General features: G+C 33.7%; 1 pseudogene; it reads left to right on the top strand.

Annotated features, from left to right (window-relative positions):
- Nucleotides 1–38,566: 38,566 nt before the first annotated feature.
- On the top strand, nucleotides 38,567–40,121 carry LOC101725115 (BTB/POZ domain-containing protein 10 pseudogene; annotated as a pseudogene).
- The last annotated feature ends 31,968 nt before the right edge of the window (nucleotides 40,122–72,089 follow it).

Genomic DNA, 72,089 nt, shown 5'->3' with positions numbered 1-72,089 from the left:
AAGAAAAAAACTTTATTATCTATGTAAGAAACAACTCCCATCACCTCAAAACTGACAACTTGGTAATCTGGCATGGTGTTTATTAGAGTAGTTAATGAAATGTTAGATTATTCTATCAAAGAGACCTGTAAATACCATAGCTTTACCAAAAGAGATAACTTCTCCTGGAAAAGATCCAGTGTATTGTCACCTCACAGCCTATGGCATTGTTCTTGGCCTCACTGATGATGCTGAATTAATTATTGACATATTTGATCTGACTGTAGGTAAAGGAAAAAACAAACAGAAAGAGAACACGGTTTTTATACAGGTGGAAGATTTACCATTTCTTTTCATATCCTTAATCACATAGCCACAAGAGGGTGCAGAATTCCGTGCCTAGTTCATATACTGTACAAAGAAAAAAAAGGGAGAACAGATTAGAAAAAATTTCCACAATTTCTAACTTTAATCTAGATATCTCTTCAATAACCTTAAAACTTGAGCATACTCTTTTAGTGAATCTACTGTTCTATTAACCTAAACAAATAATAGATCCTAGATTATCATATTAAAGATTTCTCTGGGTTTAGGCAATCCTTTAAAACTGTTTGAGTAATAACTGGATACAGAAATGATTAAAGATTGTTATTTTCTGCCACATATATTTTGTTTCTTAAAAGTTTAATAAATTTTGGAAATTATAACTGTCCTTTCTTAAGACCATGGAGGCCTTTTTAACATTTTGTGAGTTTCTGTAAATTCTCACTTTCCTTTAAATGAAAGTTTGGGTGGCTCTAATTCACAGTCATGCAACAAATTGTTAACCTGACAAGCAGTAAAAACATAATAGGAGCCCCTAGACCCCATGAGAGTCCCCAGGCCTTTATAAACATGTGCAGAAGCATTTGGCTATCATGACTGCCACAAGCCAAATGCTTACTTTGCTGCAATTGGAAACTAGTTTGGAAAATCACTCAAAAATATGAAAGCCAAATTTTCTACTGAAACAAATGTTTTCAACTGAAACAAATGCTTGGGTTGTTCACATGTGCCCAAACCAAATATTTTCTTCTAACAATGAATATGCTTCCAAGTTATCCATACCTTGCATCATTTACTAACTAAACAAGCCTTCATATTAAACAAAAGTTGATAGTATCTTACACTTTTATTTTGTTTGCTTTTGAAGATAAATTGGGAGATAATTATTGGTCATAAAATAGTCTACTCTCTTCTGGAGTTAATATTTTAGGACTAGAACCTTTACTTACACCAATTTCACCTTTCTGAAATGCTTCATAAAACCTCTACTTTTATTTTTTACTCTTGTTGTTTATTCTGTTGTCAACCACTCATATCTTCTTCAGGAAAACCTTCCTGTTTAAATTAAATCCACAAATATTCTATATTTTTTCTCATGATTTTTATATCATATGCATATCTCCTACTCTATTGTAAGCAAAACAAGACCACAACATTATGTGATTTATATAAGATTAACAGCAGTTGCTGGATAAATTAAAAATAATAGTGTGTGACTCCCAGTGTCAATTTGAAGATTAAATGGAGTACTATGTGTAATTCTTAGTGCCTGACACATAGAAGGTGATTAAGTTTCCTCTCCAGCAAAATATAAATTCAATGATGTCAGGATTTTTCCCCTAAGTACACTCATGGAACTTAGAAGAGTATTAAAGTCATAATACATTTTCAACATAAAAATGATAAATGAGTAGAAAAAAAGGTTAGAATTCAAATATATGTGTAGGAAAAAGTTTTGTTCCATTAACAGACCTGAAAGAATGAGAGGATAGGTAGACAGACAGATAAATAGATACACAGATAGATATAAAGTAACTTTCAACTATCTAATTGATCAAGTGACTGCAGAAATAATGTGAAAATGAAGATAGTTAAAGCTTGAGATGTGACCTAAAACATTTCAAATTGGAAGCTCTGCACATATTTCTAAAACATAAAAATATCTGATGGAGGGCCGGGGATTTAGCTTAGTGGTTCTGTTGCCTGCCTCGCAAATGCAAGGTCCTGAGTTCGATTCCCAGTACCAAAAAAAAAAAAAAAAAAAAAGAATATCTGATGGCGATCAGTCTTGAATTTGATTTTTTCCATATGCTTTAATTAAAATTACCTTACTCTGTAAGATACAGTGGACACTTGACTTACAAACTAAATTCATTTGCAAAGGCTAGTTATAACTCAAGTTGATCAGTTGAAGGTGCAAGCTCCTGTACTCAGCCTTTATGGTCTCTCTCCTGTATACGGGCAGATGTTAGTGTCCTTAGAGAGACACTGGCCCAGGATTTCTCAGTTAACCGTATTACGGGAAAGAATGTTGTAATGTTCCATCTAGAACTCTTCAAGGGTTAAATCTGTATCTGAGACCATCTGGATACCCAAGCAGCCAGCATTTTTGTCGTAAATCAAGAGCCAATTTTAGTTAAAACTAAAATTCTGGTCATAACCCAAATTGTTTGTATGTCAGGCCAGTCATAACTGGAGGGTCCACCGTACCTGGAGCACAGATATTTAAAACACTGGCAAAGATTTAAATGATATGATTAGGATTCACTTAGAAAATCTCCAAGCCTGAAAAAGAGAACTAACTCATAGTCTCAACCACTGGTTGATATACCCATTAGTACATATAAAAATACTTGAGATCAACTTTTGTATATGACAAAACATGATAATTATAAATACGGTGAGATGTAAGAGTGAATCTCACTGCAAGAAGAAACATCAAGGCAAAATGAAAAGCAAGATAGAAGGGAAAGAAGACAAAGATAGAAGGAAAAAAACCACATCATTGAAAACACAGCAAAAAAGTAAAAAAGCTGACTCTCAAATCACTGTGAAATGTGCAGGACACTAACATTAAGGTCAAAACATGGTATTGTTTACATATGATAGAGATCTGTCCTGGTGTGTTATTGGTGAAATGGTGTTGTCCAGGAATTATTGTAGTTTACGTGAAGTTCAGACCTAATTTACTTTACCACAGAATGGATATTGTGGTCCCGTTTGGATAATTCATGTTCAAACTGGACCAAGGAGATGTACTCTTCCACAATCATTGCTGAGACAAAACCACATGCTGAGAGCACCCTCCCTCTGTATGATGCCAAACACTGGGAAGCTGGCTGTGCCTCTTTGACAAAAGTGATAATGGATTTGTTTGGCTTAAGCCACCGAGTATTTTCAAAACTATGTCTGAAAATTTTGCCCTTAAAAACTTGATTTGAACCTTTAAAGTTTTGAACCACTTTGAATATACACTTCTCAATTCTGTTTTGTTGTTTGATTTTATTATTTTAGATATCAAGAAACCTAGATTATTTTTAATTTATTTTTTATCAAGAAAGCTGATTTTTTTATTTGTCTTTTTCCCACATTAGGCATGCCTATATGCTTCAAGTTAGCATTCATTTTGTTTTAAGCATAGCTATTTACTAAGTCACTTTAAGAACTGCAAATATATATAATACAATACATTATTTGCATAAACATCTTACAAATTTTATCCAAAACTTAATTGTTCAACATTGAAATTAGTTTGATTTTCCCAATATTACATATATAATGGAACATCAATAAAATTTAAGATTTTAATTTTTCAGTGATGAAAGTTTCAGTCATGGTATTTAAATTATGTCTAGCAAGTCTCAGAAACAATTTTTCCTTTAGTACTTTATTTTACTTTTTTCTCCAAAATTAAAAATATGTATATTAATGGACTATTGTACAAAATTTTGAGACACATGTACATTGTGTAATGTTTAAAACAGGTTATTTCTCATAACAAAAAATTCAATAGTTTTTTTCTAGCTTTATGTGTTATAAAGTACACAATTGTTATCCACCACACTTATCCTCCTGTGAAATAGCCAGCAGAACTTCTTGCTCCTAACAGTAACTTAGTATTCATTTAGTAAACTTTCTCCATTCCTAATTCTCCACCTTCCCTAGAAATAAATGTTTATATTTTGACTTTTTTTAAAAAAGAAAAATGGGCACAACTTATACAGTAAATATATGGTATGGAACAAAAATATATAAAGTTCTAGAAGTGATGTAAGTGTTGGAAGATAATGTAAGAGAGAAAATACACAAAATCTTTACTATTAAATTCCTATGCAGTGGCCAAGTGTGGGCCATGAAAAAGTCTCTGTAGAAACCTAAACCCAGAAGAAATAAGGAAACACTTCAAAGCTAAGTTGTACATTTGTCAGAGAGATGCCAGGTGGACAGCATGATCAGTGAAACATTTTTTTCAGAAATTAATTCCTCCCCCCCTTCACCTAAGTGCAAAGAAAAAATTAATTGATTGTTCTTGGTGAGAGTACAGTGCATGTTTTAGTTGAGGCTGTATTCGTGAACATCCCAAGTATGAATGTCATGACTATTTCAGGGCAACTTCCTCTTAACATGCATCCATAAAGGTCAATGACAGGGTTTGAACTCATTGGCAGAAAAAAATCTTAATACCTCCCTGAAATGCTGAAATGTTGCCCAAGTACAAATGATCTTGTTCCTAGAGTTACAAAATGTGATAAATTGTTCTCAGTGAAAAATACATAATATATGGCTGTTTGATTAGGTTTTTCCCTGGATCATAAAGGACATTATATAGTAAAAGATGGACAATATGTTTATATGTACATTACAACAGATATAATAATATTATTGAATGCACATTGAGAGACAGCTACTTAAATACAATACTTTCACTACTTTGAGGTTCTGTGTATGACTTTTTTCCATGTTATTATGTTTTCTTTCAGGTGATAGCTTCTTTCTTGAATGTTATTTTTTTGTTTGCTTGCTTATATTTATGATGTATTGAAATTGTATCTAATTTCCATAAGCATTGCTTATTGTTTCTCATTTTAACTATATAAATTGAATTAACTGTATACATTTCTCTGCAATTTTTGTTCCTTACATGTTATTCCTAACATTTACTCTTATTGTTGTTTATACCTGTTATTTGTCTTTACTTATGTCTAACTTTCATATATTATAATTTATTTATATAATCTAGTGTTGATAGATAATTGATTTAGTTCCCATTTTCAGCTAAGAAAAACAATGCTACTACAGTCATTCTAATGTGTTTCCAGATACATGTCTTTCTCTAAGCTGCATACCAAGAAAAATGTCTCTGGGACACCAGTATGGCCTTCTTCAATTTTACCAGATCATGAAATAATTCTTTCTAAAATGATTTACTAATATAAAGAAATAAAATGGCAATATTCCAGTCTCCTCATAGTGTCTTATTTTCTTATTGTTAAATATTTTTTTAACCTTCAGCAAAAATAGAGAAATTGGATCTCACTGGCTTTATTTATTTCTTTTATTGTTTTTGGTACCGGGGATCCAACTCGGGACCTTGTGCTTGAGAGGCAGGTGGTGGAACCACTGAGCTAAATCCCCCAGCCCCTTTAAATTTTATTTCTACACCTAGACATAGTTTTAGAAAAACTGTAAACCTACCCCTGTCTTTTTTCTCCTACTTTATTCTTTTCTTTTTTTAAATTCTTTTATTGGTACATTGTAGGTATACAACACAATTACATTTCTCATTGGGAATTGTACCTTTACATAATGCATCTTGGTTATTTTTTCCCTATTCCTAGCCCTCCCTTCATGCCCTCCACCCTTCCCTATTTACAAAGACTTTATTTCCATTTTTTCCATTTCTCATCATTTTTCCTTTCCCTTCTTTCCTTTCCCCTGCCCCTCCCACTATCCCTACCCCTTTGGACCTTTTCTTCCTGTTTTGCATTATCACTCTAACCAATGGTACATTTTAGGTATACAATATAATGACATTCATCACTGGAAATTTGCACCTTTACATAGTCTCTCTTGGTTCTTATTTTTCACCCTTGCCCAGGCCTCCCTTCAACACCTCCATTCCACTGTTCCTGGGTAGGAAGGATTAATATAGTGAAAATGGCCATACTTCCAAAACTGCTATATAGATTTAATGCAATTCCAATTGAGATCCCAGCAGCATACTTCATAGACCTTGAGAAAATAATCCAAAAATTCATTTGGAACAAGAAGAGACACAGAAGAGCAAAAGCAATTCTAGGTAACAGAGATATGGCAGGGGGTACCTGCAACTATACTACAAATCTACTGTGATAAAAACAGCATGGTACTGGCAAAGAAATGGACCTGAGGACCAGTGGAATAGATTAGAAGATGCAGAAACAACGGCAGACACACTCAGCCATCTCATCTTTGACAAAGGAGCCAAACACCCTCACTGGAGGAAAGATAGCCTCTTTAATAAATGGTGCTGGAAAAATTGGGCTTCAACTTGCCAAAGATTAAAACTGGACCTGTATCTCTCACCATGCACTAAACTTAAATCAAAATGGATTAAGGATCTAAATATTAAAATAGAAACTCTGAACCAGTTGGAACAGAGGTTAGGTAGAACCCTTGAAGACATCGATGTAGGAAAAGATTTTATGAACAAAACTTCAGTTGCCCGTGAACTAGCACAAACAATCAACAAGTGGGATCTCTTCTTATTAAAAGGCTTCTGCACAGCAAGAGAAACCACCAGCACTGTGAAGAGACAACCCACAATGTGGGAAAAAAATCTTCACCTGCTCTTCATCAAAGGTCTACTATCTCGAATGTATAAAGAACTTAAAAAGATCAGACGTCCCAAATTTAAAGACCCAATTCAAAAATTTGCATCTGAAATGAACAGACATTTCTCAGACAAAGAAGTAGAAATAGCAAATAAATACATGAAAAAATGTTCAACATCACTGGTCATTCTAGAGATGAAAATGAAAACAACGCTGAGATTCCACTTCACTCCAGAAAGAATGGTTGCTATCATGAAATCAACCAATATCAAATGCTGGTGGGGCTGTGGGGAAAGAGGAAGCTTGCTCCACTGCTGGTGGGAGTGTAGACTGGTGCAACCACTGTGGAAATCAGCATGGAGATACCTCAAAGAACTAGGACTGGAAGTCCCATTTGACCCAGCTATTCCACTGCTGGGAATCTTCCCCAAAGAATTAAAAGAATCATACCACAGTGATATATGTGTGCCCATGTTCATAGCAGCACAGTTTGTAATAGCTAAAACTTGGAAACAGCCCAAATGCCCATCAACTGGAGACTGGATCAAGAAAATGTGGGTTTTTTTATAAAATGGAGTAGTACTCGGCCATAAAAAATGAGAAATTAGAGACATAGCTAAGTGGATGCACATTGAGGCGACATTCTTAAGTGAAATAAATAGGACACACATGAATAAATATCGAATCGTTTCTCTGGTGTGAGAAACTGAAAGTATAAATAAGGACTAAATGTATAATAGGTAATGTGAAATAGGAAGAAAAGGGGCAAAGGGGAAGGAAGTGGGAGGGCTAGGGGCAAGGATAGAAGGGAATGGGATTAATATGAGAAAATGGAAAAATAGGAACAGAATCCTACTTTATTCTTAATAAGTTATTTTCTACTGAGTGTGTGTCACATGGTATTCACTTCTATTGACTTCTAAAAGTGTTGCCTTATCTTTCATTTAAAGCTTTTAATCCACCTAGCATGATAGTCCTGTATATTACAATGGTCCCTTGAATGTAAATCCATATAGATAGCTAATCATATCAGAATAACTTTTATAAAAAATTGCAAATTCACACAGATCACAGATTTACAGATTCACACAGCTGGGTTTATAATAAACCAATGGTCCATTTTTGTTTTTGTTTTTTTTCCTAGGTTTTCTGTTATACCTCTTGTTCTTTTCTTAGTTTGTACTATTGATTTAGTTACCATAAGTGTGTAATATTTTATTATATCTGATAAAGCAATATCGTTTTCTATTCTTCACAGTAATGGCTTTGGAATTTCTGGCACCTTCTCTTTGATATACATTTTCAAACCATCTTAAGAAGACTCACTGTAAAAACTTCAGGATTTTCATGTATGAAATCAATAAGTCAGTTTGAGGTACACTGACATTTACAGATAATAAAATCTTCCCATCTACAAACCCAGTACCTGTCTCTATCTACTTGTGACTTCTTTACATTCTTCTAATGAAAAACTTTTTCTTCAAAAATAGCTAGTTTTCTTGTAATTAATCCTTTATAATGTGACTATAAATGGCACCCTTTAAACTTAGATTGTGCATTTTTGGTGAGGTTTTTTTGTTGCTGGTAGGTAAAATGCAACTGACTTTTACATTAAAATAATAATGCTATTAGCTCATAGAAATTTCTTATTAGAAATCAGTTTATTTGTAATTTTTTTCTCTATGTAGATAATTATGCCATATGTGAATAATTATACCTTGAAACTTTTCACACAGAAATGAAAGGGCAAAGCAAAAACCAAAATCCTCTTTCGTTTAGAGCTCCTGACCTTGGTGCTAAACAAAACCAATACTTAAGAGAATATAAAATATCTAATTTCTAATACTCTATGTCCAAATGATTTCGTTATACTGGAAATTGAATCCAGGGAAACTTAGCACTGAGGGACAGCCCCAAGCATCTATTTTTTATTTCAAATTTTTTATTAATACATGTTTTCAGTACATGATATTTACATTCCTCTTGAGCAGTAGGTACATGTACATAATTCCAGTGTTTTTTTTTTAGTTCCTTCCTCGTCCTACCCACCTCCCTCCCTCTGTCTCTAAACAGATCTCTCCCTATTTTCATTCTTGTTGATATTATTAATCTTATGTTTATGACATATAACATTTACATTCACTGAATTTATTAGGTTCCTTTCCATGGCATCCCTTAATTTTACTTACTTTCCCTTTCCCTCCCTTTTTCCTGTCAGTCTCCTGGACCCCTATTCATTTGCAAGAGACCCATCCTCTTGATTCCTTCTTTCCATCCTTTATTATTCTCTTTCTTTGTGGCTTGCCTTACCCCTAACGAAAGATACCGTATAGTATTTAAGCATTTGTGACCTGTTAATTTTACTCAATATTATATTTTCCAAAAATTTTCATTTCCCTTCAGATGTCTCAAATTTGGCCTTCTTTATAGTCAAGTAATATTCTGTTCTGTATAGATGCTACATTTTCTTTATCCATTTGTCTGTTGCTATGTATACAGGCTGCTTCCAGGATTTAGCTACTGTGGATTGTGGTACTATAAACATTGTATACACACATCACTGTAATATGATGTCTTTAGCTCTTTGGGGATGATACCTAGAAGGGAAATAGCTGAGTCATATGGAATTTCTAATTTTAGTTCTTTGAGAGATCTCCATACTGATTTCCATACTGATTGTACTGAGACAAGGTCTTGCTAAATTGTCAGGTGAGACTTGAATTTTAAATTCTCCTGTCTCAGTCTCCCAAGTGCTGAGATTACATGTATGCACAACTGTACTTGGCTTCAAGATAAAGTTTTAGAAATCACACGAGTATTCTGCAGAATCAAATTGCATCACTAATTCCTAGGAAGACTTCTGATGTCAAATGTAGTTTTACTATATTTGCTCTGACTGGGTTTATGGATTCACCTATGCATTTAATTAGTTGTGAGAAGAATATTTTATATCTTATTTCCTTCTTTTATCAGCCACATTCAAAACTTCTAATTTTAAAACAAATATGACTATTAGAGAAAAATAATATCTTCCACTTTCATGATACTATCTGTTTTTCAGAGAGCATTTACATCTCTATGTAAATGGGTCATCAGAAGTATTCTATGAGTTGAGATATCATTGTAGTATTTTACAAATGAGCAGTTTAACAAATTTCATTAAAATATATAAAAGTATGTTGTGATCTTGTATCATATTTATTCCATATTAAACATTAAATAAATCATAATATCACTTTGTAATTAAATAATAACAGTGGCTTTTTTTGAGAAATAAAGAGATTACTAGGAAAACATTTACAATGGCAGAAACATTGCTTTTTCATTATTCCTAACTCACATTCTCTCTCTTATTTTTCATCTCAGAAATACTAAATTATATTGTCTAATAAATTGGATTTATTAAACATAATTGTTAATGTGTTAAATTTATTTCTGTACATAAAAATAGAGAGGTGGGGCCTTATTAATTGATAGACAATAGGAGAAAAGCTAGAAAAAAGTATTTTGGTTAATCTGATAGCTATTTTTGCTTGTCTGATTCTTCATAAGTATATAAATCCAACTAAAATGACCAAAACACAACAGAAAATGAGCACAAAAATGTGCCTTTTTGATTTATTCGTATTTTCTTATCTAATTCTTGCTGTACTCTGTAAGACCTCAGGCCATATTTAGAAAACTTGCAACTAAATGATTCACAGGGAAATTAATCTTGTCACTTTAGTTTTTAAAAATATTTTAATATTCGTACAGAGATAACATCGACGGGTCACATTTTGCCTGTTATGTGATTATCCATTCAGAGCACACAATATTTCTCTTGTACCTGTGTTTTCTGTGTGTTGTTCTAAATCAATAACCTCAGCCACTGCATGTGGTGGTACGTTTACCTAGTCCTTTAGACAGAGAGGAAGAGGAGAATTAAGATATTGCATTTAGCCATGTGTATTAACTCATCATCTAACAGAAAAAAAGTAATGAGTGAACCCTCACAATGGTGCAGTAGAAGGAGCTTTTAATAAGGGAGTTTAATCTCCTTTAGAGCAAAGCCACACTCTCTCGGTTGCCCTAGGTTTTTGGCAAGGTTCCCAGAAGCTGCAGTCATTCACAAGCCACATGCTCTGTTCTTAGGAAAATCATATTGGGATCCTCACACAGTGCAACCAATGCTCTCTTTTGGACGCTGCATCTGTAAAAAATCCCTTCAAGCATCCATATACACGTGCATGGTACTTAACTCAGCCACTACCAAAGAACTGAGAACTACTGGGATTTGAACCTGTAGGTCCAGGAAGTACAAGTATTTCAAACCTTATGTGCTGACTATAAAACCATTCCCTCTGGCTGATTATTCTGGAATTAAAATGTGGTTTATGTTAAGCAAGCTTGGAAAGTTCCCAAACCAAATAAACTTGTTTAGAAAGGCTTTTGTCCTTTCTTTGGATATGCTGAAGTCCCAATTTTATCACACCTTTATCTCTTTGACATTTGTAATGTACTCTATAAGCTGATTCACACCAATTCTGTGTAAGTTGAATAAGATTTTTCTATGAGTGAGAGAATGCTAAATGTGACTGCAAAATGCCATGTGTACATAACATATTTTTACTTACTTAAATTTTGGAGCTATGATACAACTATTTTGAAGACAAGGGATAATATCGTTCACTACTTAATATGTGTTTAATACAATAGAATTTGAGATGATATCTTAACTGGATAAATTGAAATGGATAATAAGATATATATGATTGTCCATATATAACTTTTGTTCAAAATAATTTTTACATAAATGGAGGCTATCAATTTCAATAATACAGCTGCCTTATATTTTAGTTCATTTACTGCTTTTGAAAAATTAAATATTACATAAATTTTCTAAGTTTCAAAATACACAGATAGGAAGCCTAGTAGGTCAGCTGTTACATATGTGCAAATAAACAAATTCTTTAACACACACACAGACATATCCTCACACACCCATAGTCACATATATCTGTCATTAAGCAATAAAGCAGAAAAAAATAGATTATAACATCTGCTAACACTACTGATAGGATACGAAGTGGAAGACAACGTTAATTCTGTGTCTTCATTATGTGCAATTTTACTCAAAATTCAATTGCAAAAATCAAGTTTGAAGCTTTGGAAAATACATTTATAGCAAGCAAACTATTTTAGATTATTGAAATTGTGTAACTCCCTCATACTTTTAACATGCAATTATGAAGAGCTCTAGATTTGGATGCAGAAAATTTTAGAAGCCCTAAAATACTGCTTTTTGCATGCACACTGGCCATTCTGTTTTGTCAACCTCACACAAATACTTGTAGTTTCTTTGTTAGAAAGACATTTTCTTTGATATAGTCATATTGTCAGAGCATTTTCTCTCCCAGGGCTAAATGTGTTTTTGCAGACTTGATTTCTTTAATTCTTACATCTTCTCTGTGATTTGTAAAAAAAAAAAAGCAGTGCAGAGAGAGGGCAGGTGGTAAACTCATTTGAAAGAGAAACTGAGGTACTCAGATGATTAAATGACTTGCAGATGATTTCTAAGTAGTTTAAGAATGGAACCAAATCATTTGCTTGAGGCTTTAGTATTTGATTTGTTCCCAGGCAATAACACATGCAAGTCAAGAAAATAGAGTATAAGTAAAATATAAGCAAAAATTACCAAGCTTCATACCTATTTTCTATTGCATTTATGTCTTGGACATATGCATTATCATTGACTTCATTTTTATCTTTCTTGTTTAAACTGAAGATGACCTGTTCTCTCCAGATCTAGCACTTTTTACTGTTGTTTCTTTCTTTTTTTCTTTTCTTTCAAACTGAACATTTTAAAACAACTAGAACGAATTCAATTTGTCCTGATTCAGGGTCAATCTGGTACTTTCTGTGGTCTACAATAGGTTATCAGACAATTAATTAGACCACATGAGTTGAGTTAGAGAACTTCTATTAAGATGTTTCAATTTTATGTAAATACAAAAACTTGAAAGACTTTACATAAACTAATATATATGTTATAAATAGATGTGTTAAAATATTTAAATTTCCCTTGTCGAGATTTGCAAATTAAAAAATTAAAAAATTTAATTAGAAAATATAGAATGCTGAATACGTGCCAAAAACATATTCCTATAAGAAGATGAAAATATCAACACCATTTAAGATCCTATGCATTTTACTAAAATAAATAATAAGGTAGAATATAGTGAATCATGTCCAATTGTACAGCTCTTTTACTTCTCTCAAGAAAAATTAAAATTGTTTAGGAAAATGCAAACAAATTCAATGATTTCCATTATATAAATATTTTATTAATTTATATTACCAATTTATATTACAATGTCAATATTTTGGAGAGTTTACAGAAATGAAGCTTCTAAGAAAATATAATTAATTTTTTTAGTTAAAATAAAGGCTAAATTGTAGCAATCATAATTTAATACTAATCTTTCTACTTTTCTCATTTAGATATTTAAATTATAATTTAGTATTTTTGGTAGCATATATGCCAATTAAGGCTGTTCAAACAAGAAAATTAAATCAAGTATGATTCTGAATTGGCATTTTCTTTTAAATTTATCCCATAATGTTTTGCTTGGTTTACTGAAATAAATTTATCAACCTTTATAGCTTTTAAATCATGTAAAATGAGGTATTATAAATGGGTTGCACTTTCTAATCTAAGCTGATTTAATATGTACTTTATATCTCATGTATGAATGAAAATGTTTACTTTAAAATGTATTGCAGAACCATGCTGATAATTTTACTGTAAAAATATTGTAATGTAATTAAACTTTCTTAAGTGGAATACTAAAGACATTTAATTCAGGTTAGTATGTTCTTTTAAAATTACATTTCTTATATTACAAAGACTACTTTGTCAGGTTCATCATTTGGCAGGCATATTATTAAAGTTAATAGGATAAAACATATTGAATAGTTACTGTGTTATTTAAATTTCCACAATTACCAGAAAATCAATTTTACATTTTCTTTTAGATTAAAATATTTCATGTGATAACAACATAATATTTCATGTGAGAAAAATATTAACACTGGAGTAAAATTTAACATTTGTGCAAATATTGTTGTTTCCAAGATTTAGTGTTACATTACCAAAATGATAATTTTTATTTCAGATTGAAAAAAAAGCACAATTGTGATTAAAGGATCAAATAAGAAACCTTAAGATTAAATTTATGAAAATTTGCTCAAAGAAAACAGTATTTGAAACTAAATTTGTAATGAGTTATAGATGAAACAACTGGAAATAAGGTAAAGCATGCTTTTATAAAAATAAGCCCTGATTCAAATGTGGTTGCTAAAAAACTATTGGCATTATACAGAATATAAACCTAAAAAATCAACTCCAGTTGTCACATTCATTCAGACATTTTGCAAAGTTTTGACATTGAAAAATTCACATTTTTAAAATAGAGATGAACTTTAGCACATCAGAAAAGAATTTTATTTTATTAAAGAGTATAACCAAGCATTTGAAAGGTATTTTTACACTTGACATATGTAAGAAAAATTGATGTCTAATTTTTTTTATTTCAACTTGTTTTGCACAAAGGAAATAATCAGTTTTGTGATCATCTCACATGTGTGACAGGCTCACCGAAGACAACTGGAGCTAGATTCAGAGATTTCCAGTGATTTTTGAAACAAAGCAAGGTAGGAAATCACAAAGCTTTCACAGAAAAAAAAAGGGGACACTTGCTTCAAGTTAAGGACCTCACACCCTGTGTAGCTATAAATGAAAACAACAGTTTGAAAAAAATGCATGACTATTACAATGATATGCTTTTCCATCAGAAAAAGAAATGCAATTGAAAATTAATTTTCATTTCTTTCATCATCCCTCACCAACTCCCTCCTATCACAATTGGGGGAGCAAAAGCAAAATTGAGCTTCGGAGATATTCATTTAGCTTAAAGAGTCATGAATTTTGGTCATTTCTATTATTTCTTGAGACAGGTTTTACCTACCTTCCAATGTGGTTTACATACAGATTAACCAACAAACAGACAAAACAATTTAACAGCTAAAAGAACGCTAATTACAACCAGTTATAATGCTAATTACAACCAGGTATAATTTCATTGACCTAAAACTGCTCACTAGTTATAAAAAAATTATTTTGATTTATTCATATTTCTGATTGCAGAAGCTTAATATTCAAAATATGTGCATGAAGTAATCGATTAACAAAATCTATAGACAACAATGACCTATGCAAGTCCTTTTATTAATTTCTAGTTAATGATTGTTTTTAAAACACAATCACATTTCAAAATGGACTATTTAACTCATTGAATTATGTGTTACTTAACTAGCAAATATAATTGATTTTCCTATCGGTAAAGGCATAAATAAAAGTTCATAATTTTTTCATCATGAAATTATAGAGATAATTATACTGACAATAAAGAAGAAAGCCCCCTCAGATCAATTCCGTTTTTGAGGAAAGCAATTCAATGCTAATGTAGCCTACACTAGTTAACAAAAGATATTTCGCGAGCTTTGGTTAGAAATGTAGTACAGTAACCTAGAATTACCTTGCATCTAAGTTTAGCGACTGCCATTTTCATACCTTGAGGAGTTTCAAAAGCTGTCTACCCCCATCTAGTGGCCACACCATTAAATATCCTTCATAAAGGTAGCAGCCAGAATGGTCTGTCTGTATCAAGGCAAATGGAATTGCTGTTCTATTGTCAGAATTAAATAATTAATGCAGTTAACAACATCTGCATAGATTAAGTAATTCAGGCTCATGGGTTTTGTTGATAGCAGTAATTTTAAAAGCAGCATAAAATGGTTTTAGTCTGATTTATGGAGCATAGCTCGTGCTGCCAGAGCCTCATGGAGCTCATTGAAAGAAAAACTCCAAAGATCACTCAAGAGAATTGTCATAGTTGTATAGTTAACAATTTCTTATGAATATTTTATAAAATTTCTATCTATAAAGAGAAGAAAAGTTCAAGCAATAAGGTCCTGTGTGCGCAGCTGAACTCCAGAATGTAAAAAATAGATGATCTCTTGAAATCCTTGAAAAAAAATTGGATTGTCGATTTTCAAAATAGAGTACATGTGAAAATTGTTATAATGTAATCCTTACTTTTTGTGTTCAAAGGCTAGAAGAAAATTGTTGTAGTAGTGATAATTGCTTTCCAAAAATATAAATGAATGAAAACTGAAAAGGAAGATTGAATTTTATATTTCAGAAAAAGGAAAATGTGTGTGTGTGTTTTAAACTTTTTGCTAACATAGCAGCATGTAATTTGGTAGTAAATATTTTCATTTAATGTAGTATATTCATATATGTTGTATTATCTGGATCCCAGAAAGTTCAGCTACCTGAAATTTGGAAGATACCAAAAGAGAGTTCAAAAATGTTCATTAGCAGAAAAATTTTGCTGAAAAATTTTACACAATGGGAAAAATCACTCCATTTCAGCACACAAGATTAAATCTTATACTGTCTCTGAAATCTGTTCATGCTAGCCACTCATTCTGTTCCAAGAAGTAGAGATGTAACAATTGTGAACTAATTATACAGCAAAGTAGATCTGCTTATTTTATTCATTAAATATATGGAACATCTTCCATGTAGATACTATACTAGCTGTTCCACAAAAATGTGGGGAAGTGTCTCTATTTGAAGAGACAAGAGTAACATACATCACAATTATAAGCAAATATAATATATCGCCTGAATTCTGAGAAAAATGAGAAACCTCAGCAGTCAGGAAAACTTCCTGGGAATCATAGGAATTCATCTGAGACTTAAGGGAGTGTGATTTGTCTAAGAAGCAAATAACAAAATAGCTTCAATGCCACCGAAGATACAAAGTTTAGCAAAAATTAGATATGTTTGAATGAGAACTTGAAGATTATTCTCACAAAAACAGAGAGGGTTCATGTGAGAGAAAAACAGGTGAAGAATTAGAAAAATGGTTTGGGGAAAACTAGGAAGAATCCTCAGTGCCTTGTCACACAAGAAAGCTGAATAGGCTGAGGTTAGATAAACAGGTTTTTCTTGAAATTATAAAATTTAATTTTGAGAATAATGTAATGGACAAATCCTTGCATGGAGACCAAAAAGAAAAAAGAAAATCAGCAACTTGTTTGCTCACATTAAAACCATTAGAGTTGTGCCAGTGCTTAGTTCATCGTGATAAACTGAAAACTTACAGATTTTGCTTACTGATTCATATATGCAAACATCGAATATTCTTTAGTGTCTTCTATATGTGAGAGAAAGATGTGAGTATTTATCTAAGGTTTATTTATAAATATTATATATTAAAATTATTGTATTAATGCCTATTGGTGCCAACATGAAATGAATTTTTTAGTTTTGAAAATTATAATATAAAAATTAATGATTACATCAGAATTCTAGCAGTTTTAGGATTAAAGAGCAAGCCTAATGCATGCCTTATGTATAATTTATAAATTGTTTTAACCCCAGTATGAGTGGCTTACCAGTTAAATAGAACCATCACTGAATCATAGCAAGAGTAATTGTTAGGAAATGAGATGATAGAACAACGAGTATAAATCACTTTGAAAGAAATTAAATTATTTCATCATTTGTAACTAATACCAGTTACTGTAAACAAGACAGTTAAAGTGAAATAATACAAATCTATTTGTCTTTAACTCTTCCTACTTCAGAGTGTGTTTCCATTGCAATATTCCTCTATTCATGTTACTATTGTGATTCTATGTGGATATGGCATTTTCACAGTACATGGAAAATAAATACATCATGTAGAAACATAGATAAAATATATATAATGGAAATATAAAAATATAAAAGACAGTAAAATATATTTAACACATATTTCTTTAAAATCAGAACTATTTCAATCCAAAAGTCTAAAATATAATGATATATAACATTACCCTGAGTAGATATACAAATAGATTTATATTTGTTTTTAAAATTTTTTTTAATATTTTAAGAAAAATATTTACTTGTGGTTGTTAATAAATAGACAAATAAGCACAAGTTGTATTTAAAGACAGTATTCAGAGGAAGTTATGTCTTGAAATGGAGAATACTTATAATCATATATATCATCTTACATCATAAGAAAATATAACTAAGAAATATGTATATATCTATAGTATATATTTCCTATATATATTTGTAGCAACTCACAGAAATGTCTGTGATATAGCTATATGTTTCTCTGCTATTATACTTCACATATGATTTCATATTCTAAACTAGTCTTCATTTCAGGCAGATATTCAATATGAAAAAAAGACTTAAACCATGAAACTAATCATTTTCAGAAAAAATATTTTGTAAAGTAAAAAATAATAAATTGGTATCATAAAGTAATACTTTACATTTTGGGGGGATGGGTGATCTTTATAAGCTCCTAAACTTCATGTTTTCTTTTGCTGATCTGTCAAAAGACATAGGATGATTCCTTGACTTTGATGTGCTTTTACCAAGTGACATCAAGTCTAAAATCATCTTTAGAGGAAAATATATTTTAATTATTTTGTTTGCTTAGATCGGAAAGAATAGCATATGAATTTAGATTAGGTAAACCAAACAGAACCAAACAAACACAGAAACACAGAAGTTTGCCTGGAAAAAGATAGCTGAGGTAGATGAGTGTGGTCCTTCAAGTGAGTTACTCTGAGTGGCATTTTATTTAGCTGTTTGATTTTAAACCCTCACGCTCCCTTCCCCCATTTTAATATTGTAGCAAAGAACAAAGGCGAGCAAGAGAATAGGCAATATAGTCATTAAGTAGTAATTGGTATAAGAAGCTTTGGGGTTAAAATTAATAAAACCAGCATGATGTACATTAAGACTGTATAAATATTTAAGGAACTACAGCCTGCTTGGAGATGTAAACCAGTTAGCAAAACTACTTAATCTGGAGATGCAAATATTTCAGGTAGATTAAATCAACAGAGACTGCCTGTTAGAAATAGGGTCAGTTTTCATTCTGAGAGTGCTTTTTAAAAAAAAAAAAAAATTGTCAAAATAAAGCACTTTTGATGTTTTGTGCAAAAGATTCACACTGCATATAATGCTATGTAGGAAATGGAATCATAAATAAAATCACTACATATGCTTCTTTTCTTAACAGGACATATATAATAGATGCAATTTTGGCCTTTCACATTGAAATTAAAGAGAAACAAATGAAAAATGAAGTTTCATTTAGGATTTTCTTTGCTGGCGATATTGATACATAAAAACTTGTCTATAGGATGGGAAGTATTTAAAGGTAAAATAATTATTCTTTATTTTTAACATTTCAAATGATAATATAGTTTTAAATAATACTAAAAAATTTTAATGAAAAATTTCAGAATATCTACTGTTTAAACATTTCATTGTAAAATATCTACTGTAGGAATTAGGTTGATATAAATTTCAGTAATTAATATTTATTACCTAGACAAAATTTTTGAAAACAAAACTTCTAACTGAATGTTTATAAATATGAATGAGTATATTCATTTAGAAAAAATATTCAGTAATTTACTGATATTTGCCATTTTTCTCAACTCTTTTGTATCATATAGAGTTGAACCTGACAATGTTTAGAATTAATAATATTTTGTAGATTATAATCACATGACATTAATATCCTCATGAATAGGGACATTTGCAAAATTATCTGAGCAAAGCTAAAGGTTATTTTTCAAAATGATTTGTTGGCTCAACAATTTCATCATCACACACAATTAGCCTCAGTGTATTATGAACCATAAGATTTCTGTCTTGACTCAAATTCCTTAACAAAGAACTGTATTTATAGAATTTATGTGGTGAGTTACTATGAAAATATTAATACTTGTCAGTAGAATGCATCTGTACAGAATGTATAAAGCCACTACATTCAAATCTATATTTTCAGTGTTCAACTTGTATCTGTAGAGACACCAACTAAATGTATTGAACAGGGAAAAGAATTATAGAATAGTCAATAACAGTCAGTGAATAAATCAAAGCTTTCTTTACCATTGACAGACCACTTGGGGAAATGCTCATAAATGGAGAACTTACTCTGAAAACATTCTCTCTGATTGATATTATGTACAATGTGGGTCAGCTAACAAGATAAGACAATGATCCATCAAAAATACCTTGTCCCAAATATGTCAAATATTTAATTTTTGTCATTCTTGTTCATGTTTTTTGACATCTCTCTGGCCTACTTTTTTCATTAAAAATTGTCTATTCTTCTACAACATTAATCTTAAGCTCTTGCAAACACTCAATATTAGACTATTTTTTAGCCACTAACTGTTTTTTGATATTATATTTAAAGTCTTTACAGTTAATGCAAATAGAATATTTTTACTTCTTTTTAAAAATAATTTTGCTGAGTTTAAGGAAAGATTATATAGAGGACTTGGAAAGTACATTAACATTTATAAATTCTAGATTATGCGTCAAAGTATCATTTTATAAATAGATAGATAGACAGATAAATATCCTGATGAATGAAATGTAGATAGAATAACATATCATTTTGACTACATCCAGGCTAAAAATTTCATTGATGTAAAAGTAATCATTTGCATTTTCCTTTTACACTTTTTCAAAAAAGCCATGTCCTTCAGACAAAAAAGGAGGTCTATTTACTAAACTACTTAGTACTTTACCCAGCACAGAAAATATGCAATAGATCGTGCAAACATAAGAGCCTGTATTTAATGTGTAATAGATGCTAGCAAGAGTATCTCTGTTAATATGCACGTGGTTTAAGAGAGCAGGTCCTATCTGTTAATATCAAATAAATACTAGGAAAACACATTTAATTATATATTTTACACAAAAGGTAACCTTAAATATTCATGACCTCCGGCTTTCCCAGATAAAATATGCCCCACCAAATTGTGTGCAGTGGATGAAGAATCACTCTCTAGTAACCCATAAAACTCTTCTATAAGTTGTAGATCTTTCTAACCAAACCTTGAGCAGAAACATTGGCAATAACAAACGTTTTGTGTGCAACAGAAGAAGGAAATACTTTCATAACTTTCACAAAGCTACTCTTACTGCTAATTCCTTATTAACACTAACTCCATATACCCATACCAGAAACTTTCAGAAGTTCTAAAACCTATAAATGCTCAATGATAACAATAACTTGATAAACAGAGGTAATATATCAATTGTACCAGCCTTCAGCCTTCTTTGCAAGGAGAAATAATTGACCTAATTAATTCAAAAATTTAATTTGTATAAAATGCATTCTTTTTTTCCTTAAATTCTTTTATTGGCATATTTTAGTTATACAATATGCTTACATTTATCATTGAGTGCTTGTACCTATACATGATGTATCTTGGTTCTTATTTTTTCTCCATTTCCCGTGGTCCCTTCACCCCCTCCACCCTTCTCTATTTACATAGACTTCATTTCCTTTTTTTTTTTTCTCATAATTTTTCCTTTTCCTTCTTTCCTTTCCCCTTTCCCTCCCACCACCACCCCTACCCCTTTGGATCTTTACTTCCTATTTCAAATTATCAATTATTTGTTTCAATCATTTTACTCCTTATTTACACTTTCAGTTTTTCATTTTTCATTTTTAATAGTTGGAAATATCTCTGCTTCTTTTGGTGGATAAAAATATTAAGACATAGTTAAGTTACTGTAGGACAATTGGAAGTTATATGTGTTGTCTACTATCATCACATTTGCATTGATAAAATTAGACCTGAGATTTATTGAATATTCACTATGTAGCAATGCCAAATACAGAAAGGTAATCTCTTACCAAATATGTTTTATGGTTAGACTATGATAACAAAATATTTAATAAATTTACTTTTCACTTACTTTGTTTTTATGCTTCAAATTATGAATCACAGGCAAAGGCACTGCCATTTCATAGCTTGTTCAAACCAGCATCTTTTAGGTAATTTTTAAATATCAGTGCCAACAACATAACACTAATTTTTTCTTCATTTAAAGAATTTTTAGTTTCCTTTTCTGGAGTCATAACAATGGCATTGATATTTTTAATATTTAGAAACATTCTGTGTTATACCTCTTATAGCTTTTACTGAGATCACGTAATACTTGAGCAATCCCAAGGAAGACAAATATGTACAAAATAGTTTCTACAGCCATCTCAAGGCACAAAAAGCAGAATGGGAATTGCTAATGGAGATTAAAAATTTTCTGTTAAGACATGATCAGTGTATGAGCAGGCCAAAGTGGCAGTGAAAAATCATATCACAGATTCTTCACTTAATAGAAAATATTTCTAAAACAGAAAACTGTAGTGACCACAAACAGAATAGCCAACAAATAATGCACTATCTAGAAACTGAAAGAACATTAATGTGATGACATTTTTAAGAATAGTATGTGTATTTTATTGTAGATAGTTAATAGGTTTTCTATAAGTATTTTAAATCAGTTCACAGTAGTATAAATACATTTGTCTACATGTAATGTAATTATATTTAGGAAATTAAAATATTTTTAAAATATTTAAAATAATACATACACAAACTTAGTAAAGTGAATCAGATAAGATGGAAAGAGAAATTAAATATCTCATTTATTAAATATTACAAACAAGTCTTGATAATATATGAATTTGATAGACAATCAAATATAATTTAAAATATGTTTTTAAACAAGCACTAACAAACCAAATATAAAATCTAAATTTGATAATATCAACCAGCTACCCAATGTGAGATCCAAGATCTAGTATTAGTAAACATGACTTTTGCTTTGCTCAGCAAGAGAAAGGAAAGAGTACATTAGGCATTAGATAATTTTGACACATTTGAAAGAATTATCTAACAGTATATCAGCAGAGATTATTTAAATACTAAAGGATTACAGTATTCATTTCAAAGTAGAAATGACTGAAATCATTCAAGGACCTCACATTAAGCTGGGAGGAAAAAACTAATTTTGGTATGAACTGAATTTTTATAGAATCCTCAAATGTAGTGTCAGATTTTTGTTTCAGTTTATTAAAAGAAATAGCAAAATATGATTTTTCACATGCCTCTATGTATAGACAGAAATATATTCCCAATACATTCACAGCATGAAATTTGCTACCTTTTCAAGGATCAATTAAGCATTTCAGTGGAGCTTATATTATTAAAAATTAACTACTTATTACTTGAATACAATATCTCTTCTGTCCATAGACAATATTGTTGAATAAATGCTAAAATTCATTTTCTTTGGTCAAAATTTAAGAACACAATCTATACTTGTAAAAATGTGCACAACCCAAAGGAATTAAACAGATGTTACATCCACATGGCTGATGTGGGCAATTTATATATTCCACCAATCCATTTGGCTTCAGTCTCAGGGTGGCTGTCTAAATGGTTCCAATTTGTTGTATTTATCCCCTTCTGATAAAATAATGCATTTATTCTTCAATTACAAAACAGTTTTTATTCCATTTTTATATAAGTAATGTATTGATTCATTTGTTCTTCAATGATCCCATAAATCTATGTGGAGAACCCACAACACATCTGATATTCTTTTGAGTATTAAAAGTAATGGAAGTGAAGACATAATTTTTAACTTTCCAGTGACCAGTCTTTCTGTGGTAATAAGAACATAAAAATTATAAAAATTACTAAAATTAAATAAAACAATATTTACTGAACATATACATACTGTTCTGGCAGTTACAACAAATGCATGGATGTACCTGGATAGATAGATACGTAGATAACTAGGTAAGTAGATATACAAAACCAATTTTTTGCCTTTTTACCCCTTTATTTGACAACAGACCACAAAGAAACAAATAAAATTAAACTATGGTAAATCTAATGTAGAAAAAATATTCAGGGAGCCATAGGAGTACGTAAGAAGGCCTTTCTAACAATATGACCATGAGGAAAAGTCAATACTGGAATGGTTCCTGGGAATACTGCAACCATTCTTGACTTTTAGTCATCACCTGAGAATATGATGAACAAAATCTTAATGACTGGGTTTACAGTGTGTACCCAGAGCAAAGGGGCATGCTTCATCAGCTTGTTGGAATTTATCAGGTCTCTGTGTGTGTGTGTGTGTGTGTGTGTGTGTGTGTGCACGCGCGCAAACATCTACATGGATGACACTTTTGGATTCATTGCTGTAGTCCTGAGTTTTGGTTGCTTGCTGTATGATCACCCCTACATGAAATCCACAGACCTTGAGACTCAGGCATACTTCCAGAGACATTTCATTTATGTACAGAAAGGTCTTTTCCAGAAGGGTCATGGATCTTAGTTGGTTTTTTATGTTTTGTTTTTGTTTTCTTGTTTAAAGTTGGGTACAGCATACTTCACTTATGCTGCATGACAAGCAGTGACTTCCTAAGGCTCTGCTTCAGAAGGTCTGAGATGGAAACTGTGCCCCAGAAGACACATCCTGGTGTGTAGAGACATAAGTTGAACCAAGATTCACAGAAGTTTAGGGTCTCATATGTTCTCTCAGGGCTGCCAGTCCAGAATATTCACAGTTCTTAGAAGCCATTTGGACCACAAACTCCACCGTCCTGCTTCTGTAGCAAAATTCATTGACATACCAAGAAATTATTGTGACAACCTGGTCATTGAAGGCAATGCCAGCCACACCATCAAAGATGGAGGAATGGGTGCCACTCTTATAATCATAGGAGAAAAACTTGTCCTGAATGTAGCCAAGGGTAGTCTTTAGGGAACCCTCTAATTCCTGTCTCATTACCTTCTTAATGTCATCATATTTGCCACCTTTCTTGAGATAGCAGGTCAGATCCACTACCAATGTGTTGGACATGGGGACACAAAACAGTGTGACAGAGAACTTCTGGTTTAAGTCAGGATGATCATACCTCCAGGGTTCTGGGTGTCAAGGTTGATGTTATTGAGAATCTCTTGCCAAACATTTCCCAGTGAGGGTGGCATCCCTGGACTTTATGGTGGCAGTGATGATATAAACTTTGGTCTTGTGCTGTTCCCTAATACCAAAGCTGTCGCAGACACCCCTGGTCAGTGAGGATAAAGAGTAAGTAATGTAGGAAGCATTGCTGGAAATTTTGAGGAAGCTACCACATTTCTCATGTCTTATGTCCATCACAAACATGGGGCCATCAACAAAAGAAGCAGAGCCAATGATCTTTTTGACTGCTCACTTAAAGTAAGCTCTACCATTTTCCAAGGCTGTAAGGAGATCAGAGGACCTCACAACTTATCCAGCATCAGCACTATGCCATTGGATGTTAAAGGGACCTTATTTCTGGAGGTGGAAGTGATTTTTCAATTGATCACAAGTTTGTAATTCCCAGTCTTGATTGTGCTAATGAATAGACATGAGTAACATCAACTAGAATATGTAGACCTTGTAATCCAGGTCAAGGGAGGAGTCACTACTCCAGGAAATATCTGTTTTGTTGAAACTCACAACAACCCTGGTTGCCAGACAACTAATATGGACACACACATTTATTCCAACCATCATACTATCATACTTCAGGGACGCAGTTGGTACTGCCTTTAAAAAATGCACTGGAATATCAGGTCAGGATCATGGTATTTATAACATATTTCAAAGATGATACAGTTTTGTGTTTGACACTGAGAGCATAAGTGTGTCTAAAGTACTTTCTGTGGGACTATATTATTTCCTACAATTGTTCCTATTACTCAAGGTCTAACATTTGTTGACTGAAATGAATATGCTGCTTCTTATGAGCTAGGCAAAAGTGCTTTGATGCGAGTGATATTGGCTCTCAAGCAGATCCAACTGATTATTTCTACTGAGTATTCCTGAGTATCATTATTCAGAACAGACTTAATCTTATTACTAAGATTTAAGGTGGGGAACACATAATTAGTATATTAGTCACTTTCTCATTCCTGGGAGAAAATAGCTAACACCACAATTTAAGGAGGAGAGTTTTATTTTGGTTCATGGTTTCAGAGGGTCCAGTAGGTGGTCATTAGGCTCCAAGGCAGAAATGGCATGGTGGGAGGGCATGATAAAGGAAAGATTTTCAACCCACAGAAGTGAGGAAGCACATAGAAAGACAGAACCTGGGACAAGAATCCATCCTTCCAAATCACACTCCCAGGGACCTACCTCCTACAATCAGTCAAACCTCCTAACATCAGTGAAACAATCTACCAATCATTATAGTGATCCAATCAATTTCCAATGCCCTAATTCTGAACAAATGAGATTTTGGAGGATGTTTTAGATCTTAACCATAACAGCTAGAAAGACTATTCTCTATTTTTGAGGGCATAAACAAAGAGAAGTAGTTCTATCCTCTTGTGAGATAAAGCCACTTTCTTCTTTTATTTTGTGACAAGTCTATATCTTCTTAATAGTTTTAATTGATTTCAATGATTCCTGTCCATAAAGCAAGATAATCCTTAAGAAAGCCCTCAAAGTAAGTAGGACATACTACTATAGCATTTTGGGACCTGTTATCTATAAGTATTTCTCATCCAAATTACTTGGGAAATTGTTAAAATGCAGTATGTATGGAATGATGCTTATTTTCTAAATACCAGTCAGGCTTCCAGGTGTGCCAATACTACTCAACCCCTTTTCTCTAAAGAATCTAGAACAGGATTTACAGCACAATAAATATAAATGACTACCAAGTAAAATTATTCATGGATGCATTTTAAATGATTGCATATACTATGAAGACTATATACTATGCTAAAAAGTTTGCACATGATCACATAGGAAATGGGATAATCTTAATGGCTTGTAAAAAAAATTACTTGTAGAAAGATTACCCTAAGGAAAAAGCAGTAAGTGACAGGAATGGAGGAGAAACAGAAAAAAAAAAAAGAGGAGAGTGAGAGAAACATCTTACATAGAATTATGCAAACATGTGCTAATAAAAAAATTTTAAAAACCTGTGAGCCTATACATTTGTGTTCATTATAAAGAAGAATTTTGGGGAAATATGTGATTTCATATTTCATAAAGGAAGCCTTAGAATGCTTCTTTTAAATTTCAGGCTGAATACAAGTTGTATATTTATTTATGACATTTGAGAAAAATCACTAGGTTGTTTTCTTTGAATGTTTGCAGGTGTGAATAATTAAAATATCACACTTACTTTCTTTTGATTGTATGAGCAGTCTCATGTCGACAAGTGATTTTAATCAACTTCAATGAACATGGGGAACCTCTATAATTAACACAAGTTTATGTACAATCATTAGAGTTCAAAATTATAATTCAAATTCCATTCCTAATTATTATTTGTATTTGCTTGAACTTCCATTTTTCATAGGGAATAATAATTTACCAAAATATCATAATTCTTTCCTTTTTTATATAAAACTACTTAGGGATGAATACAAATAGTAAATTTTTTCATTAATAAACCCATCCTCACATGTAGTCATTGATTAGATGATATAAAATTATGTATTTGTTTGTTTATTTTTATTAAATATCTAGCATATTTTTGGTATGAACTAATTGTCTACTATCTTGAAACCCATAAACTTTAGCTGAGAGTAGCAAGTTTATTCTGAATGGCTATACTAGTGCTGAAGGTATGTATGGGCATGTGTACTTTCCAATATAAGTATGGAAATAAGTAAAATGTCTAATATGACTCAGTATGGAAGAAAAACACTTTAGCATTATAAACACCAAGAGTCAAACATCTCCATTTCCAAAGCTTAATGTCATCATTTATAAATTGAGGTAATAACTCTACTTCATAGAGTTTTTGAGAATTAAATGAAGCAATACATGCACAGATCCTAGCACATGCTATATTTTAAATGCATATTTGCTGTTATTATTACATGTAAATGGGCCTAAAATCCTCTGTGAAAGGTTTTTAAACTAATGAGGCTAACATAATTAACAAATTACTGTCGTGTTTCTTAAAATTTTCATTTTATTTCACATCAATTCATTTGAAAAAATAAAATGAAATAGATGGTTCAGAAAAACACAAATATTGACCTTTGGAGAAGAGTAAATATGTACAAACTAATCCAACCCAACCATTTCTGACCCTGAAAAAACTAGAACAATGAATCTTAAAACAAAAACTTTCTACTGTCTCATCTCCTAGAGATTGACAGTCCTAGATTTAAGGTGATGTTTAGGAATCTGTATTTTTTATGTATACACACCAAATGGATTCTGAGGTAAGTAATTCTCAGGGCTCATTCAGAGACCTACTACAGCCCAAGTCTTGTTTATCTCAGCACACCCAGTACCAGACCCTAAGTATGAACTAAGTATTCAATTAGTACAGATTTATAATTACTGATAATATGATTAAGATACTAAAAGGAAATCAATTGATATTGTTATTATTTTAATTCCTATTGAAAGTTGTGTATTATGTTAATTTTATTCTGATTTATGAGATTTTATTCATATTAATTACTCTGATCTATGACAAAAATGGAAACAGACACTTATATAAAAATATGAAGACTTAAATGTCATATTTATTTAAGTTTATATTTCTTCTCAAACTCATAAAAATACTTAAATCATGAACACCTAAAAATAGCAATAATCTTGTTCCAAATTATGACTCTGTATTCATTTTTTTCCTTTAAAATGAATTGATCTTTCCAACTGATAACAAAATGGAAGGCTGATCATATTTCCTGTTGGTCAGTTAACTTTAAGCAGAAGTGGGTTAAACAGTACATCTAAGTTTTGACAAGTTAAAGGGTGCAAGGCAACAGAAGGAATTACCAGTGAGTAAGCAATTAATCAGAATACCTGTAAAACAATAATATCTATATTATAATAAACAAATAGAAAATGAGACCAAACATAAATTCTGGTTGGCTATGAAATAAAATTTTACATTCAGTGAATAAAAGTTTATTTTGGTTGCTTAGAGAGATATAATTGGAGATAAAATCAAAATTGTGAATCTCAATATTTTAAATCAAGCAATTTACTAAAATCTGCCAAAAATATTATAATTTGTATCAGATGCTTGAAAGCATTCTAAGGCGAAACTTGAACCTGCTAATATTGTGAACTTGGACAAATAATTAAGTGCAAAATCTTGATTTATTCATTTATATTTACCTATATACTCATGGATTTATTTTGATATCAAATTTTAAATATACATATTTAAATTGCTTAAATGATAAATGAATAGACACATATCATTTTCATATTTTCAAATATCCTAAATTTAACAATCCACAGTGCATAATTCCAAAATATCTACTTAATGCAGTCAGTCCTCTATATCTATAAATTCAGCCAACCACTGATTAAAAATAAATTGTATCTGTGCTGAACATATACAGGCTTCTTTTTCCACTCTTTCTTAAATGATACAACACAACGATTTAAATTGTATTAGGCATTATAAGTAATCTAGAAATGGCTTAAAATCAAGGCTTTTGACAAAATCCAAAATCCATTCATTATAAAATTGTAAAGAAAATGGGGCAAATGAAATTTATTTCAATCTGATAATATATGCCTATAACAAACCTACTGCCAACATCATATTAAATATGGAAAAGCAAAAAGCTTTCCTTTAAAAATTTCAGACAAAGGAAAGATGCCCACTTTCTCCACATCAGTTCAACATAGTACTCAAAATATTTTTCAGAGCAATCAGACAAAAGAAAGAAATAAAAGGGATACATATGGGAGGGAAGAAGCCAAATTATCATTATTTTCAGATGACATGATTCTTTAAAAAATGACAAAAAAAATTCAACCAAAATAATCCTAGAATTAATAACTAAATTCAGCACCATGGTAAGATATAAAATCAATGCACAAAAATAAATTGTGTTCCTGTATAATATTGAACCTACCAAGAAAGCAATTAAGAAATCAATAGTGCTATAATAGTATTAAGAAAAAAATTAATATTTAGGAACTAACCTAAGGAAATGAAAGATATGTACAGTGAAAACTACAGGACTCAGAAAAGAAGAGATCAAATGGAGAGGACATCAGAAAGTTAAAAAATAACACTTGTTCCTCAAAAGGCAGAACTAACATTGTTAAAGAGGACTTAATTCTGAACTGACAAATACATTTAGTGTAATCTCAGTCAAAATACCAAAGGCATTCCTTCCAAAACTAGAGAAAAAAGCAATCCTGGGCAAAGAACAAAGCTCAAGGCATCACAATCATGGATTTCAAGATATATTACAAAGCTGTCAGGATACTGACGCAAAAACAGGCATGTGGATCAATGTAATAGACTAAACAAAGAAACTTACACAGTGTATCAGTGAGAGTTCCCTAGAAGAACAGAATACATTTGTTGTTGTTGTTGTTGTTGTTGTTTACTATGCCACCTCCAGCATCAGACATGAAAGAATGTAAAAGGGCAGTCTGTGCATTGCAGTGCTGAAGGATACAGTCAAAGGTTGAAGACATGGAGCTCATTGCAGAGTTCTGTTTGAGTCTTTATCAGGAAGCCAGAAGTTCTATCCTGAAACCCTGAAAAGTCTGCACCAGAAGGCTAAAGAATGTGCTGAAAAGCTGAAGAGTCTGTACTAGAAACCTGGAGATGGATTTCCAAAGGCAATAGCAAAAACTGGTCTTCCTCAGAAGAAGCAGAAATGAGAATTCTTTCTTCTTTCCCTTTTTGTTCCATTCAGGCTACAAGCCTATTGGTTGGTGCTACCCACATGAAAGGTGAGTCTTCTTTCTTCAGTAGGTTCATTATTGAGGCACATGCAGAACTCCCCTAAACTAATCAGCGAGATGTTTCTTATTCAAGATAACATACCAGTCATCTTGTCTGTGTCAAACTCAGAGAGATTCAGCAAGCTGATCTTTGACAAAGACCCCAAAAGCATGTACTGGAGGAATAGCCTCTTTAGCAAGTGATACTGTATACTTATGAAGATTGAAGCTAGATCCATATATTTCACCATGTAATAAAATAAAATCAAAATGATTCTAAGATCTAAATATGAAAACAGAAGATAAAATAAGTAAAACCCTTCAAGTCTAGGCATAGGCAAGGGCTTTCTGCACAGAACCCCAATTGCACATGACATAATATCAAGAATAAACAAACGGTATTATATCAAATTTTAAAACTTCTACACATCAAATGAAACAAACAATAGAGTAAAAAGATATCCTATAGAATATGAAACAATTGTCACATAAACCTCAAAGAACTAATATCTAGAATATATAAAATACTAAAAATAATTAGATTTCCAAATAAAAGAACAAATCAAAGAAAAAGACAATTAAATGAATAGACACTTCTCAGAAGAAATGTAAATGGCACTAAATACATGGAAAAGTGTTCAGCATTGCTGGCCACTAGAGAAATGCAAAAGCAGTGAGCTTTCTTTTACTCTAGAAAGAAATCAAATAATATGCTGGTGAAGCTTGGGGAAAAAGGAGCTTTTCTAGTTTGTTGGTGGAAATATAATCTGTATAATCACTATGGAAGTCAGTAAAGAGATTTCTCAAAAATCTAAAAATAAAAATCTCATTCTAGCCAGCTCTTCTCCTATAACGTTTCTCCCCATAAAAGTTAATATTACAGTGGCCCATATATACCCATGTTTATAGCACCATAATTCATAACTGCTAAATCATGGAAGTGGCCAATGTGTATCTACAGATGAATGGATACCAAGAATATGGTATTTATATACAAAAAGTACTACTTTTCTACAAAGAAAGTTAATTTTGAGTTATTTGTAGGAAAATGAATTTATGTTGAAACAGTAACATTAAATAAAATAAGTTGTATAAGGGTAAGTATCTCATTGTTTCTCTCTCATGAGAATCCCAAATTATAAATAAACTAAAGACTAAAAAAATAGAATATAGGAAGCAAGGTGATAGATCTTTTGCAAATGAAAAGCTCACCAAGAGAGTGAAAGGGTGGAGAAGGGAAAGGAAGCAGGCAAAAAGAATTAAGATGTGTTATGTACATGTACCAACTGCCCAAGATGAATGTAATCATTATACATTGTAAGCACGTACTAAAATAGACATGAAAAACTTTAAAAGTAACAAAGAGGGGGTGTGAGAAAAAAGAAATATAATTTTCAAATAAATAATAATCAATTTTTTCAGTGTTCTCTGCATAACATTAGAAGGTAGTATACAAAGTAACGATATCCTCAAAATGTTTAGTGAAAATAGTCACTATTTGTCAATCTAGAAAACCATACCAAAATAAAAACCTTAAGCATGCATAGGCTGAATGAAGATTTTCAGACATAAAAAGATAAGAAAATTTATATTTCATAGTCTTGCACTGGAAAAAAATGATTATAGGAAGAAAAAAGGGGAAAAAATAAGAGGCAAAATTTAAACGAGAGAGATGGTGGTGAGCAAACAAATGCTTAAAACATTTTAGTAAATATGAACAATACTTATTGCACCTACTCCAAAATATAATAAAATAAGCACTAATTCTATGGAGTTTTAAATAAGAAAAATAAAATTGATAGTTACTTGAAAATATCAAAAAGAAATTGTTTTGATTTTGAATAATGATAAAACCTTTTCCTTTACTCAGTACATTTCTTATTTATACATTTGTATTAAAGTTTACATATAACTATTAAAATAGTAGACTTGGAACATCTTTCTACTTTAAGAAATCGTTGGAGGTTGAGGCGCCGTCCTGCAACCTGCTGGGGTGGCTCTGGTAGGCGCCGCTGCCACTGCCAGAGTGGTCGCCTCTACACCCAACTCCTGTGGGATCCAGTTGAGGAGGAAGCAGAGGTGGCGCTGGCCTCGGCCTTTGCCTTGAAGGGGAAGCACAGATGTTCAAAGTTGGATATGGTAGCTCATGCCTATAATCTCAGCATTTGGGAGGCTGAGGCAGAAAAATCCCCATGAGTTCAAGCCCAGCCTGGACTACTTAGCGAGACTGACTCAAAAAGCCAAAGATGGACACCCTACCGAGGTCCCCAGTCATGGGGAACACACGCCAAATCAGCCCTCTGCAGACCGGCAGGTCTGTGCATGCTCTACCGAGGTCCTGAGTTGTGCGGAAGACACCAAATCACCCAGCTGCAGACAAGCAGCCACCTGATTCCACACTACAAAGATGCAAAGGACACCAGACCACCAGACCAAGGTACTGAGTCCCACTGTTCCCAGCCCAGAGGCAGGGGCTTCTGAGCCATTGTCCCACTGTTCCTGGTCCAGAGGAAGGGGCTTCCCAGTCAACATCCCTCCCGCTGCTCCCAGCACAGAGTAAAGGGCTTTCGGGCCACCTTCTGGCCCCTGCTCCTGGCCCAGAGGAAGGGGCTTCCAGGCCACCATCCCTCTCACCGCTACCGGCCCAGAGGGACGGGATTCTGAGCCACCATCCCACTGCTCCTGGTCCAGAGGAAGGGGTTTCCTGGCCACCATCCCTCTGGCTGCTCCCAGCCCACAGGAAAGGGCTTTTGGGTCACCATCCCTACCACTGCTCGCGGCCCCTGTCCCACCTCACCCAGCTCAGAGGAGGTAATCTGTGCAGGTGCTAACAGCTCCCCACCCCATTTTAAATGAGAAAACACATAAATAAGTCTCAAAACCAGACTTCCAGATCACCTACAGCAACCCCAAAGGGAAATGAGATGGAACACTCTGATGCTCAAACACCTGGACCCATTGAACTGGCAACAAAAGGGGATCTGGAAAAAATGAAATCAGAAATAATTTCACAGATTACAGGAGAAATTGTGACCCTAGTGCAAGACATGATTTATAAATCTGGAGAGGAGCTGAGGAACATGATGGAATCCCAACATAAGAAACAAATGGAATCCATAAAACAGATGCAAATAGATTTCCAGGACATGAAAAACTCCATTGAAAGTCTACACAGCAGAATGAGCCAAAATGAGGATAGAATTTCAGATATAGAAGATAAGATTGCAATTAGTGACCAGGAAAAGAAAAATTGCTTCAAAATTATAAGGGAACATGAGAAATCAATCCAGCAGCTGCTAGATGATGCAAAGAAGAATAATGTAAGACTGATTGGGCTCAATGAAGAAACAGGAGAGAGTGCAGATGACATAAAAAATCTCTTCACAGAAATAATGGCAGAAAACTTCCCTAGCAGGGGAAAAGAGCTTGACATACAGATAAGTGAGGCATATAGGACTCCAAATAGCCTTGATCAAAAAAAATCTACATATACACATATAATTGTTAAGATTCCAGAAACATAACAGAAGAACAAAGTTCTCCAAGCAGTCAGAGAAAAGAAACAAATCACAAACAAAGGTAAGCCCATCAGAATCACAGCAGACTTCTCAACACAAACCATCAAGGCAAGAAGACCTTGGAGTGACATATTCCAAGCCCTAAAAGGAAACAGCTTCCAACCCAGATTGATGTACCTTGCAAAACTGTCTTTCAAAATGGATGGAGAAATAAGATACTCTCATGACAAAGAGCACCTTAGGAACTTCATGAATACCAAACCAGCACTCCAAAGAATTTTACACAATATCCTAAAAACAGACATTGAAGATCACAACCCCAGGAAGCAAAGCAGAATGAACCTATCTGGCATGACAGAAATTAAATGTAAAGGGGGAGAACCCAACAAAAAGAAAAAGTCATGGCAATGACAAGTCAATACATTGCAGTTATAACCATCAATGTTTATGGTCTCAATTCACCAATCAAAAGAAATTGACTAGCAGAATGGGTCAAGAAGCAAAATCCAACAATATGTTGCATACAAGAAACACACTTAATTCAAAAGGAAACTCATAGACTGAAAGTTAAAGAGTGGAAAACAATACTGCATGTGACAAGAACCCGAAAAAAAGTAGGAGTAGCTATCCTCTTTGCAGATCAAGTAGATTTCAAGCCAACTCTGATTAAGAGAGACAAAGAAGGACACTACATCCTTGTAAAGGGAAGAATCCAAGAGGAAGAGATGACAATCATAAATATCTATGCACCAAACACTAGTGCACCCAACTATATAAAACAAATACTAATGGACATGAAAAGTCATATTTGCACTAATACAATTGTAGTGGGGGATCTCAACACCCCACTCTCACAGAGAGATGGATCAACTAGACAAAAAATAAGTAATAAAATACTAGAACTCAATCGAACTCTTGAACAAATGAATTTAACAGATGTTCACAGAGTCTCCCACCCCTGAAAATCAGAATGCACGTTCTCCTCAGATGCACATGGGTCATTCTCAAAAATAGAACACATACTCACACATAGAACATGTTTAAGTAAGTGCAAAGGAATTGAAGTTATCACCTGCAAATTACCAGACCATAGTGCGATGAAATTGAGATCCATAGCAAAAGAAACTCAAAAAATTTCATAAACACGTGGAAATTGAACAACACACTTCTGAATAACCAATGGGTCACAGAGGAAATTAAAGAAGAAATCAAATCGTTCCTTCAATTAAATGACAATGACAATACAACATATCGGAATCTATGGGACACAATGAAAGCTGTCTTACGAGGGAAATTCATAGCAGTAAATACACATATTAGGAAAACAGAACAATGCCAATTAAACAACCTGATGGTGAACCTCAAACTTCTAGAATAAGAAGAGCAGGACAACCCCAAAGCTCATACAAGGGAAGAAATTATAAAGATCAGAGGAGAAATCAATGCAATGGAGACTAAGAGAACAATACAAAAAATCAATGAAGCCAAGAGTGGGTTCTTTGAAAGAATCAACAAAATTGACAAACCTTTAGCCAACCTTGTCAGAAAAAGGAAAGAAAATGCCCAAATCCATGCAATTAGGAATGAAAAGGGTGAAATTACAACAGACCCAGCAGAAATCCAGAGGATCATCAATACCTACTTCCAGAACTTATACGCCAATAAGATGGACAACACAGAAGAAATGGACAGATTCCTAGATACATATGAATTACCAAAGTTGAATGAAGAAGACCTAAAAATTCTGAACAACACAATATCAACCAATGAAATTGAAAATGTAATTAAAAACTTATCAACTAAGAAAAGCCCATGCCCTGTTGGCTTCACTGCTGAATTCTACAAGACATTTAGAGAGGAGCTGCTGCCACTACTGCTTAAACTCTTCAATGAAATTGAAAGGGAAGAAATACTCCCAAATTCATTCCTGGAAGCAAGCATTACCTTGATCTCCAAAGCAGAGAAAGACCTAACTGAAAAAGAGAACTATAGGCCAATCTCACTAATGAACATAGATGCAAAAATCCTTTATAAGATAATGGCAAACAGAATGCAGAAGATCATCAAGAAGATCATACACCCTGATCAAGTTGGATTCATCCCAGGGATGCAGGGATGGTTCAATATACGAAAATCAATTAATGTAATACACTATATCAATAGAGCCAAGGACAAGAACCATATGATTATCTCCATAGACACAGAAAAAGCATTTGACAAAATCCAACATGCATTTATGATAAAAACCCTACAAAAATATTGGAATAGATGGTCTCTACCTCAAACTGATAGAAGCCATCTATGAAAAATCAACAGCTGATATCATACTAAATGGTCAAAAACTGAAATCCTGCACACTAAAATCAGGAAGAAGACAAGGATGTCCACTATCACCACTCTTGTTCAATATAGTTCTGGAAACATTAGCCACCGCAATTAGACAAGAGAAAGAAATAAAAGGAATAAAGATAGCTAATGAAGAAGTCAAATTGTCATTATTTGCAGATGACATGATACTCCATGTAGAAGAGCCCAAGAACTCCACCAAAAGTCTTCTAGACTTAAGAACCAAATTTAGTCAAGTAGGTGGTTACAAGGTCAACACACAAAAATCAATAGCTTTCCTCTACACCAATGACAGACTCACTGAGAGAGAAATAGGGCAAATAATTCCTTTCACAATAGCTTCCAAAAAACTGAAATACCTAGGAATCATCCTAAAGAAAGAAATCAAAGACCTCTTCTCTGAAAACTATGGCACTCTGAAAAGAGCGATTGAAGATGATATCAGACAATGGACAGACATCCCCTGCTCCTGGGTAGGAAGGATTAATATAGTGAAAATGGCCATACTTCCAAAACTGCTATATAGATTTAATGCAATTCCAATTGAGATCCCAACAGCATACTTCATAGACCTCGAGAAAACAATCCAAAAATTCATTTGGAGCAAGAAGAGACCCAGGATAGCAAAAGCAATTCTAGGTAACAGAGATATGGCAGGGGGTATCACAATCCCCAACCTGCAACTCTACTACAAAGTTACTGTGATAAAAACAGCATGATACTGGCAAAGAAACAGACTTGAGGACCAGTGGAACAGTTTAGAAGATGCAGAAACAATGCCAGACACACTCAGCCATCTCATCTTTGACAAACGAGCCAAACACCCTCACTGGAGGAAAGATAGCCTCTTTAATAAATGGTGCTGGAAAAATTGGGCTTCAACTTGCCAAAGATTAAAACCAGACCTATATCTCTCACCATGTACTAAACTTAAATCAAAATGGATTAAAGATCTAAATATTAAAATAGAAACTCTGAACCAGTTGGAACAGAGGTTAGGTAGAACCCTTGAAGACATTGGTGTGGGAAAAGATTTTATGAACAAAACCTCAGTTGCCCGTGAATTAGCATAGACAATCAACAAATGGCATCTCTTCTTATTAAAAAGCTTCTGCACAGCAAGAGAAACCACCAGCACTGTGAAGAGACAACCCACAATGTGGGAAAAAATCTTCACCTGCCCTTCCTCAGACAAAGGTCTACTATCTCGAATCTATAGAGAACTTAAAAAGATCAGACGTCCCAAATTTAAAGACCCAATCCAAAAATGGGCATCTGAAATGAACAGACATTTCTCACACAAAGAAGTAGAAATAGCAAATAAATACATGAAAAAATATTCAACATCACTGGTCATTCGAGAGATGCAAATGAAAACAATGCTGAGATTCCACTTTACTCCAGAAAGAATGGTTGCTATCATGAAATCAACCAATAACGAATGCTGGCAGGGCTGTGGTGAAAGAGGAACCCTGCTCCACTGCTGGTGGGAGTGTAGACTGGTGCAACCCTTGTGGAAATCAGTATGGAGATACCTCAAAGAACTAGGACTGGAAGTCCCATTTGACCCCACTATTCCACTGCTGAGGATCTTCCCCAAAGAATTAAAAGAATCATACCACAGTGATATATGTGCACCCATGTTCATAGCAGCGCAGTTTGTAATAGCTAAAACTTGGAAACAGCCCAAATGCCCATCAACTGGAGACTGGATCAAGAAAATGTGGTTTTTTAATAAATGGAGTACTGCTCAGCCATAAAAAATGAGAAGTTAGAGATATTTATAACTAAGTGGATGCACATTGAGGCAATACTCTTAAGTGAAATAAATAGGATGCACATATGTAAATGCCAAATAGTTTCTCTGGTGTGAGAAACTGAAAGTGTAAATAAGGACTAAAACGTATAATAGGTAATGTGAAATGGGAAGAAAAGGGGCAAAGGGGAAGGAAGTGGGAGGTCTAGGGGAAAGGATAGAAGAGAATGGGATTAATATGAGAAAATGGAAAAATAGGAACAAAATCTTTGTAAATAGGGAGTGATGGAGGGGTTGAAGGGAGGGCTGGGCAAGGGTGAAAAACAAGAACCAAGAGAGACTATGTAAAGGTGCAAATTTCCAATGATGAATGTCACTATATTGTATACCTAAAATGTACCAATTATTAGAATGAATAATCGATAATGTAAAATAGGAAGAAAAGGTCCAAAGGGGTAGGGGTAGTGGGAGGGGCAGGGGAAAGCAAAGAAGGGAAAGGAAAAAATGATGAGAAATGGAGAAAATGGAAATAAAGTCTTTGTAAATAGGGAAGGGTGGAGGGGGTGAAGGAAGGGCTAGGAATGGGGAAACACTAAGAACCAAGATGCATTATGTAAAGGTACAATTCCCAATGAGAAATGTAAATGTGTTGTATACCTACAATGTACCAATTAAAGAATTTAATACAAAAAAAAAGCCAAAGATATTTAATTATGATAAGATTTTCAACTGTTTTTGAAAAGAAGGTTATGGGTGCTACATGTGTGCTTTCAGAGCAGTAGTGTGAGGAAACTTGAAGTGGGATGGCAGGACGGCCCCATCCCTATGACAGTAACTCCAGTGATCCAGAGAATTGGGATCGGAAATTGCATAGTAGACCTCGTAAACTTTGTAAACATTCAAGTACTTCCTCACGTGTTGCTAAAGGGGGAGTAGACTACACCAAAATGAGACTGCAAGGTGCTAGCGGGGGACAGGAGCGATCAAGAGACAGATGAAGGTCAAGTGACAGATCACGAGATTCATCTCATGAAAGAACAGAGCCTCAACTCACTCCTTGTATTAGAAATGTTACTTCTCCAACACGGCAGCACCATGTTGAAAGAGAAAAAGATCATAGTTCCTCTCTCCCAAGCAGTCCTCGTCCTCAAAAAACATCTCCAAATGGTTCAGTTAGCAGTGCTGGGACCAGCAGCAGAAACAGTAGTCAGTCAAGTTCAGATGGTAGCTGTAAGACAACTGGGGAGATGGTATTTGTATATGAAAATGCAAAAGAAGGAGCTCGAAATGTAAGAACGTCAGAATGAGCGACATTAATAGTGGATAACACTAGATTTGTTGTAGACCCATCTATTTTTACTGCACAGCCAAATACAATGTTGGGCAGGATGTTTGGATCTGGCCGAGAACATAACTTTACACGTCCCAATGAGAAAAGAGAGTATGAGGTGGCAGAAGGGATTGGTTCCACTGTATTTTGAGCTATCCTGGATTACTATAAGACAGGAATAATTCATTGTCCTGATGGCATATCTATTCCTGAGCTGAGAGAAGCATGCAATTGTCTCTGTATTTCTTTTGAATATAGTACTATTAAATGTAGATATCTCAGTGCCCTGATGCATGAGTTATCAAATGATGGTGCTCGTAGACAATTTGAATTTTATCTGGAAGAAATGATCCTCCCTCTCATGGTAGCTAGTGCCCAGAGTGGGGAACAAGAACGTCATATAGTGGTGCTTACAGATGATGATGTGGTTGATGGGGATGAAGAATATCCACCACAGATGGGAGAAGAATATTCACAGATTATTTATAGCACAAAATCATATAGATCTTTCAAGTATATTGAAAACAGAGATGTGGCCAAATCAGTCTTGAAGGAAAGGGGTCTTAAGAAGATTAAATTGGGAATAGAAGGTTATCCTACGTACAAAGAAAAAGTAAAGAAAAGGCCTGGGGGCCGCCCAGAAGTCATTTACAACTATGTCCTAAGACCCTTTATTTGAATGTCCTGGGAAAAGGAAGAAGGAAAGAGTCGGCATGTAGACTTCCAGTGTGTAAAAAGTAAATCTATCACCAACCTGGCAGCAGCTGCTGAAGACATTCCCCAGAACCAGCTGGTAGTCATGCACTCAACTCTGCAGGTGGATGAGCTGGATATCCTCCCCATCCACCCCCCTTCTGGCAACAGTGACCTGGATCCTGACGCACAGAATCCAATGCTGTGATGCTGTCCCTGAAACCATAGCATGCTACTCTTCACAGTCTCCTCATCGGCACTGCAAGGCCACTCTTCTTCATTGTGAGATGCACATGTTTAGGATATTGCAGTGTAGGTTTTTTAAAGACCAAAGGTGGCTGAATGGTTTTTTAAATGAGTACAATTCTAGCATCCTGAAGTTCCACCTATAAAAATGTATTTGTTTACCAGTAGATTTGTGAAATTGGTTCTTTGTATGGGGGACAGTCCTTTTTCACACATAGAGGTCTTTTCAGAAGTGGAAATTGGCAGCTGGGGTGCTTTCAAGCAAGACTGATATTCATCACACCCCAGATAAATGCAGACTATTACATAGTTGCACTTTATATATGGTGGTTAAATGGAACTGTTCAAGCCATTTTATAGTTGTGATGTATAATATAACTTAAGTGCTTCTATCAAAGTATTTCTTTAGTAAAACGTGTATAGCTTGCTGCCCATGATGAACAAAATAGTATTTATCTTGGGCTTATTTGAATGATTAGGATGAGACTCAGTGTTCATATCTTATTGGCTCACTTATCTCTAGTGCTGTTTCACCCTTTGAGAGTGAGTCACATGCAGGGAGTGTGAACATCAGAGGTAGTTTATTATCCAGTCTGCGTTACCCATAATCTGTTCACAGATATTTATTTACTAATGTTTTTCTTAAGCATTATGAGATAGGAAAATAAAGTGTTTGCTCTTCATTTACTAAATGATTGTAACTCAAGTTTTTCATCAAAATAAAATTCCATTGTTTTAATGTTTCAAAAAAAAAGAGAAATCATACAAAAGTAAGTAAAAATATTAATACCATTAGATGAGTGCAGATAGAAAACAGCAGAAGAAAAACCTAGCATACAGAAAAATCTAAATGTTAATAATATATTTGATCTGCATTCATATAAAATTGTGTATAACAAAAATATTCAGAATAAAAAATAGAATAATATGTAGCTCTGCTTTTTTGATCTACATATATCAAAACTGACATCTAAAAATACTGAGATGAATAAACAAGCTTTAAATAACTATATCATGAGATTATAACAAGACACTTCAAAGGCCTTGCTGTGTCTAGAATCTCTGCTATTCATAATACACATATATAACAATTAAATTGATTATTTATGGAAACAAATAAAAAGAGTAAAAAAATACAACATGGATACTCATAATTCTCAAAGAAATGTTCCTGAATGGGATAAGGACATAGACCTGATAGGTACAAACAAAATATCATCTCAACAACTTTCTAACATCTACCAAAAAGAATTTTTAAGTTATCAAAGTATAATTTGAACATTTATTTGGAATATTTATTGGATTTTGACAGTTGTTACATAAGTGTTTGTGATGTAAAATTTTGAAAATTTTTTTTCTCAGTATTGAGAATCAAGCATAGAGCCTCTCATACGCTGGGCAAGTGTTCTACCACTGAGCTACACACAATCCTAGACTTTTCATTATGCTTACATTTGTAATTATTATATAAGTTTCAGTAGGACTCTAAAATAGTACTTTTTAATCTGTGGAACATTTCTACATTAAGCTTTCTATAGTGAATTACTAGAGTAATACAGAAATATGATTCTTTCCCTAAGAAACCCTAGACAATTATAGTGATAATACTGTATTTCTTAAATGTTTTTCTATTTCCAACTCTAAAATAAGCCATTACAAAGGAGTGTCAGACTATTCACAGATGTCTGAAAATTTTAGGTTTAGCTTAGATCCGTCAATATTTTGTCTATTCCAAAATTACATGGTTATATCATGTGCACTAAACTGCTAATATTTATTAAAGTTGCATTTTCCTTTTAATGTCTTAAATCACTTGAGTCTTCAAGTTTAAAAGATATACATCCCTATCAGCTCATGCTCTCTTAAATTAGGTGATGCTGGCTCTAAAAGAAATTTCTTCATAAAATAGCAGATATCTCTATGGAAGTTACAGAAAAAGGCATGATTGTCTGTGAATGACATGAGGCTCCCTTGAATTATGAGTGAGAGTGAAAGATAAAGTTAAAAAACTCTATATTTATAGCCAATAAAGGCCCAAATGAAATTAAATGTTAATGAGTCTGGCCTTAATTGAGTTTTATTCCCACTGCTAAACTCTTTAGTAAAATATATTATCACATCATTTATTTTATGATATGTTGAAACCTGCATTATACTGAAGCATTACTTATTATTATACTTTTTTTAAAATGACCTGCTTTATTTCACAGTATTTTTTTAATCTGTCAATAACATTATCACAACTTTGCAGTTGTTTTTTAGAATCCCCCAACCTAAGAAATAAGAGTTAATATAGGTATCATATTGCCTTCTCTAATACAAGATTTGTTTGATAGCAATGTGAAATCTTTAGTGATTTTAATATGAAATCCTTGATGAATCTCTTGATGGGTGTGTAATTCAATATTGGAGCACTCCTTTTACATTGACTGAGAAGAGAGCCTGTTGTTTTCTAAGAGTTCCTGCATTTCAGTGGATCTTTTGTACCTATTAAGGTTTCCCAATGATTACAGTGATGGCTTGGGTGTAGCAACTCATCAAAAGAGGGTAAGTAACCCTCTGTATCTGACCTTTATCAAAGCAACTCTATACTGCGCTTAACTCAGTCCCAAATATCATAAACTATAACAATATGATCAAAAGATCCAAAGAGCAAAGAAGAAATTGATACAGTCTATTAAGAGCCTCAAATTGGTTCACAAAGAGACATGTGCACTACTAAGACAGGCTACAAAGATTGCTGCAGTTTAAGTATATTTATTCTAAATTGAAATTTCCATATAGACTATTTGTAGTACAGAGGATGTTTTAGCATCACAAACCTAAGAAACTGTTTTTCTGCTCTTAATTTTTGTACTGCTGATTAACAGATTTAGAATATTGTCAGGATTCTTTATCATGTGGCACAGTAAGATAATCAAAACATCAAAAATCAAATTGGTGGGCCAGGGATTTAGCTCAGCCACACAGCACCTGCCTGGCAAGCATGAGGTCTGAGTTCAATTTCTGGACCCCCACAAAAAAATCAAAGCGGCTAGAAGACAGGATTTTGAATGTTCCCAACATAAAGAAATGATAAATATTTGAGGTTATTGATATGCTAATTATTCTGATTTGATCATTAAACCTCGTATACATGTATTGAAGTAGCATTCTATACCCCACTAATATGTACAATTATTATGTATCAATTAAAAATTTAAAAATTGGGAATAAAATGAGTATATTTTAATGAATGAATGTGCATAATTTTGTTTAACCTTGCTAAGATGCAATTTCCTTATCTATAAGCAAGGGAATATTTATATTTATTGTTATTCAAAATATTCTCTAATGCCAGGCCTGGTAGCCCATGCCTATAATACTAACCTTCAGGAGCTGAGGCAGAAGGAGGCCATGAGTTCCAGGCCTACCTGGGCACATAGTTGAGTTCAAGGCCAGCCCAAGCTACACAGGGAGACCCTGACTCACAAACAACAGCAACAATAACAGCAACAGCAATAAAATGTTCTCCAAAACATGAAAATGGCCTATATAAACTCATCTAAATGATACTCACTAAAGCATATTAGTACTACTTTCTATCACTAAATTTTGAAATTTCATATTTCAACCTCAAAGTCCTAGTACTGTCTACATACAATTTTATAAAATGGAAAATACTAGGCACTTAACAGAATACTGTATTTGTGAAAATTTTAAACATCAAATAGTATTCCCTTTCAACTCTGAAACTGTTTTGATCCTATCACATTTTAGAGATAAAGAAATACAGTTCTTTTGAAATACTGAGATTATCTCCTACAGTAGCAAATACATTTATTTGATATTTGACTGGCTACTTTTTTCAAGTGCTGGCACTAATTCCTCCTAAGATACAATATCAAGTAACAAAGTTGACATGTTTTGGGGTGACATGGTAAACTGCAATCATGGAGAGAAAGTAAATGCATTTGTTTTGGGGATTATTTTATTTACCTTTTTTAAAGGGGAGGCCTAAAACTGGTATTGACATTCTTCATGACTGTATTTTTCAAACTGACTGATTTACAGATTATAATTTTTGTTGAAAATTTAAAAACTAATGCTGTTATAATCACAAATAACTTTCAATTCATAGAATCCTTAAGAGAAATTATAAAGCATTGATTCATTTTAATTATAATAAAATTATGGGAAATGATTATGTTTCAACTATTTCAATATGGGTATAATTTTAAGTATAATATCTTCAATTTAGCCAATTTTACTTAGCTCAGAACTGTGTGATAACTCTGAATGAGAAACTAAATTTTAATTTGCAAAACTTTGAGTAATAGATGAGAAACAATTACTTTAGAAGTTCTATAGCATTAGAACTATTATTCCACGATGTTAATACTTTAGCACACTGTATAATCATTCAGAAGGTCACAAATTGCTTTTCTATCCAAAACTAGCAATAAGAGAGATAAATTCTAGATTCGATTTATTTCAAAACATGTATACTCACTTACGAAATTTAAATTGTTTTATTAAATCTAAGATATATATATATATATGTAATTTTCAGGTGTTATAATATAATTTGGAGGAAGTGTATATTTAAAGGTGAAATCAAGTTTTAAAATGTAAATGTTAAACCACAGAATTAACACTTGATTTTTCTCCCCTAAAATTAATTTTCTGTTAGAAAGAGCTATGGCCAGGGGAGTTGGCACATGCCTGTACTCCCATCTCACAGGAGTCTGAGGCAGGATGATCACTGTAATTTCAAGGCCAGTCTGGGCTACAAAGTGAGTCCAAAACTGAAAAAATAAAACAATAGAGCTATAGATTGGGAGCAATGTTATCACGAGTCCCCTGCTTAAAAGATTGATAGTGCATAGACGGCAAAAGCGAAAGTCTCCCCCTTCCATAGTGGCCAAAGTGTAAATGATCACGTACATCCTGTGAATTAAATTGGGTTCATTTCTGAATCAATTCGTACTTGATCCAGAATGAGTCAGTATCAATAGTGAAGGCTGTTGACAACTAGTTTTCTATTGATTGGCTAAAGATGGAAAAATTTTAAAAAGTAATAAAAAAAAGAAAAAGTGTTTAGTTCATATCCTCAAAAAATTATAATAAAGAGATAAAATTCTAATCAAATTAAAGTACGATTTATACTGTCTAATTTTTTGTTGGTGGTGTTCATCTACTCTTTATTTTCCTTACTCTGACCTTTAGGGTCTCAAGAATGTAACTCATTGGTGTACTTAAACCACATTTCTGTCTATGAAACTAGGGTGTCCTCAGGGAGATCTCTCCCCTATTTAAAATTCTTTGAAGAACAAATAATGACCAAATACTAAGAAGGGATTTAAGAAATGATCCTTCAACTAATCTTTGCTGCCCACAGATCCCAGTAGAATAACATCAAATACTGGTTGTGTCTAGATATTAAAGAGATCTTACCCCCTGGCCCGTATGCCACTTGCCATATATCTTTTGCCATTTTCAGAACATAGAGAATTTACCATGCTCTTCATCTGATAAAGGACTTGTATAATTCGTGTACTTTGAGGGTCACGTTCTTTTTATAATTGGAGTAAATAGATAGCAAATGAAAATCTCTTTTAAAGACCAGCTTATATGTCAACACTTCTGTAGAGCCTTATCTGCCCTTCATATCCTGGAACAGAGTAGATATTCAGTATGAATGAATGAGTCACTATGTTATAAAACACTGCACTTAGTACTTCTACCAATGCAGTATTTTTTAACTAGTCATGCATTCCTTCATCTATCTCCACTACAAAAACTTTAAATGTTTAATTTTTACTACAATATCAATATTTCTGCTTATATTAATGTTTGTTTAATGAAATCTATACATATGTATAGTCTATTAAATTACAAAAATGTATAAAACATGATTCGTACACAAAGAAATGTGTATTATTTTTCAATTACTGTGTCAAATTACTACAGACTCAGTGGCTTAGCTAACATCCTCTTAGGATTTCATAGATTTTGTGCTTCCCAAGTGTAGGTCTGGCTTAGCTGGATTGTAAACTCAGGTTCTTCCTGGTTTGCAATGAAGAGTGGGGTTTAGCTAGAGAATAGAGGCCTTGCAGTTCCTACCACGAACTCTTCTCCTACCCCATCTACAGGCCATCTTCCAACGTGGCAATTTACTTCATCATGACTAGAATCTCTCTTCTCAAGAAAAGCCCCATATATCTTTAAAAACATTTTATTGATTTAAGCTCACTTAAGATAATCTCCCCTTTTGTTGATTCAAAATGAACTTGTTTGAGATTTTCATTACCTCTACAAAAACCTTTACTCTTTGTCATCTAATGTAGCCTAATCAAGAGTGATACATTCATTGATTTTTGCCTACACTTGGAGAAAGGGGCTAATACTAATTGTACTCCAGGGAATAAAGATCTTGGAGTCATCTCAAAATTCTGCCTGTCATAAAATATGAGAAAGCAATTTAAGGTTTGAGTACACAGAGCATAACTCTATATCATAAATGTCTAGTTTACCTTCCTGGCAAAGGTTGGATTTATGTTTCCTTGCTGATGCCCCTTTGAAGTTAGGTACATCCACATGTTTTAATCTTGGCAGAGAAAAGAACCACTTGAACCACTGCTATAAGGAAATTTTAAAAAATAACACCCAGTTCACCACATTCCTTCTTCTCTGCCTAGTCTGAGAAAGCTTGTGTTGAGATGAAGCCTCTATCAACCTGTCTTAAAATTTTCTTTGAAGCCTTTGTTCCCAGCACCATAAGAGATTCAGTGTGAGTGAAACATGTTTATTGTGTGAAGCCACTGAGTTCTTGGGAATATTTGTTAGCGCAGGACAATTTTGGCAATCCTGAAACACATATACAAAACTTAAAATGCACTTGTTAAGATCATCTTATTCCCTGAGAGCTGCAACAAAACAAAATGATTTTTTTCAAAAGTCAAGAGGGAACTAGCAATTAGAATACCTTCAGAGAGGAAAAACAATATATTATACCAGAGAAGGGAGAAATATATTGAAAAGTAACAGTTGAATGCACATCATATCATGAGGGTCAAGGAGTAAAATGTAAAGAAACATGTGGTTGGAGTTTGAGGTGTGTGTTTATGATATGAAGGGCAACAGTTCAAAAGAAAATGCAGAGGAAATTTAAATTGAATTTTATATCATAAAATTTAGGCTTTTACCCATGATTTCTCTCTAAAACCTAATTTGTAAAATCTATTCTGATGTATTTTCAATCGTTCATTTTTATAAGCAATGTGATTTTTAAAATTATGTGACTTTTTATCTTCATCATTTTCTTTATATTCTACACATAGGGAAACTATTTTCTAGCTATGATTAGGTAGAATTTAAAGATTTGGTGCCACTTCTCACTGACTGAAATGAATAATCATTTTTTTTCAAATTGACTACCTTTATAAACAAAAGATTATGAGGATCTTCAAAAAAACCACAAATCTTCAACAGTCACTATATGTAATTTTGGAAAAACATGCTAAATAATATTTTTTTAAAGTAGTGAGTATGAATTCAGGAAAACCTGTTTCTGCATCTGGAATTGTCACTACTGAAACATGTGGTCTTCTATTTAAAAAAATACTAGTCATGTACCTGTTTTCTTCTCTGTACAATGGCAATATGTGATTATTTAACCAGTTTTTCTTTCACATCTAAAATTATAAAATTCTCTTACGTAAAGTATAAGTGATGGGCCAAGGATTTAGCTCAGTGGTTCTGCCACCTGCCCCAAAAGCACAAGGACCCGAGTTCAATTCCCAGTACCAATAAATGAATAAATAAAGCATAAGCAAATAAACAGAGAATCTATGGCTGACATTTTTAGAAAGAATCTCAAATTACATTTAGTTTTCAATACTGTTTCACTTCATAAGTACTTACTATGGTCATACATAGGCCTTGTAGTTTCTTCAGTGTTTTATCTTCCTACATATCTCTTGGATCAAAATACTCTATGATTAACAAGTCGAAAGGTCAATAATATTGTGCATAATAAAATCTTAGCTGACAGTCACATACAGCTTATCACTTACATACTGGCAAAGAAACCACAAACTTATTCATAAACACCCAGAATGAGAACACAGAAAGGTGTTACATCTGTTTGGACAATACACAAGAGCAAAGCTACTACCAGGATTTCTATATGTTGTTGAATTGTTTCTCCCCCAAAATCTTACTATTCAGCACTTCCTTCAGTTTTGTAAATTATACACCTCAGAAATTTTATGTTCATGATTCTTCCAAAAGTTGAATATGTGAAGGAATCTGTTTTCTAGCTGTGATCATTTATCTTTACATTAGAATATTAAAATTTGGAAAAGCGAGGGTATTATAGGGATATAATTTTGATATAGATTTAAGTATATATGGCTATACTTTGGGTCAGTTCATTTTACAAGACCATGGTAGCTCCATGCTCTTGTGTCCAACAGTGAACTCAGGGGCTATTGGCTTCCCAAAGACTAGCACTAGGCTTTCTTTCTGATTGGACTTATTTCAAAACCCAGTTTTTCAAAATATTACACATGTACCCTAAACTACTGAATTTCAGAATTCAGGCCTTCACAGCCTTTTTATGAACTTTTCTTCAAGTCTTTCTTCTTTATGCTATGTCTTTTATTTTACATTGTTATTACTCGGTAAGGAAAATTGATTTTGCCAAAATAATTTCTTGTCAAAATAACTTGTTTGAGCTGGGTGAGGTAGTGCAGGCTTGCAATCTCAGCTACTTGTGAGGCTGAGGCAGCAGGATAGATGCTTTGAGTGTGAACAACATGAAAGACCTACATAAAGAAAAAAATTTAAATGGCTGGGGATGTGGCCCAGTGGTAGAGCTTTGCCTAGTATGTAAGAATACCCAGTACCCTGAATTCAACCCTTCCACCCCCAAAATCTTGTCTAATATCTACAAATATAATATGAAATAAGATCTGTCTCATGACTGGTAACAATAAAAAGTGTACACAGGTGACTTAATGTCTTTCTAGTTGGAGTTAGTTTTAAAAGACATTGCATGACTAAATAGTTACAGATTTTTATTTCAATTTATACAAGTAGTGCACATATAAGATATGTGTATACCACATTCAAGTCCACTTAGAAACAAGTTTCATTTATACTTTTAATTCAGCAACTATTTTTTCCTCTATGATACTGGGAGTTTTCATATTTTTCTTCAATGAAAACAATGAAAAACAACTTCAAGGTTGAAATAAATTGGATGTTTCATTTTTAACAAAATTAACTTCAAACATGGTTTCCTTTCATTCCATGAAGGGGGTGGGGGAAAATAAACAGTATTTTCCTCTACTTTGGTATAAAAGGTATGACTTAACTGAGCGTTTTCATCAGCTCATAGAACCAAAAGGCACACTAATTGCTTCTTTATTTGTAAATGCACAGAAAAACTTGAAATAAAATTACATTTTAGATTAAAATGGTCATTTCATCCAAATGGAAAGTACTAGTTATAGAGTTACAGTTAAATGCAACTCGGAAAGCTGGAGATGGGTCTCAGTAGTAATACTTCCTTTGTATGTGCAAGGCCATGTTTTGATCCCTGATATCGCAATCAATGAATCAGTGCAACTTAAACAATCTTCCCATTGTGATGACTAATTTTTAAAATCAATAACTGAAATTTATTCAGACATTTGTGTCTTTAATATGATCTTTAATAGCCATAAAGCCTACATGGTGACTAACAAATGTGGATAAATATGCTAAATAATTTTATTTATCATCAATCTTTTTGGAAAGAAATTCCTTATTTAATTTTTAATTAAACACTTACTTTTTGGCACAATGGTGCTCCACTGTGATTATTGCATATTTAAAAACATTACCAAATAATGAGATAAATAATTGTAGATATGTACCATAAGATAAATGACAAATGGCATTCTTTCCCCACTGCTAGATAGGTCAGACTGCATCTCATGAACATATTGTGCATATACCTGACCTACTTTATCCCACATGTCCCACTGATGACTCCATTAACAGACTTGAAGATTTGTGAATTTCTCAGATTGCTACATAAGCCAAAGCACAACTCACAGGTATATTAAGTATTCCTTAGTAGAACAGCATCAAATATTTCTTCCATCATCACCCAATACTAGAAAAATGAAGTGTCACAGAGTATTATTTTACCAGCAAAGATTGTGCATTCTGTCCTTCAAATATAAATTTTATTTATCAGGTTCCTGGAATGTGTCTGAGATACAAGTTGGGTTATTAAGCTTTAATTATATGTTCAAATCAGAATTTCATTATATACATATGATATCATAGAGGAAGCTAGATGTTTATCTCAGATGATTTTGATCAATACTGAATAATAGCACTTATCAATAGAAGTTATAAATGAGACAATTATTTATAAGCCATGCTTGATGTTGAAACAATAAGCATAAACTTGGTTTCCTCATCAAACTGGCCATGCAAGTGCATATGATAATTCTTAAGTATCACAGTCTCTTCCCAAATGAGATAGTAAGCTAACACAAATCCAGTTTAGTTAAATAATTTACACAATCTTTTCAGATAATTGATCAATATCTTTTAATGCTGCCTTGCCTTCTTCTCTTAAAAATGAAGTTATGGGAACTACAGAGTCTCAAATGAATTTGAGATGACAGAGCCCTCATACACTTTTTGTCTCCCTCAGTATAGAGTTTTGGCTTTGCGGAGGACTCCAGCCAAAAATCTTTTGTGGCTGATCTGACCTCCCTCAGTACTTGACATTGCTCCAGATCCCTCTTGTGCCTATCCTATTCTCTGTTTTTCCACTGAATTACATGGTTCTTCTTTTCAATATTTGTAACATAAGAGTTTCTCTTCTTCAGTGAATAACCCCAAGGCAGATCCTCCAACCTCCAACATGAAGAAGGAGAGAAAAATGAAATATTCTCAGGCCCATTATGAGCTTCTTTCATGTTGATCTTGCTACAAAGGGAAAATAATTATGTTCTCTTGTCTTAGATCTGTCTGAGTTCAGAATTAGAATTGCTAGGCAATAGTGATACATGAAAAGTTAATAGGCATCAGCTACACAGTTACAAAAATCTGTCTTGTTATATTCAGCAAAAAAATTATACAAATATATACATGTGCCTTTGTATAGCGAAAAGATCCCCTATGCTAATTTTATAGGATAAAACAAAGTTATTTGAGCTCTTTGAAGCAAGGCCTAGAGACACTGTCTCTATATGAAGTCTATTTAGTTTAATAAATATGTAGAAACCAAAATAATTATATAATTTTTAAAAATAGTTTTATTGCCAAGTTTTAAGAAAAAAAAACCTTTAAAAATCTCAATTCACACAAACCATCTGAGTTAGATTTCTTTAAAATAGTTTTCCCATATAGTATAAACCAATTATCTACATGCCTGGAATCAATTAGTTAATATAAATTCAGTATGTATTCAATAAATTAATTTTTTTAACAATGCACTTTTATACAAACCATATTATGCATTAATGTGTCTGGTGTTACTGTACATGAACCAAGCAGTTAGACTATATCAGTTATAGAGTTACAGACCATTATTTCTCACAATGGAATTCTTTGTGTGGGTATTTGTACAACATTTCATCTATCAGCTAATAAAACTATCTAAGAAGTCTTATGGTACAAGATACACATAAGCAAGAGAGATAAAAGGAAAGGTTAACACTTTTTCAGCATCTGTCAACACTGTCTCCTGTTACATTTTATCAATTTTAAAGTAAATGGCAAACATATGATATCATTTACAGTAATAAAAGCCAATGCCACACAGCAGGTACTTTGCTTTTATCCATCCCACAGATCACTCATCACGAACCATAGTGGAGCAGGGGCAGTTCTCCTTTATGGTGCATCTTTGTCAGTGAAGCATACTGCTTCAGCTCTTCAAGGCTCTCATTAACCTAAGAGTAATAAAGGGATCCACTCATATGCATATCCTGTTTGAAACCTAGAAGAGGTACAGAGTACAGATGCCACTCAGTTTCTTTTCCCATAAAAAGCTAAAACCAAAAGCCAAGACAAAAGAGAAGCAGGTAAGATGTGAACCCCTGTCTCTGCAGATGTCTTCTCAATAGTTTGAATGTGTTTTCCAAGTGAATCAAGGACAATTTAATCTAGAACTGTGATTACCAAAGTGTGGGCCTTCTGGAGGAATCAACATAATAACCTTGGAAACTATGAACAGTGCAGACTCTTAGGGACTATGTCAGCACTACTGAATCAGAGAGTGTCAGTGATACCTAGTGATCTGTATCAGTACTTCCAGATGATTGTTATGAAAATCATTAATGTCTGAGGATTACCAGTTCAGGGAAATTCAGTATAACTTACACTGCATGTGAATATATCCCAGTTTAGCTCACAGTTTTAATTTAAAATGAAAAAATTTATACATATACAAATTTGGGATTATTTAGATAGGCAAAAAACATTTTAATATTTAAATATTTGTCTTTTATACAGTTGATGAGTAATCTCAAAAATATAGTGTATCATTCAGATATTTTAAAAGTGATCAAATTTCATTTGATCCATACTAAGCAAAATCTGGGAAGTGTCGTTCTCTCTTCTCCCTCAGTGCAAATATAGTATCACAAAGTGTATTTGACTTTGTAGCCAATAATACAAGAGATATTCATTAGGATTCCAGTGCTAAATTCTAAATCTTTGCATTTAAGAATTTCTTTCCTATTTTCACTTATCCTGCTCAAAAAACTCAATGATTAGGAAAAATAAAACCAAGCTTGCACTCAGAATGTGTTACTTTCTTGAAATACAAATGTTTTATGAACCAGGTTAAAAACTTTAGCAAAAAAACAGTAATACAAAGTTATGAGGTAAAATACATATGATCTGTGTAAATATGATATTTCAGATCATTTTAAACGTAACATGCTTTTAAAAAATATTAAGGTTGGGGATTCTGGAAAACTCTTCCTAACTCCATCTTCTTCAAAACTGAGTGCTTCTCTGGGATGAAAGGCCCCTCCATCCTGGAAAGTGCTTTTTGAGGCCTTTCCTAAGGGAATAATGAAGTAGGAAAAAAACGTTTCTTTGGGATAGATGGGCCCCATAAATAAAATGAACAGACTATTTAATTAATTAAAGGCTCTGTGAAGCTTACCCAGCCTCTAGAGAGTTATGGTTTTTCTTCACATAGGTTAAACTTTAATGTGCTCAAGAGTCTTTTTTAACTGTGATTGTCCTTTCTGCACCAGGAGGCTGGACACAACTGCTGTTTGAAGCTACTGAGCTGTGAGGGCAGAGACATTTCCCCTTTATTCTGCAGGTAGAGAATAAATGATTTGTTCAATTTCATACCATTGGCTCATAGAAAATTGGTCACACTTATTTTCTAACACTAGGTATACAAAAAAACCTCAATGCTTAGGGAAAAAAAAAAGGAGGCTTGAACCCAAAATGTGTTACTTCATTGAAACATAAATGTTTTATGAATCAGTTTAAAAACTTTCACAAAAAATACATACAAAGTTTTCAAGTAGATAATTAACATATTAATTTTAAAATGACTTTTAGAATATTTTTTATCAAGTAACTTTATGAGAAGACAATTACCTTTGAGAACTGCAAGAGTGGTCCAAAAGATCAGAAATCTATCTCACTGCACTGAGCAAAAACCCCCAAAAAGGTGTTGAGAGTCTTGAATGATAGATTGAGGAGATCTGACATTAAAACATTTAAAAATCTAGAAGAAAAAGCAAAACAAAACAAGTGGCAGGGCCAGGGATTTAGCTCAGTGGTGCCACCTGCTTGCAAGTGCAAGGTCCTGAGTTCCATCCCTGGTATGCAACAACACAAAACAAAACAAAACAATAACAAGTGGAGATAAGATTCTAAAAAGGATTACCAAAAATTTAAAGCCTTCTTAATGTACATGCAGAACTCCTGAGAGATGAAAGAAATTTTATACATTTCCTAACATAAAAGGAAGACAAGGAGAAGAGACCCAGACTGGCTCCAGTTTTAAACCTGAACATTGAAAGGCAAATGATAATGAAGTTAATTATACATATCAGGTCCCACTGCTCCTGGCCCAGAGGAAAGGGCTTTTGGGCCACCTTCTGTCCCGCCGCTCCCAGCCCAGAGGAAGGGGCTTCCAGGTCACCATCCATCCCACTGCTCCCTGCCCACAGGTACGGGCTTCTGAGCCACTGTCCTACTGCTACTAGTCCAGAGGAAGGGGCTTCTGGGGCACCATCCAGCCCACTGCCACCATCCCAGAGGAAGGGGCTTCTGGGCCACCTTCTGTCCCGCCATTCCAGACCCCTGTCCCACCTCTCCCAGTTCAGAGGAGGTCAGGCACACTGGTGCCAACAGCACCACCCCACCCCACCCCCGGTCAAAATGAGAAGACATGTAAATAAGTCTCAAAACCAGACTTCCAGATCACCTACAGGAACCCCAAAGGGAAATGAGATGGAACACTCTGGTATTAAACCACATGGACCCATTGAACTGGAAACAAAAGGGGATCTGGAAAAAATGAAATCAGAAATAATTTCTCAGATAATAGCAGATATTATCCTCCTAGTGCAAGACATGATTAATAAATTTAGAGAGGAGCTGAGGAAGATAATGGAATCCCAACATAGGAAACAAATGGAATCCATAAAACAGATGCAAATAGATTTCCAGGACATGAAAAACTCCACTGAAGGTCTACACAGCAGAACGAGCCAATGTGAGGACAGAATTTCAGATATAGAAGATAAGATTGCAATTAGTGACCAGGAAAAGAAAAATTGCTTCAAAATTGTAAGGGAACTTGAGAAATCAATCCAGTAGCTGCTAGATGATGGAAAGAAGAATAACATAAAACTGACTGGAGTCAAACAAGGAACAGGAGAGAGTGCAGATGACATAAAAAAACTCTTCACAGAAATAATGGCAGAAAACTTCCCAAGCAGGGGAAAAGAACTTGACATACAGATAAGTGAGGCATATAGAATTCCAAATAGCCTTGATCAAAAAAAATCTACACATAGCCATATAATTATTAAGATTCCAGAAACTCAACAGAAGAACAAAGTTCTCCAAGCAGTCAGAGAAAAGAAACAAATCACATACAAAGGAAAGCCCATCAGAATCACAGCAGACTTCTCAATGCAAACCATCAAGGCAAGAAGAGCTTGGACTGACATACTCCAAGCCCTAAAAGAAAACAGCCTCCAACCCAGATTGTTGTACCCTGCAAAACTATCTTTCAAAATTGATGGAGAAATAAGATATTTTCATAACAAAGAGCACCTTAGGAACTTCGTGAATATCAAGCCAGCACTCCAAAGAATTTTACACAATATCCTAGGAACAGACATTGAGGATCACAACCCCAGGAAGCAAAGCAGAATGAACCCATCTGGCATGACAAGAAACTAAATGTAAAGGGGAAGAACTCCCCAAAAAGAAAAAGTCATGACAAAGATAAGTCAATATGTTTCAGTTATAACCATCAATGTTAATGGTCTCAATTCATCAATCGAAAGAAATAGACTGCCAGAATGGGTCAAGAAGCAAAATACAACAATAGCTGCATACAAAAATCCCACAATTCAAAATGAAACTCATAGACTGAAAGTTAAAGGGTGGAAAACAATACTCCATGAGACGGGAACCTGAAAAAAAGCAGAAGCAGCTATCCTCTTTGCAGATCAAGTAGATTTCAAACCAACATTGATTAAGAGAGACAAAGAAGGATACTACATCCTTGTAAAGGGAAGAATCCAAGAGGAAGAGATGACAATCATAAATATCTATGCACCAAACACTAGTGCACCCAACTATATAAAACAAATACTAATGGACATGAAAAGTCATATTTGCACTAATACAATTGTAGTGGGGGATCTCAACACCCCACTCTCACAGAGAGATGGATCAACTAGACAAAAAATAAGTAATAAAATACTAGAACTCAATCGAACTCTTGAACAAATGAATTTAACAGATGTTCACAGAGTCTCCCACCCCTGAAAATCAGAATGCACGTTCTCCTCAGCTGCACATGGGTCATTCTCCAAAATAGACCACATATTCACACATAGAACATGTTTAAGTAAGGGCAAAGGAATTGAAGTTATCTCCTGTATATTATCAGACCATAGTGCAATGAAATTGGAGATCCATAGCAAAAGAAACTCGAAAAAGTTCATAAACACATGAAAATTGAACAACACACTTCTGAATAACCAATGGGTCACAGAGGAAATTAAAGAAGAAATCAGACAGTTCCTTCAATTAAATGACAATGACAATACAACATATCGGAATCTATGGGACACAATGAAAGCAGTCTTATGAGGGAAATTTATAGCAGTGAATACATATATTAGGAAAACAGAACGAGCCCAATTAAACAAGCTGATGCTGAACCTCAAGCTTCTAGAAAAAGAAGAGCAGGACAACCCCAAAGCTCATACAATGGAGGAAATTATAAAGATCAGAGGAGAAATCAATGCAATGGAGACTAAGAGAACAATACAAAAAATCAATGAAACCAAGAGTTGGTTCTTTGAAAGAATCAACAAAATTGATAAACCCTTAGCCAACCTTATCAGAAAAAGGAAAGAAAAGGCCCAAATCCATGCAAATAGGAATGAAAAGGGTGAAACTACAACAGACCCAGCAGAAATCCAGAGGATCATCAATACCTACTTCCAGAACCTATATGCCAATAAGATGGAAAATACAGAAGAAATGGACAGATTCCTAGATAAGTGTGAATTACCAAAGCTGAACAAAGATGACTTAAAAATTCTAAACACTCCAATATCAATGAATGTAATTGAAAATGTAATTAAAAGCTTACCAAATGAGAAAAGCTTGGGTCCTGATGGCTTCACTGATGAAATCTACAAGACATTTAGAGAGGAACTGCTGCCACTACTGTTTAAACTCTTCAATGAAATTGAAAGGGAAGCAATACTCCCAAATTCATTCCTGGAAGCAAGCATCACCTTGATCCCCAAAACAGAGAAAGACCCAACTGAAAAGGAGAACTATAGGCCAATCTCATTAATGAACATAGATGCAAAAATCCTTAATAAGGTACTGGCAAACAGAATGCAGAAGATCATCAAGAAGATCGTACATCCTGATCAAGTGGGATTCATCCCAAGGACGCAGGGATGGTTCAACATATGCAAATCAATCAATGTACTACACTATATCAATAGAGCCAAGGATAAAAACCATATGATTATCTCCATAGACACAGAAAAAGCATTTGACAAAATCCAACATGCATTTATGGTAAAAACTCTGCAAAAAATTGGAATAGATGGTCTCTACCTCAAACTGATAAAAGCCATCTAAGAAAGACCAACAGCCAGTATCATACTAAATGGTCAAAAACTGAAATCCTTCACACTAAAATCAGGAACAAGACAAGGATGTCCACTATCACCACTCTTGTTCACTATAGTTCTGGAAACATTAGCCACCGCAATTACACAAGAGAAAGAAATAAAAGGAATAAAGATAGGTAATGAAGAAGTCAAATTGTCAGTATTTGCAGATGACATGATACTCTATATAGAAGACCCCAAGAACTCCACTAAAAGTCTTCTAGACTTAATAAGCAAATTCAGTCAAGTAGCTGGTTACAAGGTCAACACACAAAAATCAATAGCTTTCCTCTACACCAATGACAGACTCACTGAGAGAGAAATAGGGCAAATAATTCCTTTCACAATAGCATCCAAAAAATTGAAATACCTAGGAATCAATCTAACGAAAGAAATCAAAGACCTCTTCTCTGAAAACTGTGGCACTCTGAAAAGAGAGATTGAAGATGATATCAGAAAATGGACAGACATCCCCTGCTCCTGGGTAGGAAGGATGAATATAGTGAAAATGGCCATACTTCCAAAACTGCTCTATAGATTCAATGTAATTCCAATTGACATCCCAGCAGCATACTTCATAGACCTTGAGAAAACAATTCAAAAATTCATTGGGAACAAGAAGAGACCCAGAATAGCAAAAGCAATTCTAGATAACAGAGACACGGCAGGGGGTATCACAATCCCCAACTTGCAACTATACTACAAAGCTACTGTGACAAAAACAGTATGGTACTGGCAAAGAAACAGACCTGAGGATCAGTGGAACAGATTAGAAGATGCAGAAACAATGCCAGACACACTCAGCCATCTCATCTTCAATAAAGGAGTCAAACACCCTCACTGGTGGAAAGATAGCCTCTTTAATAAATGGTGCTGGAAAAAGTGGGTTTCAACTTGCCAAAGATTAAAACTAGGCCTATATCTCTTGACATGCACTAAACTAAAATTGAAATGGATTAAAGATCTAAATTTTAATATTTAATATATTAATAGAAATATATTAATATAATTAATAGAAACTCTGAACCATTTGGAAGAGAGGTTTGGTAGAACGCTTGAAGACATTGGCGTAGGAAAAGGAACTAGCACAACCAATCAACAAGTGGGATCTCTTCTTATTAAAAAGCTTCTGCACAGCAAGAGAAACCACCAGCAGTGTGAAGAGACAACCCACAATGTGGGAAAAAATCTTCACCTGCTTTTCCTCAGACAAAGGTCTACTATCTAAATCTATAAAGAACTTAAAAAGATCAGACCTCCCAAATTTAAAGATCCAATCTGAAAATGGGCATCTGAAATGAACAGACATTTCATTGACAAAGAAGTAGAAATATCAAATAAATACATGAAAAAATGTTCAACATCACTGGTCATTCAAGAGATGCAAATGAAAACAAAGCTGAGATTCCACTTCACTCCAGAAAGAATGGCTGCTATCATGAAATCAACCAATAACAAATGCTGGTGGGGCTGTGGGGAAAGAGGAACCCTGCTCCACTGCTGGTGGGAGTGTAGACTGGTGCAACCACTGTGGAAATCTGTATGGAGATACCTCAAAGATCTAGGACTGGAAGTCCCATTTGACCCCAATATTCCCCTGCTGGGGATCTTCCCCAAAGAATTAAAAGAATCATACCACAGTGATATATGTGCACCCATGTTCATAGCAGCACAGTTTGTGATAGCTAAAACTTGGCAACAGCCCAAATACCCATCAACTGGAGACTGGATAAAGAAAATGTGGTTTTTTTAATAAAATGGAGTACTAGTCAGCCATAAAAATTGAGAAATTAGAGACATTTATAGCTAAATGGATGCACATTGAGGTGATACTCTTAAGTGAAATAAATTGGACACACATGTATAAATACTGAATAGTTTCTCTGGTGTGAGAAACTGAAAGTGTAAATAAGGACTAAAACCTATAACAGGTAATGTGAAATAGGAAGAAAGGGGGCAGAGGGGAAGGAAGTGGGAGGGGTAGGGGAAAGGAAAGAAGGGAATGGAATTAATATGAAAAAATTGAAAAATAGGAATAAAATCTTTGTAAATAGGGAGGACTTGAGGGGTTGAAGGGAGGGCTGGGCAAGGGTGAAAAATAAGAACCAAGAGAGATTATGTAAAGGTGCAAATTTCCAATGATAGATGTCATTATATTGTATACCTAAAATGTACCAATGATTAGAATGAATAATCGATAATGCAAAATAGGAAGAAAAGGTCCAAAGGGGTAGGAGTAGTGGGAGGGGCAGGGGAATGGAAAGAAGGGAAAGGAAAAATGATGAGAAATGGAAAAAAATGGAAATAAAGACTTTGTAAATGGGGAAGGGTGGAGGGAGTGAAGGGAGGTCTAGGAATGGGGAAAAAATACGAACCAAGATGCATCATGTAAAGGTACAAGTTCCCAATGAGAAATGTAAATGTATTATATACCTAAAATGTACCAATAAAAGAATTTAAGTAAAAAAAAATTATAGATATCAGAACAAGAACTGGGAACCAACAATATTGCTCTATTAAAGCAAAGGAAAGTTATGTTTACCTATGTGGAAAGACTCAAATGGTACACGTGCTCAAAAAATGGTGCCTTATCAACATAAGAGAAAAAGGAATAAACCCCATATTGAGTTTTGCATTTTGCAATATATACTAAAGTCTGGTTGAAAATTACAGTGCAATTGATGGTTTGGGGGGAAAAGAAAGCAGAAGTGAAATTTATGCTCAGTTTGGTTGTGTAAAACTTCAAGCAACATAAATTATAAATAACAGTAGTGTAAACATTTATTGTTTGCTGTACAAGGACTCCAGAAGTAAGAGTCCCATGACTTTTTTGCTCTGCTGTATTCAGTCTTGATGGTCCTTTCAATCTTTCAAGTTTGTCATGTTAAGCCTGTTATTATGCCATAGTCACACAATAGGTCTGTAAGAACCAGGTATCACTGGCATTTTGCCCTTCAAAATATTATAGTTTTGTAATCAGGAAGAGCTGCCAAACAGTTGTTCAGTCAACCACTGAAATGCTTGCCACATACCACATATAATGGTACGTAGCATAGAATCAAACTTTTAAAAAAATAGCCCAAAAGATGCAAAGCATTAGAAATAATGTAGAGAGTAAAAAACAAACAAACAAAAGCCTGTGATAGCATTACAAAAGCCTCACAGGTTTCTTTTGGGTGAGGGAAGAGTTGTTGAGCCAGGAAGATTGATGCAAGATCCAGGTCAGCCTGGGCTACATAGTGAGTTTAAGACCAGCCTGAATTACATTGACAGACACTACCTCAAAAAACAAACAAATAAACAAACAAACAACCACAAACCTACATAGTCAATATGCCCTGATACAAAATGGAAAGGCAATAAGAGATGTTTTAAATTTGAGCAATTAAAATCTAATTAATTGTATTGGACCCTGTTTTGACATGCAAGCTGAAAGTGAAATGAGACTTTTCAGTGTGTCTCAGGCCTGATTTCATATTAGAATTTCCTGGGTATCATTACACAAACACTAATGTTGTGGCCCATGACCAAAACAATGAACTCTTAAACTGAAACATGGGATTGGGCCATAGGTATGGTTTTAAAGCTCCTCGGATGATTCTAATTTGCAACCAGGCTTGATAGCCACAGTTTTAAAAGAAACTGAAAGTATAGTACAGTATCTACTAGAAAACATATATAGTTTATAAATTCTTCCAACAATCATATTTTGAGTACATACCATATGCTAGATATTGTTTTATTCACTAGTAACATAGCACCAAAAGAATGCTTGGTTCAGGAATCTGACCTCCAAATGGAAAGACAGGCAATATACATGTAGTGCCACATAACTATAAGCAACAATTCATCCTGATGAGGATAGGCGAAAACAGGTGGGCCCAGAGGAAGCCTCTCTTCTGAGAAGATGCTGAAACAAATCAGGAATGAATTGATGAAGCAAACCATGAGCACACTTAAAGAAGGAGGAAGAAGGTGGAGGAGAAAAATTAAGGCCTTGGTTTTTTTCTTTTAAAATGTATTAGTTACATGTTTGCAGTGCATAATGATTACATTCTCTGCAGAGAATTGGTGCGTGTACATAACACACTCAATTCCCTTCTTTCCTCCCCTCCCCAGCCTCCTTTTATTTTTCCAGCATAAGACTCATTTATTTATCTTATAAGAGTTTATAAACTTATTTATCATATGTACAGATTGAAAACCAGACTAACAGGCCAAAGAACATATAAAACATGTAAGACAATTGCACTAAGTCAAGGTACACTTTTATAGATATGTTGTCCATGCTGGATTACAATACCTTTTCTTTTCTTTCTCTTTTTTCCTATTATCTTTTATTTCATTTTATACACATATATATTGAAATAAAATAAATATATAATGAAATAAAAGATAAATATAAGATGTTATAAATAAAAGATATATATATACACATATAAATAAATAAAAGATATATATAATATATATAAAATCTTTCATTTAAGAGAAACCATGCGATATTTAAGCTTGTGTGTCCCACACTTCACTTAACATTATAGTCTCAAGATGTATGCCTTTTCCTACAAGTGACTCCAGTTTATCCTTCTTATGGCAGAGTATTACTCCATTGTGTAAGTCTTTGTCTCAAGAGTGTGTTGTCTATATAGTTATTCTCAAAGCCCTGAGAGAATGTAATTGTGAACAGAAAACTCTATTGCTATTCGCCATCATTCAAGAGTAATGAAAAACAAAAATGCTTTCAGAGAAAGACTTAGAGATTTTACTGTTTCTAGGTGCTCACTGCCAGTTCTAAAGTTTTATTTCAATAAGAAGGAAATAAAACCCAGAAGATAAGAAAACATGTCAATAAAATTCTAAATAAGTATTTTAGTTTAAACAATAGTAATAAAATTTTAACTTATGGTACCCAATAAAAAACAAGCTGAAACAACAGTGCTATAATAAAATCACTTGGAAAATTAGAAGAATAAGATCAGATTGAAGGGTTCTAGTATTCTTGAATCATTCACAAGGGATGGTGAGTTTAATAAACTTGTGTATAAATTTAAATTTTAAAGATTCTCAGCACAGGAATAAAAATATAATTAATAACATGTGTATGAGTTGAAAAATACCGTAGAGATAATATAATTAATGACTAGACAATTGGATGAGAGAAAAATCTTCAAAGGATAGCTATGGACACTAAAAGATCAGAAATTTACACCTACATTATGTACATGTACTTACTGCTTTACTGTTTTCTGTCAACGAGAGATATTTCTTAGAAAATATAAAGAACATAAAAAATATTGAGTTACTATGGCATCACTGATCATAATATATTATGCAAATGTATTTTAAAAATAAAAATTCAAATTAGTAAATTAAACAGAATTTCAAGTTTATAAATAGACTGATATATGTATGGAAACTTACCATGCAGTAATGTAATATTGTAAAACAATGGAAAAAAGATGATTTATTTAATCAATGATGTTGGTATAATTAGATATCCATTATGTCGGTAGTAGGAGAATGGGAAAAGAACCTGGTAAAATGTAAAAGTATATCATACCAATACACATATGAAAAAATAGAACATAATCATATTCACCAAGAACTACAATGTGTTATGGTGAATGACAAGGAGAATATGAAAAAAAATCTTTCAACACTTTGTTTTAATATATTTGCTTTACATTTTTATTATGAAGCAAAATAATTTTAAAATCAAATTCTTCTAAACAAGTAAACTTTAAACAAAATATAAACTATGGGAAAACAAAACTAATATCACACTGTGATAAAGACTTTCCATATAGGAACCCAATCTTAGTTATATTCATTTATACAACATGCAAATTTTAATTGGTCTGATATGATTGAGAGAATATTTTTATGTTTCTGTCCCTTGAAGAACATTTTAGAATGCACTATAACTGGGCATAGTGACACAACTACCGTCCCACCACTCAGGAGGCAGAAGCAGAATCTCCAGTTCAAGGTTAGCCTGAGCTACATAGTGAAACTCACCTGAAAAAAAAAAAAAAGAATATGATACAATTATCAGAATTATTTCTCATTCTTGATTCTTACAGTTGTTCTCTTGGCACTTAACTCTGCAGCATTTTGCCTTGCCCATTTTGTAGAACTTGGTCATCTGACAAAAAAAAAAAAAAAAAAAAAAAAAAAACCACCGGAATAAAAAGCGCTTGGTAAGTATCCTTCAAACCAAGTAAAAGTGATTTTGTGGGCTACACATTTGCAATTGCCTTCCATTACAATCTCTAGAGAGCTCTTCAGTATCACTTGAATTAGGACTTTGGGCAAAGAGCCTGCTCAAAGTGAAACTGCTGTAATAGTTACTATTGACCATGGTACATTGCTTTTCTGTCCCCAATGCCAGGCACTCCAGCAGTGTGAGCAGTCAGGGAGCACAGCTAAGAATATAATACAAACTATGAGAGTTCCTTGAAGCAGATAAAAAAAAATACACATGCATTTTCTCCTTTTAAGAACACAATATTGAGAAGTTCTTGGAACTCACAGTATCTTTTATATATCAGATCTTTATCTAAGGACATCATATAGCTCTCAAGGCAATTTCCTTCCTCCTCTGTTGCTACATTTAACACAATAATTTGGGGACACATTTCAGAGCATGACTGTTTATTTCAATCACTTCCAAAGGGTATCTTGATTACAGAGGTGAATAACTGTGAAAAAAATCATTAAGATAGGCCTAAATCATACAGATAGGCCTATATGCTTGTAGTTAGTAAAGCTAACAGTTTCATTACCTCTTTTCAGCTGTACTGCTAAGGACATGTTAGGGAGTGAGGTTTAAAAAAAGACAGTTTTTGTTTTTTCTTAATTGCTGTATCAATTTTTGTGGATATTTCTCTCCAAAGGAAGGTCTGTTTAGGTTTATGTCAGAATCTTAAGCCATTTTTGCATTTCTAATGGACACATTGCACTTTCTATAAGGGCATTTAAGCTCTTTTTAGTCACATAAATTTATGAGTTCTCTTTGGAGAATCAGCTCTCATTGGGGTCATACAATATAATTTGCCCTTTGCAATCCTCCTTATTTGTGGCCACTTTTGTTCAGTATTTATTCCATGTGAGAGATGCACAAGAAAACTTCAGACTTGATGCTCGGCATCTCTTCTTCTCTACAGAAACCCAATCCATACGCACAGCTTGAACTTTGCCACAACTTGGTGCAAGTTTTAAAATATGAACTGTAATAGCCATTGTTTTTCAACCATGAATTTTCAAGCTTGCTTTTCCTTCCCCAAACCCATAATCTTTTATTATCTAAAGAGCTTCATTTTGCTCGGTGTCAATTTCTTTTTGGATTCTTGTCCCTCCCAGAATTCTCACTTCACTACACTGAAGTAGTTAATTGTATAAACTCTGGAGCAAGAATGCATGGTTTTGAAATCTCGTTTTAACATTTATTAACTGTGTGATTCCAGAAATACACTTAACCTCCCTTATACATGATATCCTCATTTATAAAATAGAGATTATAAGAATGACTTTTAAAATAAAATAAATGTTTCAGCTTTGTTTGATCTTTTATAAAGGAAAGTATGATAGATCAAATATGAATAAAACATTAGAAAAATGTGATTATATTAGAAAAATATCACTTTTTCTTAAAGATACAATTTACATTGTAAATGTAAATTTTATATATTTAGTTTTTTCTTTCATCTATTATTGAGACAGTATTCTAAGTGTCTCCAAATTTCATATGATTTAGCCTAGACTCTATTGTTTTTAAAGGAACTAGTCACAACAGTTTTGAAAGTTGGAGTGTATACATTTAAAAATTTATTCTCATCTTTACCTGTCATCATTTTTAGTTACCCTAACCCACACCAAAGGAAGAGGAGTGCAACCAGGCTGAGATCATGACGCCAGACATCACCTTGCCTGACAGGGCCCTGGCTTCTCTTACGCATAGTCATGTGGATGATCTGGCACAAGCTCAAGACCTCCGTGAAGCTGATGGCATTCTCTGTGTTCCTTCATCCTAGTTTAGCCTCTGGCAAAGAAAACCTCAGGTACTGCTTCATGAAGAGAGGGTAGGTAGGATAAAGGTGATTTGCAAAAAAGAATATTTGAAAATCGACAGTTTCTGTATGTCTGCTTTTCTCTTGAAAAGGATATTTTTCAAAAATCCTCCCTTTCTCCTGAAGGATTACATGACTACATGCAGCATTATTTTCCCCACTCTGCCTGTTCAGACAGTCAAGACAGATTCACTTCAAATAAGAGTAAGAGTGAGAATTGTTTCAAAAGCAGTGTAGTCTTAAAGTATTCCTGGAAGAGTTAGTTCCTCCATAATTTTTTACACAAAAGTGATAATGAATTGAAATCAGACATACATTTTTTCAATTCCAAAGTTGAAAAAAGTTCATCTAAAATTTTCAAGCTGAACTGAATTTAAAAAATTGAAAATTTAATTATGCTTTAGTGCAGAACATTTTATATATCAAATCACACGTTTCAGACTAGAGTCTGTTGCTATGATTTATCCCATGTTGAGTTTTCTCATTAAAAAAGCATAGGTTTATTCTTATAGAAGCTGCTAATGTGATGTTTTGACTCTAACAATGCTTAGATGTCAGGGATGAATCAATTACATAAGCTTCCTATGCCATATTTTAGCCCTTTATACAATAAAACCCAATTTAAATAGCTTCTTATTTCACCAAAGTGTTACATTGTTTGAAATGTTAGAATATTTGAAATTTTACAAAGGACTGAATATTTCTTTGGTTCTGGATTTTGAAAATAAGTAAATAAAAGCAGCTGAAGGCATGTGCTATTCAATTAACAGGCTATATTAATTGTTCAAATATTTTACCAGAAATTACTACTTAATATAACCAAGACTGTTATATTTATAAAATGCATAGTTATATTTTTCTTAACCAGTCAGGTCTGAGAAAATACTGATATTATATTTTAATATAAACATTCATCAAAACCTAATATCAATTTTTGTGTGATGCCTTCAATGTGTGGAAAAAATCCAACATACCTCATGAATTCTTCTCAATTATCACCTTTTGTATTAAAACTAATTATGTAACAACTTAACCTTTAGATTGAGCTTTTGGATAAAAATTTATAGGAGTTCATATTTAGATAATAATAAATATCTTTAGCCATAGCATTACCAATGTGTTCAAAATATTTGTGCACATGGCTGTATGAGTGAATGAGATAGCATAAAAAACAATAAAACCAGTAAATATTGATAAGGAAATATTTCAAAATAAAAATCTTGGAATATCCTACTTTAGAAGATCTATAACTCTTCATGTCTTTGGCTAAGCATTATGATTAAATCATATTCTAAAACATGTTGACATTTTAGGATTCCAGGATTTGATACCAAGTTGTTCAAGATTTTTATTTAGTAAACAATTCTTAAATTTTAAAATCAATTTCCTTGTGTTACATCAATTGAGAATATTGATGAGCTATTCTCTACAGTCTGTAACTGAAGAAATTCTGACATCTGGAGGACAAAATGGTCTCCAATGTCTGGCTCTAAAATGATTCATTAACATACATGTTTCCTTCCTGAACTTTTTCATTTCTCAACAAATAGCTCCTTATTTATAAAGTACTTAAGGAAAGACATTCTCGGGAAAGGAGGTAACAGTTTAATCACTGGATAAAATTACAGTTAAATACAAACAAAAAACTCTGGTGTGTTATTGCACTGGATATTTCAAAAAGATAGAAGGATTTTGAAAAACTAATCATTATAAAGGAAAGATAACTATTTGAGAAAATCAGTATGTTTAACCTTATTTTCACATTATAGAATGTATATATGTATCAAAACATACCTGGTATACCATTAACATGCTCAAATTTTATATTTTACATATCAGGACCTGTGAGGAGTGGAGTTACCTGGAGAAACCTATCCTGCCCCACCCCCATCCCCACCTCCCAGTCAGGAGCAGACTGATGAGGAGCAGAGCCATGGGGGCTTCTGGAGGACCAGCCCAACATGACGCCCCACTGCCTCTGGCCTCCTGGCTGCAACTGTACCTGAATCCACACTGCAGAGGCACAGGGGGTCATAAAGGCCATTGTCCTGAATTCCAGAAGATGGAGCAAAAGTGAACAGAAAGAGGGCCTTACTCCTTCTAAGTCCCCAGTCTGAAGGGTAAAGTTTCTATATTGAAGAGTTTATTCACTATAAATATATTTGGGGCTGGTCTTCAATTTTGATTGAATTCAGATGCTTGAAGGTAATAGATTAGCAGCTACCACATATTGTCATTTTCTAAGCTGTGCTTAATACTATCATTGTTGCAGATTGTATCACTTGGGCCAAGGTGTTGTGATTGATCTAATCCATTTTCCTTTGTGGGATAATGAAAATGAAGTTCCCCAGAGTCATTAGAAACTCAAAACCTAAAGACCAGCTATATTTGGAAGACACCTCTGAGAACCAATCATTCCATAAGGGTTCTAAATACAAGCAAAGAAGATACTGACAAAAAGCAATATTGAAGTATGAACCCAGGAATTAAAGCACAAAAGTGCCAAAAACAAAAATAGAAATGAGAAGACATTTGAGCAAGGCACAAACCCAGTCTTCCAGCTCACCAAAGGCAAATTCTAGTGAAAAAAAAAAAAAAAATAGGTGGAAAAATCTGATATAATCAGTCACCTGGACACCCTGAACTGATATCACAAGAAGCAACAAAACAGAAGAATGAGTCTCTAGAAAAATTCAAAAGAGAAATAATTCCCCAGATAACTACAGAGATGGTGAGAGAATGAAAGACATGATTAGAGACTCTAGAACAGAAACAGATTAAAAAAATAATAGAGTTCAGGACCATGATGGAAGCTATGAATGCCCAGCATAGGAAAGAAATGGAATCTATGAAACAGATTCAGATATCCAGGAGATTAAAAATTCTATTGAAAGCACACACAGCAGACTAAACCGGGCTGAAGACAAAATATCAGATATAGAAAACAGGAAGGTGGTCAGTGACCATGAAAAGAGAGATCTATTAAAAACAGTAAGGGACAATGAGAAATCAATCGAACAGCTCCTAGGTGATGTAAAGAAGAATAATATAAGACTGAAAGGAGTCCAAAAGAAAAGCAAGAGAAAGTAAAAATGACATAAAAAAAAAACTCTTCACAGAATTAATGACAGAAACCTAACCAAAGAGAGCAAAAGAATTTGACACACATATAAGTGAGGCATATAGGACTCCAACCAGCCATGACCAAAAAGTATCTACACCTAGACATATAATAATAAAGATCCTGGAAACCCAACAGAAGAACAAAATACTACAAGCAGTTAAGAGAAAAGAAACAAATTGAACACAAAGAAAAGCCCATCAGAATCACAACAGACTTTTCAATACAAACCCTCAAGTTAAGGAGAGCCTGCAGTGAGGTATTTCAAGCCCTAAAAGAAAACAACCCCCAACCTAGAGTGATGTATCCTGCAAAACTATCCTTCAAAATTGATGGGGAAATAAGATACTTCCATGACAAAGAACACCTGAGAAACTTCATGAATACCAAACCAGCACTCCAAACAATTCTAAAAAATATCCTAGAAAAAGACAATGAAGGTCACATCTCCATGAACCCCAACAGAGCAAATCCATCAAGCAAGGCAAGAAAGTAAAGGAAGAGGGGGGAAAAATAAAAAAGAGCCAACAACAGGAAAATAACATGACATCAATAAGTCAATACGTATCAGTTATAAACATCAATGTTAATGGTCTCAATTAACCAAGCAAAAGAAACAGACTGGCAGAATGGATTAAGAAGCAAAATCCAACCATATGCTGTATACAAGAAATGCACCTAGTTCAAAAAGCAACTCATAGACTGAAAGTAAAAGGATGGAAAATAGTTTTTCATACTACAGGAACCTGGAAAAAAGCAGGGGCAACAATCTCATTTGCCGACAAAGTAAATTTCAAGCCAAAACTAATTAAGAGAGACCAAGAAGGTCAGCACATCCTTGTAAAAACAATAATCCAAGAGGAAGAGATGACAATCATAAATATATATGCACCAAATGCTAGTGGCCCCAACTATACAAAACAAATATTAATGGACATAAAAATCCAAATAAGCACTAATACAATTGTAGTGGGGACTTCAATTCCCCAAAGTCACAAATAGATCATCTAGACAAAAAATCAACAACAAAATACTAGATCAGAACTAAGCTTTTGAACAAATGGACTTAATACACGTCTACAGTGTTCCACCTCACAAAATCAGAATATACATTCTTTTCAGCTCCACTTGGGTCATTCTCCAAAATAGACCACATACTAGTTCATAGAATATGTTTAATGCAAAGGAATTGAAGTCATCCCATGTATGTTATCAGACCATAGTGCAGTTAAACTGGATATCAATAACACAAGAAACCACAAAAACTTCACAAACACATGGAAATTGAATAACACTCTCCTGAACAACCAGTGGGTCACAGAGGAAATTAAAGAACAAATTAGAGAGTTTTTACAATTTAATGTTAAAGCCAGTACAACATAAAGGAATCTACGAGACACAATAAAAGCAGTTCTATGAGGGAAATTCATAGCAATGAATGCCCACACTGGAAAAAGTGTGAGCTCAAATACACAACTCCTTGGTGAATCTTAAGCTCCTAGAAAAATAAGAGCAAGACAATACCAAAGCTCCTACAAGGGAGGAAATTATAAAGATCAGAGCAGAAATCAATGCAATGGAGACTAAGAGAATGATACAAAAAAAATCAAGAATTGAAGAGTTGGATTTTTGAAAGAGTAAATAAAACTCATAAACTATTAGCCAACCTTATCAAAAAAATGAAAGAAAAGGCTCAAATCCATGCAATTAGGAATGAAAAAGGTTAAGTCACAAAAGATTTAGCAGAAATCCAGAGGATCATCAATACCTACTTCAAGAACCTGTACTCTAATAAAATGGAAAACACAGAAGAAATGGACAGATTTCTAGATCCATATGAATTACCAAAGTTGAATGAAGAAGATATAAAACTTCTAAACACTCCAATTACAATCAGTGAAATTGAAAACGTAGTTAAAAATTTACCAACAAAGAAAAGCCCAGTTCCTGATGACTTCACAGCTGAATTCTACAAGACATTGAAAGAACTATTGCCGCTACTCTTTAAACTTTTCAATGAAATTCAAAGGGAAGCAACACTTCCAAATTCATTCCTGGAAGCAAATGTTACTTTGATTCTAAAACCAGGGAAAGACACAACCAAAAAAGAGAACTACAGGCCAATCTCCCTAATGAACATAGATGCAAGTATCCTCAATAAGATATTGGCAAACAGAATACAGAGGGTCATCAAGAAGATCACACACCCTGATCAAGTCAGATTTATCCCACAGATGCAAGGATAGTTCAACACACATAAATCAATAAATGTAATACTATATATTAACAGAGTCAAGGTCAAAAACCATATTACCATCTCAATAGATGCAGAAAAAGCATTAAAAAAATTGAACAGTCACTCATGATAAAAGCCCTGTGGAAAATTGGAATAGATGGTCATTATCTCAACTTGATAAAGGCTTTCTATGAAAAACCAATAGCCAACATCATACTAAATGGTTAAAAACTGAAATCTTTCATGCTAAGATCAGGTACAAGACAAGGATGTCCACTATCACCACTCCTGTTCAATATAGTTTTAGAAACAGCCTTAGAAATTAGACAAGGGAAAGCAAAAAAAGGAATAAAGACAGGAAAGGAAGAAGTTAAACTGTTATTATTTGCTGACGATATGATACTCTACATAGAAGACCCCAAAAAACTCCACCAAAAGGCTTCTACACTTAATTGACAGATTCAGTAAAGTAACTGGATACAAGGTCAACAATAAAAAATCAACAGCCTTCTTGTACACAAATAACAGACTCACTGAAAAAGAAATTAGGGAAGCAATCCCTTTCACAATAGCATCCAAAAAAATGAAATATCTATGAATCAATCTAACAAAGGAAGCAAACGACCTCTACATTAAAAACTACAACACTTGGAAAAAAGAGATCAAAGAGGGTATAAGAAAATGGAAAGACATCCCTTGTTCCTGGGGAGGAAGAATCAACACAGTGAAAATGGACATACTTCCAAAATTGCTATATAAATTCAATGCAATCCCAATTGAAACCCCAGAAGCACACTTCACAGACCTTGAGAAAACAATCCAAAAATTCATTTGGAACAAGAAGAGACCTAGAATAACAAAAGCAATTCTAGGCAACAGAGACATGGCAGGGGGTATCACCCCCCCCCCAACTTGAAACTATACTACAAAGCCACTGTGATAAAAATAGCATGGTACTGGCAAAGAAAAAGACCTGAGGATCAGTGGAATAGATTAGAAGATGCAGAAACAACTCCACACACACTCAGCCACCTCATCTTTGACTAAGGAGCCTACCATCCTCACTGGCGGAAAGATAGCCTATTTAATAAATGGT

This window comes from Heterocephalus glaber, unplaced genomic scaffold (genome assembly GCF_053883595.1).
Source record: "Heterocephalus glaber isolate CG9 unplaced genomic scaffold, H.glaber_assembly_v1.0 deba00001523, whole genome shotgun sequence".
Lineage (NCBI taxonomy): Eukaryota > Metazoa > Chordata > Mammalia > Rodentia > Bathyergidae > Heterocephalus > Heterocephalus glaber.
The sequence above is the reverse complement of the archived record's forward strand: the minus strand, read 5'-3'. Positions and strand labels throughout refer to the sequence as shown.